This window comes from Melanotaenia boesemani, chromosome 6, assembly GCF_017639745.1.
Source record: "Melanotaenia boesemani isolate fMelBoe1 chromosome 6, fMelBoe1.pri, whole genome shotgun sequence".
Taxonomy (NCBI): Eukaryota; Metazoa; Chordata; class Actinopteri; order Atheriniformes; family Melanotaeniidae; genus Melanotaenia; species Melanotaenia boesemani.
Genome location: NC_055687.1, coordinates 37,307,506 through 37,379,594, shown reverse-complemented (window position 1 = coordinate 37,379,594; position 72,089 = coordinate 37,307,506). Strand labels below are relative to the sequence as shown.

General features: G+C 41.0%; 3 protein-coding genes and 3 long non-coding RNA genes across 6 annotated transcripts in view; 2 read left to right on the top strand and 4 right to left on the bottom strand.

Annotated features, from left to right (window-relative positions):
• Positions 1-14,671, bottom strand: part of LOC121642045 (pituitary tumor-transforming gene 1 protein-interacting protein) — a 15,421-nt gene extending 750 nt beyond the window's left edge. Inside the window, exons 1-6 of the mRNA XM_041988515.1 lie at positions 14,410-14,671; positions 14,125-14,171; positions 13,350-13,458; positions 11,549-11,657; positions 9,689-9,754; positions 878-924 (exon numbers count right to left, since the gene is read on the bottom strand). Of these exons, the coding sequence (XP_041844449.1) occupies positions 878-924; positions 9,689-9,754; positions 11,549-11,657; positions 13,350-13,458; positions 14,125-14,171; positions 14,410-14,530 (499 nt within the window). The 5' untranslated portion in view covers positions 14,531-14,671. The remainder of the gene's footprint in view (positions 1-877; positions 925-9,688; positions 9,755-11,548; positions 11,658-13,349; positions 13,459-14,124; positions 14,172-14,409) is intronic.
• Positions 14,672-19,549: 4,878 nt separating this feature from the next.
• LOC121642046 lies at positions 19,550-20,693 on the top strand. The gene is made up of 4 exons (XR_006010824.1): positions 19,550-19,575; positions 19,647-19,683; positions 19,906-20,065; positions 20,375-20,693. It is a non-coding gene; the product is annotated as an uncharacterized LOC121642046 (long non-coding RNA).
• Positions 20,694-36,607: 15,914 nt separating this feature from the next.
• Positions 36,608-42,033, bottom strand: LOC121642504. The gene is made up of 13 exons (XM_041989279.1): positions 41,996-42,033; positions 41,870-41,911; positions 41,629-41,715; positions 40,414-40,506; positions 40,077-40,196; positions 39,616-39,747; positions 39,283-39,384; positions 38,931-38,987; positions 38,632-38,798; positions 38,008-38,072; positions 37,653-37,747; positions 37,354-37,476; positions 36,608-36,743 (listed from the first exon to the last, which is right to left on the bottom strand). Exons 3-13 carry the CDS (start codon positions 41,630-41,632, stop codon positions 36,733-36,735), a joined length of 969 nt encoding a protein of 322 aa, XP_041845213.1. The 5' UTR covers positions 41,633-41,715; positions 41,870-41,911; positions 41,996-42,033; the 3' UTR covers positions 36,608-36,732.
• Positions 42,034-42,059: 26 nt separating this feature from the next.
• Positions 42,060-49,162, bottom strand: LOC121642503. Its single transcript, XR_006010901.1, has 3 exons — positions 49,069-49,162; positions 42,401-42,596; positions 42,060-42,127 (listed from the first exon to the last, which is right to left on the bottom strand). It is a non-coding gene; the product is annotated as an uncharacterized LOC121642503 (long non-coding RNA).
• Positions 43,145-47,298, bottom strand: LOC121642502. Its single transcript, XM_041989278.1, has 5 exons — positions 46,528-47,298; positions 45,534-46,115; positions 45,147-45,290; positions 44,476-44,713; positions 43,145-44,081 (listed from the first exon to the last, which is right to left on the bottom strand). Exons 1-5 carry the CDS (start codon positions 47,224-47,226, stop codon positions 43,420-43,422), a joined length of 2,325 nt encoding a protein of 774 aa, XP_041845212.1. The 5' UTR covers positions 47,227-47,298; the 3' UTR covers positions 43,145-43,419.
• A 17,079-nt stretch (positions 49,163-66,241) lies between the features above and the next one.
• On the top strand, positions 66,242-71,630 carry LOC121641940. The gene is made up of 4 exons (XR_006010819.1): positions 66,242-66,273; positions 67,248-67,483; positions 67,576-67,721; positions 70,431-71,630. It is a non-coding gene; the product is annotated as an uncharacterized LOC121641940 (long non-coding RNA).
• Positions 71,631-72,089: the final 459 nt, after the last annotated feature.

Below are 72,089 nucleotides of genomic sequence, written 5' to 3'. Positions count from 1 at the left end.
ACGTTTGTTGCAAGGGCTGAATGATGAGTCATGCTTTTCTATGTTACACCACGTCTGGTCCAGGAATCAAACCAACGGCAAGCATCATGTGACAGCTGCAGTCAGCTGGGAAGCCACGTCTTCAACCTCATCACAGACGACGTTTCCCATCCATGACTGAAACTTCTGAATAAAGAGGATTTTACTGTGGAGTCAGACTGCATCTTCTTAAAGGGGCATAACGTAACTTAGACTTTAGAACTGCGACTGTTTTTATGGCCCAGCAGCGTCCCGAAGCTCAGGAACCGCTCTACACAACCTTTTCTTCTGGGACGCCATGTGACGCTGAAGCCGAGTTTTCCTTTCCGCATCACATCACACGCTAGCAAATGGTTATAAACACACCGGCCGTATAAACACACAGTGGGGATGACTCAGCAGAATTCAAGAAGACAGTATCGGAGGAAGAGAGGAAAAGAAAGAGACAGAAGAAATAAGACAAGTCAAGTAAAGACTGACGTTTACTGGCTGGAGATATCTAAGAGTACAGGTAGGATGAAGATGATGCTGGATTACCGTCAGCTAAAGTTCGGTGTGTCTTTAAAGTCCAGATCTCAGGTAACGTGCTGACGTCAATAAAACAAAGAATACTGGATCCATTTTAAGTCGTAATACGCTTCAGAAATCCCTACATGGTTTACTCAGGGAACGTAGTACTGGACCTGCTCAGGACCACCAAGACCTGAGCTGCTTTGCTTACTGAGGAACAATGAAATGATAGAAATGAACGTTAGTGATGATGAACAATCTGACGGCAGCTGGAAAAACATCCGATGTTTCCATCCATCCTCATCAGCATCTCCTGGAGCACAGCAGGGGGACTGATGCGTTAACTCACCGTACTTCCGGCGGATCTCATCGTGCCGCGCCTTCCTCTCCACCTTCCTGTAAAAAAACAAAAACAAGAAGGTGAGGAAACATAAAATGTGATGGAGGGATTTCATACATCTATTTCCCAGCAGTTCTGGGACATGCAGCCTCATTTTGCAGTATCAACACCATCATGTTGGTATGCTGCACAGCTCAGATGAGTCCACTTATTTACTGTGTCCATGTGAAAACACCAGAACAGCCTGGTGTGTTCCTGGTAGAGGATTTCATCTAAACTCTTCTTTTTGTTCCAATAATACAAACAGGAACTTGTCAGCAATCAATAACAATCAATCAAAGAAATGTCCATGCAGCAAAGATAACAGGAAACTAGAAAGTCAGAAAATGGCTGTTTGGTGGATTATTGCTTTGTTCTAACAGTGGTAGTAAATCTTATACTGTAGGAAAGCCTGTTTATTTCTCTTCTGACCCTTAAATGTTTTCTCAGGGCTCCAGACTAACTTTTAGCACTGGTGTGCAAAACTTTTTAAAAGCAGTGCACCAGTAAAATATTTAGGTTCTCCCAGATCGCTGCAGCGTCGCTGTCAGCAGCTCATTTTAATACATTTTAATGATTGTCTTTTCATCCTTACAGATAGATATTTAAATTTATTTATATTGTAAACAATAATGTTTGTCTTTATCTGAAGCTTGAATGTTAAGTTAAAAAATACATAAAAAATAAAGTTAAAGTTCTATCTTCACTGAACTAAATGAGAGTAAACACCAAACTTTAAAAGAAGTGATGAGGCTGAGCTGCTTCTGGCAAATTTCTCTCTGGATTCACGTTTAATCTTGTTCATGATAATTATCTACTTGGACTTGAATACTGTGAGAAGCAGCTTCTCTTTGGCTTTTATTAACGAAACAGTCTGATGTGATTGACATGACAGCACGTCATAATTCCACGCTGATGCCTCACGCTAGTACACACACACAGGCGAGCACACTTCCGGCAGCGGGCAGAGAACTTGTCGGAAAACACGCCACCAGCTGAACATCAGACAAAAATATCAGAGTTTATTTTTACTCTCACAGGGAGGTGAAGACAGAAACAATCACGGTCCAGCGAGAAGCAGCCGGAGTATTTCTCCTGCTCCGGCGTCATTCCATCACAGGAACATCATTCCACGGGAACATCATTCCATCACGGGAACATCATTCCATCACGGGAACGTCATTCCATCACAGGAACATCATTCCATCACAGGAACATCATTCCATCACAGGAACATCATTCCATCACGGGAACGTCATTCCATCACAGGAACATCATTCCATCACAGGAACATCATTCCATCACGGGAACGTCATTCCATCACAGGAACATCATTCCAAGGGAACATGATTCCACAGGAACATCATTCCATCACAGGAACATCATTCCACGGGAACATCATTCCACAGGAACATCATTCCATCACAGGAACATCATTCCACGGGAACATCATTCCATCACGGGAACGTCATTCCATCACAGGAACATCATTCCATCACAAGAACATCATTCCATCACGGGAACGTCATTCCATCACGGGAACGTCATTCCATCACGAGAACATCATTCCATCACAGGAACATCATTCCATCACGGGAACATCATTCCATCACGGGAACGTCATTCCATCACAGGAACGTTATTCCACAGGAACGTCATTCCATCACAGGAACATCATTCCATCACGGGAACATCATTCCATCATAGGAACATCATTCCATCACAGGAACATCATTCCACAGGAACATCATTCCATCACAGGAACATCATTCCATCACAGGAACATCATTCCATCACAGGAACGTCATTCCATCACAGGAACATCATTTCATCACAGGAACGTCATTCCATCACGGGAACGTCATTCCATCACTGGAACATCATTCCATCATAGGAACATCATTCCATCACTGGAACATCATTCCACAGGAACATCATTCCATCACAGAAACATCATTCCATCACAGGAACGTCATTCCATCACAGGAACGTCATTCCATCACAGGAACGTCATTCCATAGGAACATCATTTCATCACAGGAACATCATTCCATCACTGGAACATCATTCCATCATAGGAACGTCATTCCATCACAGGAACGTCATTCCATCACGGGAACGTCATTCCATCACAGGAACGTCATTCCATCACAGGAACGTCATTCCATAGGAACATCATTTCATCACAGGAACATCATTCCATCACGGGAACGTCATTCCATCAAAGGAACATCATTCCATCACAGGAACATCATTCCATCACGGGAACGTCATTCCATCACTGGAACATCATTCCATCACTGGAACATCATTCCATCATAGGAACATCATTCCATCACTGGAACATCATTCCATCATAGGAACATCATTCCATCACGGGAACGTCATTCCATCACTGGAACATCATTCCATCACGGGAACGTCATTCCATCACTGGAACATCATTCCATCATAGGAACATCATTCCATCACAAGAACATCATTTCATCACGGGAACGTCATTCCATCACGGGAACATCATTCCATCACAGGAACGTCATTCCATCACGGGAACGTCATTGCATCACAGGAACAGGAGGTAGAAAGGTCATGCACTCAGCTTCAAACAGATAACAGGAAGCTAAAGGCTAAGCTAACTGACCTGCAGGGGAGAAGCAGACGCTGTAACATTCGACTGATTGGACTCTCCGAGCGAATAGTAGGTCCACATCCTACACAGTTCTATTAGAAACTTCTGCAGGAGGCCATGAGGAAATCTTCTCTTCTGTCTGTATCCTCCTGTCTGTTTCTTCTGATCATGTGCAGTTCATTGGGTTGTCTTATGTAGTAAATGTGCTGTAGAAAATCAATTGCAAACCGAAAACAAGGCAGCATTACTGGTCAGCATTTAGGAAGCTGGATGGTCAAACCTTCAGCCCGGCGAGGATCTGCTGCTTTGAGCTTTCGAGAAGCCAGCAGTGGATGGGTCCAATCTACTCCGAATGTCCTGTTCACAACATGAACTGTGTGTATGTAGGTCACTGCACTGCCTCCAACTTCAGAGATTCAATCATGTGCACAGCAGGAAACCCCAGCTCAACTCGTGAGGGAAAAAAGAAGCTCATAGAGGCTGGCTAAGTCAACGTGCAGACTCCTTCAGAGTCCATGCTCCTACATCGCCAAAGAAACAGTGGTGTTGATGCACCAGTTACTGACGATGCTTCTGCATGGCTGCTCCGCTCGCCAACACATCACACGGCTATCCCCAGAAGATTAATGCACCAGAAGAAAGAAGATAAAGATGAGGCTGCGACGTTCATGGAGAGCAGGTCTTACTGGCTGCTGCAGCATTCAGAGACTAACACAATGTTTCTTTGACAGCGAGTGGTGCCACACAGGATGCAGCCACTCTTTTCATGGGCAGCTGTTCCGCCTTAAACAATCCCACTGGTGTTTGGGGTGCGAATGAGCTCCTTGGGGATATGGGATGGTTGGGCTGAACACCAGCGGCTTGATTCCCAAACATACAACGGGATCTTTTGTTGAGGAAGATGAAGCTCTGCTGTGGGAAACTTCCTGTAGTCCTGCTGGGACAGCTGATGTGTCAGAGAAGGTGTGAAGCTGATGATCAGGCGGCGAGCTGGATGGAGGAGGGGAGCGTTACACGGTTTTTATTTTATTTACCAAAGCAGTGCCAGATTCCTTTCAACGCACCACATGAAGAAGGGTCCTTTTACCATTTCAAGTTAGACTCAAGATTTTTTTTTTACATCTTACCAGAAAGGCTGCAACTCAGAGGCTTTCCATATGGCAACACTGGTCCCAGTACGCCCAAAATGACTCTCTTCAACATTAAGCCAGTTTACAGTATTTGACAGTATTTTTTCTATAAACGAATGGGAGTTAACCACCAGTGTGTTGGTTTTTGTCCTGAGCCCGTCTTTTTCCACAGAGCTGTTCAGAACCAGGTCTCTGGATGCATGGATTGTGATGGTGTTGGTTATCTTTGTCGTAGCCAGAGGTTAAATTGGGTCGATGATGAACCGGTATGGTAATCAGCCTGTCTCATGATTTGTGGATCTGAATCATTCAAACTATTTTTAACACGTCAGACGATGAAACTGCTTTGTGGTTCTTTTTCTGCTGTGAAAGGCCTGATTTGAAGAGCTCAGACATGAGCAGCTGAGCGTGCTTTGAGGGTCGTCACTGGCACTTCGCACCACATCTGAGCACACAGCGACCGATCGCCATTCACGAGGATGTTCTCTGGTGTAAAATGTGCTTTTACTTGCAGGTGCTGTTTTACTCACACATACTTCACATGCACTCTGGAGCTATATAAACATCTAATCTGTCATACAGATTAAAATCGACATGAGTGTCTGGATCACCAACACTGAAAATCAAGTTTTAGCAGCTTGAAGGGGCGGGGCTAGAAAGGTTTTGATGGGGGGGGACACGCAAGAACACAGAGGAGTAGTGGTCATCTAATAGAAAATATAAAGTAAATTTTGTGAAAGCAAACAGTCAGCGGTACATTTTCATCAACAACAGTTTATATAAAATGAAACAAATCAGCATATTTATCAGAGTTTCTTCATGACTTTTAACTTCGGTCGTACATCTGGTGGTTGTATGGCTTTAACATCCTCTTCATTAAATATAAACAGTCTGGACAGATAAATATTTTCACCCAAGTAGGCAGTCGGTGAGATGATGGTGCAGGATGATTTGTAACATGGTAGTGTTGGTGCAGAACAACTTATAAGATACGTGACATGATGCATTTGAGCTTTAAAAAAGGACATTATTTAAAAATAAATCCTTTTTTCCGGTATTGTTACTGTGGCCGATTTTCTATTGATTATTTTTATTGAATCAAATAGTTTGCAGTTATTACTATACAAGAAACCCCTCCCTCCCCCTCCAGAGCACCCTTTGATGCCCCCCCCTCTTTCCAAGTTTCGCCTGAGGATGAGGAGGGTGCTGACCTTGGTAGTCCACAGCAAGTCTGTGGCCAAGATTTACCTGCACATCTACTTCAGCAGCTCTGCTGAAGAACCATCGGAGTGTTTCTGTCTGACGTGATAAAAGGACCGAAACGTCCAAATTTTTAAATAAATAAATAAAACTGACATTTCTATTCATTCACGTTTCCATGTCATTTTCATTTCAACTCATTTGTTGATTTATTTTTATGTCTGTATTTATTAATTATTTTCTTTTAAAATGTTCTCATCCCCAAAATTTTCTTTATTTTTTTTAATCTAACATTTTATTTATTTATTTACTGCATTTATTGACAGGTTTTTCTTTTAATTCATATTTTCGTCCTCATTATTATGTGACTGAGGCGGCGTTCCTTGTCTTGGGCCAGACCCTCGTCTACTGGTCATTCAACACTGAGCAGGCTGTTAGAGCAGGGAGAGCTGTGCAGCCTGGCTCTGTGGCTTCGGGAGGGAAATAAAGCCGGTGGAAATCTGGCAGAAATCTACAGGACCTTCAGCATGTCGCTCTTTTAGCTGACAAATCACACAGTCGCTGATGTTTCCTGTTTGGTGTGGATCAGGAACTGAGAGGCTGTTCCAGTTGCAGACCTGCACAACTAACAGGCAGAGGGTTCTGGTAAAGTTAGCTGTGATGCTCAGAGAATGTTGCCTGGACCATTGAGATGGAAACTTTTCTAAATGTTCAATGAAAGTCCGCTGAAGGTCGCAACTGCTAACACAGCTGCTCTGCTGCAGGTTTAGTGGTGCAGCATATATATATATATATATATATAAAACCATGTTGTCATTCTGTAACCTAAATATTGATTAAATATAAATACCTTGTATGTGTGTGTACATTTATTGTATCTAACGGTTTATTTTCATGGTTAAGTCTAAGGTCAGCATAGCTGTGGAAATCAATGCCGTGTCTCCTGATGACATCCCCAAGAGGCAACATGTACAGATTAAAAAGAAGTGGGCCTAGAACTGATCCTTGGGGGACCCCGAATTGTATCCATACTTACAAAAACCTGTCAATCTGTGAGACAGATGTAAAACTAGTTAAGGATAAGGCTGCAACTAATGACTATTCTGATGGTCGATTAGTCACCGACTATTAAAACGACTAGTCGACCAATGGGATTATGTATCTCATGATTATATTGAATGGATCTTATTTCACTTTCAGCTTTGAAATCTTGCATGAGGTTAAGTAAGTCCGACATGCCTCCTCTTTAAATGTTCGAGCATTGTAGACGTACTTCCGTGGTACACAAGGTCCGCTTTACAAACCTCACATGTATTTCATTTATTTTGTACGTTTAACGTGAAGTTATCCCAGACTTTTGACGTCCTCTGCTATCGTTTTGCTCCCTAGTCTGCTGCCTATTTTTCCACTGGCGGACTTAATGCGCATGTGCAACTCTCAGCAGAGATAAGAAGACGATGTCTTACTCTGTAGTTTTTTTTCTTTGCACATGTGCACTGTACAACTCTCAGCAGAGATAGGTAAAAAGACGATGTCTCACTCTGTGGGGTTTTTTTTTGTTGCCGACAATAGTCAACAGGTAAATACATTGTCGACTATTTTTACTGTCGACAACGTTGACCAATTGTTGCAGCCCTAGTTAAGAATAGTACCTGAGAGGCCCACTAGACTTCTGAGTCTGTTTAATAGAATCTGGTGATCTACTGTATCGAATGCGGTGCTTAGATCCAGTAGAACCAGAACAGGAAGTCTCTGTGAGTCCAAGTTAAGTCTCAGGTAGGGCTGGGCGATTAATCGATAAAATCGATAAATCGAATTTTGTATTTCAGGAGATTTATTTTTATGAAAATCGGGATTTTTTTTACAGTAAGTTAGCAGCAGACTTAGCCCTCACTCCACACCAGAACGGTGTTTGTCTGACAGATTTTCAGTGAAGTGACCCTTCACTCATGCCTGGGATTTAGCTGTGTGTATAACTGCAGTGAGAAATGCTGCTCTCTATGAGATGCAAAGTGAACTTAACTCACAAACCCTAGTTAAGACAACCTTCATCAGGGGAATTATTTCTGCAGTGGATCCTGTATGATAAGGATCCAGATGGAAAGAGATCACGGATGCATTGTGTCTCATATTTCTATGTAAGTTGTTTATATGGTGGAAAAGCTATGACATTATATGCTTTATTTTTGCTAGCATTCATCTATATAAACAAATAAATGTTTTTAATAAGTCTATTTATGTTTTGTAAAAGAAAAGAAAAAAAATCGATTAAAATCGGAAATCGGATTTGGTTATAAAAAATCGGAGATTTTATTTTTAGACCATATCGCCCAGCCCTAGTCTCAGGTCATTAACAATTTTTTAAAAGGGTGTCTTGGTACTTGGGTTTGTCCTAAAACCAGATTGATATTTTTCTAAAATATTGTGTTTATTAAAAAAGTCATGAAATTGAAAAAAAAAAAAAAAAAATGTTTCTGTCATTTTGATTAAAAATGGTAAGTTGGACACAGGTTGATGGTTATCAGAGCTGGGTATCGATTCAAATTTCAAGAATCAATTATCACGATTCGATCCAATCTGTTCTGATTTGGTTCAGGGTTATTACAACAGTTGTTTTTAGCTTTTACCTGGATAACATTTGTATTTAAAGATGGCTGTAAGGACCAATCCCCCTCCTAGACTGTTGACACAACTGCTTTCACAAACATGCTGTGGGGCAGAATTACTGAACAGATCCAGGGCAGCAACAGAGGACACCAGAGGTGTCTATACCTGCAGCAATAGACTGCTGTTGGGACACTAACCTGGTGCATTATTACAAATATGATATTAAATATACATTCTAAAGCTGTTGGTGTTGAACACAAATGCAATTTTATTTCAAAATAGGGCTGGGTATCGTCACTAATTTCCTGAATTGACCTGATATCGATTCATTCACAGCTAATTATGTAGCACCACATATTTTTCTTGAACATTAAAAACGTTTTGAACTTTTTTTTTAATACACAAAACACTGAATTCATTTACTTGACAATCAAAATCTGTAATAATCTGACCTGACACATCTGCATTCTTAATTTCTGAAGTACCATAACAATATGGTGTTTCCCCAGTATCAGAGCCAGAAATGTTGTTATGGGGGGAAAAAGCCCACAGGACAGAAAAAAGGTTAAACTTTTTAAACGTCCTGATCGAACCGTTTTGATCTAAATATTATTTAAGTTCATTTCTCAGAAACGTGTTGTTAATAAAACTTACAAAAAATATTGGATCTTTTTAAATCTGTAATACGACTTAGAAATTCCTGGTAGGTCCAGCTAGATCAGCTGTGTGCGTTGCCGTGACAACCGTGACACTATCAGTGTAACACCAGAGCAGGAGAAATCCTCCATCTGCTCCTCCCTGGAGCAACATGCTTCCATCTCCACTCGTCCCGTGTGTGCGCATGTGTCTGTGTGTGTGTGTGCTGACTACGTGCATGGTGACATCACTTCCGGTTAAACGTGATAGCGACCGTTAGCATTAGCTGCTAATATGAGAGGGAATAAGCTGCAAAAGACTTTACAGGTGAATGTAATCCACGCTGGTGAATGAAAACTCGGAAAGAAAAGCTGGTTTTGGACGGAGGCAGCACAGGAAACAGTTGTGTGTGTATATGCGAAGATTTCGCTGAACCTCGGTAAGTCACGTTACTGGAAATGAGAACATATATATAAAAAAAAATCGATCTCCTCTTTTATGAATCGATACTGGGTTTATTTCATTTGAATGGATGTTTCTAACCCAGCCCTAATGAGTTCACCGAGGCCTGGTTCTTACCGGTCTTCAGCTCGCTGTTTGATCTCCTCTCTCCTCCTGGCAAAACTCTCATCGTCTCTGTCAGGCCTTCAGATTAGAGGAGACATGAATGGATTATCACACTGATTTATTTCTTTATTTCAAACAAAAAATAACACAAACTGATCAACAGATTAAAGAAAAAGTAACAGTTACTATAGCGGAATAAGTAAGTAAAAACTTACTTATTCCTGCCCCTTTATCATTTTGTCTTCTATAGTTGTTATTTAATCTCTGGTCCGTTTTTAAGTTGTGATTTATCTGCAGCCACATTTGCTTCAAGGTCACAGTGGAAGTTCCACCGATTCAGAATCTGCTTTTACTGTGGAAAAGGGAACGTTTTCACACCCAAAGGCCAAAATAAATCATTTCCAAACTTTTCCCTCCTTCAACGTGACCTTTAATAACCTCAACAACCTTGCTGGAAAACAAACTGATAAGTTTGACGGAAAGATAGAAAGAATAAAAAGCTACAATAGGCTGATTGCATAAGTATGGACACCCATCAACTAAGAGCAAAGCAGTGTTAGATCCACTGGATTTAGGTTCTGGATGGACCTTTCCAGAAGGTTTTATTCTTTAGTTGACCTGGACGCGTGTTTGGGGTCATTGTTGTGTTGAAAGGTGAAATCTACTTGAGCTTTCTAGCAGATGTCTTAAGGTTTTGGGCCAAAAGTGAACCTGATATCTAGATCTCCACATGGACCAAAACTCCAGCTCTAGCTGAAGAACAGCAACCCCTAGCATGAAACTGCCACCACCATGCTTCAGCCATACACAGTCCAGACAGCTGGAGGATGATGGAGACTGCTGTGACAAGCAGGAACAAGCAGAACTCCCTGCAGCTCCTCTGTAGGTCTCTGCGGAAATGTTCTTCGGTCCTTCTTCAGACCGATTCCTTTCAACAATTAAGTCCTGCAGTTTTCTTCTAAAACAGGATTTTAATGGACAGAAGACATGTTATGGACCAACTACTTTCAGTGGACTCTTGCTACTGGAGTACTCTGGCTTCAAAGATACAAAACTGCACTGAAATAAGTGTTTACTGAATCTACAGTAATGATTGTAGCCTGGGATGGTACACATCATTCACATCTCAGGAATCTTAGCTTTCCGTTGGTGTATACCATGTGTAGGTAGTTTGAAGTGAGACTGGGTAAAATACATATTTACTCATCATGTTCCACCCACAGGACATCGGGTACCTGTGGGTTAAATCCCTTACTTTGTTATAATTGTGCTCAAACAGATCAGCCTGAATTTTCCAACTTATTAAAAGGTCATTTGTCGTCTCATATTTTACACAGATGTGTGAATCCGTCTTAAATCTACTGGATGTCTGACACAATAATCATATCTGTAAGAAGCTTCTGTTGTTTGATGCCGGTAAAATGAACTGATACTGTATGAAAAGAAAAAAACGGGCCGACTTCAGTTGGAAATAAAGAGGCAGAAGAGTGGATGCTTGTATGGGGGACGTGTGTGGTTGTCAGATGGTGGACATGGAGGAGACGGATCGGTTGGTGACTGACAGGTGGTCATACAGCTGACTGACGCAACATTTCGTTCCACTGTTTGTTTGGCCGATATTAAAGGTTGGTGTAAATATTTCAGTGTTACGGAGTTCACACCTCACCCTCCACACGAAGGTGCAAACTTCAGGCTGCGTGAAAAGCTAGAACTGATCAGAGGCTCTGCTAAAAGTTAATGTGGAAGCTGAATTTCCTTTTGTTTCTCTCAGACATGTTTATAACCTGGACATGTACACACTGAATGCTTCTGGTTACACACACACAGCATGAAGCTGTGAAAACGGTCCGGACTTCTGTCTCGTGACTCTACCTGGACGGACGCCTCTTGCAGCAGCAGCAGCAGCAGCAGCAGACGGCGATGCTGATGAGGATGACTCCTCCCACCACAGCCAGGGTGATGATCAAGGCTTCAAAGTTCACTGAAAGATGAAGAACCCACATTCATGTCCGTTTTCAGACAACGCAGCAGTGGCACCACCTGCTGGTTCCTCTGCAGACCTGCATCACTACCATGAAACTTAACTCTGCCGTTTCCTGGGAAACGGAACTGAGATCAAAGTGACCTTCAGCACATCAGTGACTGATCAGGTCACCACTTATCTTCCTGAACCAGGTTTTATGGCTCAGTTTTCAACACAAACCAAGTTAAAAATAATAAATCAGTGGACTGACATACAGGGGCGTCATCTGGAAGTTTCTGCAGCTTCACACACTAGAAAGAAAAAAAAGCCAACTAATGGATCAGATCAGGTCCATCCTCCTGGTCTGAGCGACGCTGTGGCTGTGAGGGGAAGCTGCAGCTTTACGTAGAAACGACTGAGTGTGTCGGGCTGGCGATGATCTGCTGAGCGTCAGCGTCCGCTCTCATCTGGCTCTGACCTGGTGATGGGCGGAACAACACCGAAGCATCGGTGTGTGTAGAAATGAGAAAGAGCAAACCCTGCATCGGTGTGTGTTAGTTTAAGAACGTGACTACAGCTGCTGCGTCGCGTTTTCATCAAGCTGTTCAACTCATCGGAGGATTCTTGACAAAAACCTGTAAACACTTCCTTCTCCCCGCACAAGAACACACACACACTTAGATTTCCTAAAACCACTTCAACATAACTTTCACTTTGATATCACGTATTTTGCGTTTTTACTTCCTTGTAAATTCTGCTTTTGACATATTAGTTTGATTACATTAAAATTCACTGAAACAAATAACTTTTAATGTAGTTTGCATGTAATTATCAGCTGTTCTTTCACTTGGTGTCAACGTGTTGAATTAAACCACTTCTCTTTATCCAGCTTGTCTACAATGTTTTTCTAAGATCCATCATATTAAGCTGATTAGTGATGAAGCACTGCGGGGCCGACACCCTCCTCATCGCTGGTTTTAACCTCCAGGAGTCTTTGGTCTCCAACGTGACCGGATCAAAATGCCGTGTAGCAAACAAAAGGACCAGTAATATAATCAGACCTATGTCTGATGAGCAGACGGCTCAAAACCTGCTAGAAAAACATTTGGAGACATGACTGTTTTCATTTGATTGTAGAAAAACAGTCTGCAGTATGCGAGCATGAAGGGGGAGGATTATATACCCCTAAGGGTTAAACTAGCTAGTAGCTTCCATTAGTTGCTTCGGTAGTTCCCCTTCTGGGGGGTTAGTAATGAACGTGGGGAACCCCCAGTCTACAACCAGTTTTGGTCTAGATCACACCAGTTTTCCATCCAGCGGAGAGGGGAAGCGGTTAAAAGACCAACAGATGCTGCGACAGTGAAACCACATGAAGGTTTGACTGAAACCTCCCAGCTGTGTATCTTTAGAAACCCCCCCCCCCCCCGTGCTAAAATAAAGCCGTGTTTGTGAAGGGGAACCTCCTGCTCCTGATCATGTACTGACTTTCTAACAGTTCATACGAGAGAAAATAAACCTGAAAACTTCTTCTTTAAATAAAGAACATTTGACACAACGTCGCATTTTCAGAGCAAATGAAGCATGTTTCAGCGTGTTGCACGCTACCAAACCATGACCTCCACTTCCTCTATCACACATCAGATCTGCACTGCCTGAATTTAGCTGGAACGCAGAAGAAAGATGATTAAAAGGAAAGACTGGTCAACTCACACCAACACACTCCCCAGCGGGCCTGGGACAGCTGGCACAGGGACGCCGGAGGCAGCAACCAGCTCACGGGGTACTCGGTGCAGTTGTTGGTGGTGAGGCACCACAGACACTGAAGAAACACGACAAAAACATCGAGATCCACCATCAGCATGACGTCTCAACTGGATCTGAACTCTGTTTACATCTAAAGCTGCAAACCATCGACTACCTGATCAGTTCTTTTATTTAGGAGGATGTGATGCTTTTTTCTCTTATACAGAAAAACAAAACACTGACTTTAGGAAGATGTTGTAACCACATAAGTATATACGCCACTCTCAAAAAGTTTCATGTGCTATTTACTGGAAGAGTGAAGACTTGATGTTGTGCTGATATTATATCATGAATGTGGGACATTTCAGTAGAATCATGTCAAGGTAATTCCTCCATCTCAGCCTCATGTGTTAGGTGTTGTCATGGTCTGATGAGGTCTAAATGTGAAGAGCATGATGAAGAGGACGGTTTCAATGCAACCAGAACCTTTACGGGCCAGGCTCTGACATTTTTTGTGGTTAATCATCTTGTAATCAAACTAGAATTTAAAGGGTTAAAATCCTGATGATGATTCAGTACCTGATCATTTTAATCTAGACTTAAGTTGATCAAAAGATTTAACCCCAAAAAACTGAAAACAGAATCATGTGACTTTTTAAAAGCAGTTTCTGGGAGTGGACATGAAACCAGGTCCCTGCAGGAAAACCTGGATGCAGCTCCTCATCCGGGCCACTGAGCTTACCTTGGCGTGGGGAACGCAGCTGTCACACGTCCTGAATGAAGCGCAGGCTGAAAAGGAGCGAGCAAACACAAAAACAAAGTCAGATCTTAAATAAGAAGGTAAGGAAAAGTGTGAACGTGTGAGCTCTCTCAGCTGTGACGTATTTACAAATCACTTCTGAAAGCTAGTTATAAACTGTTAATTACTACCAGGAAGACGGCAAACGGCAGGAAATAAAACAGGGTAAAAAAAGTTACATCTCTAACAGCGGCTACTGTACTGTTTGAGGCTAAAGGTTCAGCTTACGGGTCGGCGGAGGCGGGCTGGTTTGGCACTCCCCCAGGCTAACGAAGCTAAAATACAGCAAGAAGCCACCAAAAACCAACCAAGTGGCCGCGGGTTGTCTTCCGAGTGCAAAAGAAAACATCGCGAAAGGCACAAGAGAGCAGTCTGAGGTCAGAACTGCGACTAAAAACGTAGAAAATCCGCAAATAGACGTTGAAGATGTCTCTGAGAGTCCCTGTTGTTTCTGTTTTGCCTAGAACCAGTCGTCTGTGTTGTCACTTCCGGGAGGTTTTGGGTAAGCGCGTTTAGTGCACCCCCAACAGTCCGAGCGGGAGGAGTTAATGGTTCATGTAGACAAGCAAGAGGCCGCCCGCACATTTAACAGGTCGCCGTGAAACACAAATCAATAAGAAAAGCTTTTTTCTGGTGGAAACGTATTGCAAACAAAAAAAAAAAAACACTCTTTCTGGGTCAACTAGTTTATTTTTCTGGATCTCTATTCTGTCAAACAGAGAAGGAAGTATTTTACTTCAAAATGTGTATTAGGAATTCATCAAAATTTTATTATTGTGTGTGTGTGTGTGTGGTGGGGAGGTGTCTTGTTAATTCAGAAACAGGGAAAGAACATTTCTTTATCTTAATTTTAAAATGATTTAATTAAAAAAGTTTTATTATTTTAAATGTAAAATAATTTAATTTAGAAAAACAGAACAGCTTTATTTTATCTGTAAAATCATCTTATTAAATCGGAAAACAAAGCTTTTCTCCTTTTAGTCAATAGTGAATGCTTCCCCAATGATTCCCTAATTGCTTCCCCCTGTCTGCCTACAGAAGAAGGGTGGATGAAACTTTGTTAAACAACCACCTCCTCTCAGCTTATTTCAGGTTTTCACATGGTTAACGGGTGAAACAGCAGCCGTGCCCTTAGTCAGGAGGTACTGTCATTTAAAACAACTCCACAGTGTGTGACATTACACACCATGGTACATTCTACACTTTCCACATTCATCCTGCTGTTGCTTGAAGAAGCAGCTCTTGGCGGTAGCCCACGATTAGTGTTTTCCATTAATGCATTAGATGAATATTAATAACTGTACTTGGGCAAGTATTAATGATGATTAAAAACTAAACTAGCTCCCACAGCTCCCCAACAGAACTGAAGAATCAATGTTACTGAAAACCTGGGGGACAATAATGACTGCTGTAGCATGTACAAAAGATGGAAGTTCTGGTGACTTGATTGATTAGTCCATCCTGATAAAATACCCCCACATGCTCCAGTTAAATCTGTAAAATGACCCAACTATAGTAAAAGGAAAAGACTGACATTAAGCAGCATGTGAGGGATATTAATCTGGAGTAAAAGTTGATCAGCCCTTTGTTTTATCCTGGTTCGCAAGAGTTTAAACTGCTAATTGATAAATGACTTGGACTGGCAGAAAGACATTTCAGTCCTCCTGTTTTCATGTTTACATGATAGAAGATGTAATTAAAAAAACAACAGTGCCCAGGATCAAGTATAAAAGAAGTCACACTACTACTTGTTTTAGTTAACTCTTACTTGCCTGCAACTCCTGCAGCGAATCTGTCTCGCTGAAGCAGAACGGATCAGCTGTTTTAGTTCAGAAGCACACTCCCATTTTCATCAAAATCCTAAAACATGTCCATGTTTAACAGGACTAAGGTCAGTCCTAAATCAATAAAACGTTTTTATTAGTTTTCCACTACTAGAAACGTATGGAGGAGGTAAAGTGACACAGTGACTTTATTAAATACATCATTAAATAATTACTTAAATGCGTTATTAAAAGTATCATTAATTCATTAAAATACAAATGAATAAATGTAAAAACATATATAATAATTTCACTATTTAATTAATTATTCATGGTCCTGTGTTGCAGCATCATGAATTCATCTTATCTGTCAGTCTAGCCCATCAAACTCAGGGGGCGGGTCCCGACGCCTGATTGGTTGCCCAGGCAGCGTGTGAGGTGAAGGAGCTGCTGAGAGAAGCAGCAGATTTATGGAAGCTCTAAACAGAATTCTTGGTTCTCCAGAACTGCAGTCGGGTCAAACTCCAAACGTCCGGTCCCTGTGTGTGTTCTTCTTGTTGTGTCTGGTACCGGAGAAGAGGTGGAGTATTTCTAAACTTAGTCACTCTGTGGTCAATATTTTGGTCGAAAAGTGACGAAATAAGTCCAACAACTTCAATAAATCCTCTGCTTTCCTCGCTACATGCTCTGGGTCCTCATCTGCTAGCTCTAAGATGTTTCTCACCATCTCCCTGAAAAGTTCACAAAATCATCCACGATCATTCTGGACTAGCATTAGCCCCGCCCACTGACTTTGATGGACTAGACTGACAGATAAGATGAATTCATGATGCTGCAACACAGGACCATGAATAATTAAATAGTAAAAAATAACTATAAATGTTTTTACATATATTCATTTGTATTTTAATGAATAATGATACATTTAATAACACATTCATGTATTTATCATTTTAATTATTTAATGACACATTTAAATAATTTAATGATGTATTTAATTAACTCATTGTGTCACTTTACATTCTCCATAGAAACTTGGCTTTGTCTATTTAATGAATAATTTGTAGATTTTAAATTCATGACAGATGTGAGAACTTACACCAAACACAAGGTAAACACTGGTGTCTGACACAGTGACGGTGGAAACTCATCGAAATCTGAACTCCATCCTTGTCTCCATTGGAAAGACTATTAATTGGGTGTGTCCCAATTCAGGGTCTACACACTTCGAAGTGTGGATTCGTCGGCTACATGCGTCATCGTGGTGCGCGAAGTACTGTCCCAATTTACAGAATTTGAAGGAGCCTCCGAATCCACCCTTCAAATCCGCACTTCGTTTATCCCCAAACGAAGGCTGCTGGTGACGCATCCTTCACGGCCTCTTTTCTCACAGAAAAGTACTTTTTTTAAACTACAGGTGTGTCCCAATTCAGGGTCTGCACACTTCGAATTGTGGCGACTACGTAGGCTACAAAGTGTCCTCCGTAGTCTACACACTTCGAAGTCCGCTTAATGTTTGTAAAAACCGACCGGTAACACCGACAGAAAAAACAAAAAAAGTCTGAGGCTCTGTTGTTTTCCAGCCGGTACACACGTCATTAACCCCTTAAAAATCCACGAATGTGAAATATTACAGAATTTTTATACCATGTACTTGGTTTTGTAACATTTCTACTAAAGTGTAGTAATAATAAAATAAATAAATAAAACAAAGACAAGACCTAAACAAGACTGAAACCTACAACATACTCTTCTGAGCTCAGTTGCTGATTCGCCACCGTCTTGTGCGCAATGAATTCTGGGAGAAAAGAGACAGCGAAGGATGCATCACCAGCAGCCTTCGTCTACAGAGGCTCCTTCAAATTCTGTGAACTGGGACAGTACTTTGCTACGATGACGTATGTGGCCGACGAAGCCACACTTCGAAGTGTGCAGACCCTGAATTATGACACCTGTATTTATAAACAACTCATTCTGAGTTACTAGAACGCTTTCATTTGGATGCGATTGTGATTAAACTTTGGTAAAATACGTATTTGTGAAAGCGAAACTTGATTTTTGCTAACAAAAAGCCAGATAAGCTACACTCTGCACCTTTAAAGGGGTGGTGTGAGTGTGCAGACAGTGCTATGTGCTGCCTCTTTCAGGGTGTGACGTCTTCTGCTTGCAGTGCTGGTGTTCGGGATGGTGGAGCAGCTGCCTGGTCTGCTGGAGTGCCCTCTTTGACCTGCTTGCCCAGACGTCTTAATTTAGACATTTATTCATTTAAATAATTATAATAAACATTTGTACTTCCAGTATTTTTGACTTGTCTGTGGTGGGTGCTCTTTTGCCTCTGAAACCGGACCAGACCGGATTAATAAAGGTGGTGGCAGCTCAATACGCTCAATATCAAAAAATTATTACACTACATCAACCGTGTTAGCGTAGCCACAACTCAGCTGATTAAACACACTCCACTAACTAGAAAATAAGGCACTGACATGAATCACAAAGCTGCCATGCTTTTAACTTACCAGCTAGAGGAAGTTCAATGTAAGACAGGACGTACTAGACATGACTCATGATGACTCAAAAAATGAAATGGCTTTATGTGCACAATTTAACATACTGGTTACACCAAGAATTTAATATTTTCATAAAGAAAACTGAGCATAGCTATCATTAATTAACCTAGAGAACGTTGGAAACAAGAATGTAAAGGAAAATAAATAAAAACTGAACAAATGGTAAAATAAACAGCAGACTTTGCTTTGTTGCACAAAGGAACACACACACACAGGCGTTTGCGCACAGAAGGATGATGCATCTTGAAGTCCTTCCTCCACCTCCTCACACTCAGTGTTTGGTGCACAAAGCAGCATGTGGCCAGATCCGGGTGTTTTCTGATGTTGTTGTTACCTCGCAGGTCATCGTACTTTTCCCAGACACATGGAGCTCTTTTACAGTACGACATCATGTCCAGGTGCATCCCGGGTCAAGCCTTCCTGGTAAGCAATGACTGACCTGAGAGAAAATGTCTTCCCTTGGAGTACCACATTGGAAGGGAACACAAAGGAAATCCATTCTGGTTGTTTTCTTGTGTGGTAGATGCTGTGGAAGGGCTTCAAAGGTCGGTGTCGATCCACAAAAGTTCTCCAACACTATAGCTGTGGGTTACTTTCCCAGCACACAGCACTTTTCCAGAGGTGAGGTCATCAGTTTTAAATGCAGAGGGACATTGAGATGCACTTCTGACTGGCCTGAGGCAGGTGGACTCAGGAAGGTTAACTCCTTGTTCCACAGCAGTAAGATGAGCCATGTCAGATGCCTGCAGGACAGCAGCAGAAGAAGGAACATATGCCACTTCCCTTGTCATATGTGTGCTGAAGCTGCAGTACTGTGCAGAACATTGTTTTGTGAAATAAACAAAATATTCTTCATTGTCTTGTCTATAACAGTTGAGATGTGACACTGCATCAACCAGGAGGCCACCAGACTTCAACTGGACGGCTTCAAACATCCCCTCAGCAGCTCTGCCCTCTGAGGACCTCTGCTGGGTCACGCCTGCTGTGGCCATGGCTTTCACCAGCTGCAGGACTTGGTTGTCAGAGACTTCGTTGCTAGCCACATTTTTGAAGGAACTGCCACAGTAAGCACAACAGTGTTAAGCACAGAGAGGCTGTTGGTTGTTTCCATTCTTTAATAATTTTGCCTTCACAGGTGGATCTGCATGAAGCCATTCAGGACAAGCAGAGAGGTAGGAAGTCCTTGTTCTGTTTTTGGGTGGAACAGTGAGGCCTCTCCAGTTTTCCACTGGTTCTTCTTCTGTGCAACCAGATTTGATGGCAGCATCAGACTCCTCAGAAGGGTAAGAATCCTTTGTTTTTTCTTTCTACACTTTGTGAAGTTGTGGGTGCTGGTTGGGCTGATGTTTCACTCACTGTTTCACAAGTTGCAACCTCTTCATTGTGTTTTGCAGCACAAATCTGCACGTTGCCTTCAATGAATGGCAGCGATGAATGGATCTGCCCGTATGTCATTCTTCATGCTTCATTCTTTTTACTTCTGCTTCTACAGCGGCTGAGCTTGAGGTCCCTTCGTGGTTTGGAGGAAAGGGAGCGTCACTCCGGTCCACCGTGGTAAGCAGCTGACTAATCTCATTATTTGAGGAATGATCTCGGGGAGATAGTGGATATAGTCTTGATCCCCATTAGCCATTGCAAGCAACTTGCTTTCCTCAGATTTCTCTTACCCACTGTCAGTCTGGATCGCATCACAATATGATAACAGACTCCTCTGCATCTGGCCTTTCAGGTATTTCTTACATATCTCTGACGTGGGAGGGACTCCAGACTTATCGCTGCCTTCTGCCTTGCTGAGTACCACAACAGTGATGGCATGTATCAGTTCTTTTAAAAGAAAAATCTTTTATGCGTTTTGTTTTTCAGGCATTCCTGGCAGATCATACCGATGCAGTGTGCAACACACTGGTTCCCTTGTAAGACACCAAAGCTCTCGTTGATGCAAGTCTGGAGGTCACGATGAGGAGTAAAAGGCTTCACCAGAGCACCAAGAAAAGCAAGAGAAAAATCACTCACCTGTGTTTTGGCACAGGTGCACCAGCGGGAATCCTGTGTGACACTAAGCTGCTGCAGCAGCATGGTGTCTTTTTGACATCTGGACCACGGGCCCACTGGAGCTGCTCGGTCCTGTCAGGACTCCTTGAATAGAGAAGATGTGGCCAGAGGAGTCATTTGGTCTCACCAGCTTTTCACCACTGAGCCAGTTGCATCAAACACACGGCCTGCTGAGATTTCTTTGACAGTGTTTTCTAAATGTGCATGTGTGCGACTCCAGTAGTGGCAGAAAAACTTGTCCAGACCAATATTTTAGCATCTGCAGTGACTTAATGAGATCTTTGTCACCCAATTCCAAGTCATTTCTCTCTTGTTTTGCTTTCTGCAGGGCAGCCAAATTGGGTAGATGGCTTGGCTCAGTATCTCCAAAATCCATCAGCATGGTGGCCCGTGATGCCGCCATACATGGGGTTCCTTCCTGCCCTCACACAGCTCTGTAGCTACCTGCACACGCAAGTGTCTACACATGAAACACTTGGACTGACCTGTGTGCTTGGAGTTGTCAGTGTTTTTATTTTGCACTTTAGGACCATCGGCCTGTTTAGGGCTTTCTCACATTTAACATCCAGATGGCTAAGACACTCTTTATGGCTCTAGATCTGTTGTCTGGGATGGATAGACCTTGGCTCTCTTAAATACAAATGTGCATGGGCTTTTAACCTCTTTCCAAATGTGCTCACTGGCTTCAAAATTGTGTAGTCCTTTTTTCAGTTGAAGAACCCATGTCTTTATATTCCACATCTTCAGGAATAAACTGCACCCATTTGTCAAATGGAACTTAAAGCTGGAATTCCTGATCATCTTTTAGTCCAGGAGAAAAAGCTGACTCCCACGTTTCTGTGGCTTTCTGGATCCTTGGTCTGACTGATGAACTTAAAGCTGACCAGACATCGTATCGGTTTAACTTGACGATGGTAAACAGTGCCTTTGGCCAGAGCTGAGAGAGCAGCCAGGAAACAGGATCTCTGCAGACTCTGGCCCTAGGAGTGGCCATGCTTCCCTTCTCCAGTAGTATGGCCTCTTTGGATGAGCAGAGAACTTCCAGAAGTGTACTGCTGGTTGTTTGGGCATCTAGTTGAAGGAAAGATGCCTAGTTAGTATTAATTACTTTAATATTTTTACTAATTTGCTACCTACTTTATTGAGGACTTTATTTATCCCTCAGTTGAAGAAATTAAATAACACTGAAGTCTTATTCTTGTATGAGTTATTGTAAACTATGGTAAATACTATGAAATATTAAACATTGATTTATATTTCAAATAACTTAAATACATGTAAGAGGCTTGATGTGGTTGCAGGTAAGGCCTAAATAAATGAATGGTTGAATGGTGTATAAGCCATCAACAGCTTTAAGTAGTCATTACCAAGTATTCTCAGTAACCTGTTATCAATCTAGTGCAGTAAATTAAAGATGTGTTTTTAACATCTCAAGTTACACATTTTGACAATTTTCACTCAACTGGGTATATTATATAAAATATATGTGAATCCCAGGAAAATCTGATTGGTATGTCTTTGCATTCGTTAGATCAGGGGTGCCCAAGTCTGGTCCTCGAGATCTCCCATCCTGCTACATTTAGATGCAACCCTTCTCCACCACACCTGAATCAAATGACTGGCTTGTTACCAGGCCTCTGCAGAGCTGAATGACATGCAGATGACATTTGATTCAGGTGTGTTGGAGAAGGGTTGCATATAAAAGTTGCAGGATAGTAGATCTCGAGGACGGGACTTGGGCACCCCTGCATTAGATGAACCTTTGCTGCATTAAACCAAGTTGATCTCAATTAGAAGAATGCAGCTCTATGATGTCTGTACAGTCCAGGAGAGACGAGAATGGAGCAACATTTTGTCATCTGGCAACGTCCCAACCAGCAGCGGTCAGGGTCCACAAACGTTAAACCAGCAATGGTCAGGGTCCACAAACGTTAAACCAGCAATGGTCAGGGTCCACAAACGTTAAACCAGCAATGGTCAGGGTCCACAAACGTTAAACCAGCAATGGTCAGGGTCCACAAACGTTAAACCAGCAATGGTCAGGGTCCACAAGCGATCAGGATCCACAAACGTTAAACCAGCAATGGTCAGGGTCCACAAACGTTAAACCAGCAATGGTCAGGGTCCACAAGCGATCAGGATCCACAAACGTTAAACCAGCAATGGTCAGGGTCCACAAACGTTAAACCAGCAATGGTCAGGGTCCACAAGCAATCAGGATCCACAAACGTTAAACCAGCAGCGGTCAGGGTCCACAAACGTTAAACCAGCAACGGTCAGGGTCCACAAACGTTAAACCAGAAGCGGTCAGGGTCCACAAACGTTAAACCAGCAGCGGTCAGGGTCCACAAACGTTAAACCAGCAACGGTCAGGGTCCACAAACGTTAAATCAGCAGCGGTCAGGGTCCACAAACGTTAAACCAGCAGCGGTCAGGGTCCACAAACATTAAACCAGCAGCGGTCAGAGTCCACAAACGTTAAACCAGCAACGGTCAGGGTCCACAAACGTTAAACCAGCAACAGTCAGAGTCCACGAGCGATCAGGATCCACAAACGTTAAACCAGCAACGGTCAGAGTCCACAAACGTTAAACCAGCAACAGTCAGAGTCCACGAGCGATCAGGATCCACAAACGTTAAACCAGCAGCGGTCAGGGTCCACAAACGTTAAACCAGCAGCGGTCAGGGTCCACAAACGTTAAACCAGCAACGGTCAGGGTCCACAAACGTTAAACCAGCAGCGGTCAGAGTCCACAAACGTTAAACCAGCAGCGGTCAGGGTCCACAGACGTTAAACCAGCAGCGGTCAGAGTCCACAAACGTTAAACCAGCAACGGCCAGGGTCCACAAACGTTAAACCAGCAACAGTCAGAGTCCACGAGCGATCAGGATCCACAAACGTTAAACCAGCAACGGTCAGAGTCCACAAACGTTAAACCAGCAACAGTCAGAGTCCACAAACGTTAAACCAGCAGCGGTCAGGGTCCACAGACGTTAAACCAGCAGCGGTCAGGGTCCACAGACGTTAAACCAGCAACGGTCAGAGTCCACAAACGTTAAACCAGCAGCGGTCAGGGTCCACAAACGTTAAACCAGCAGCGGTCAGAGTCCACAAACGTTAAACCAGCAGCGGTCAGGGTCCACAAACGTTAAACCAGCAGCGGTCAGAGTCCACAAACGTTAAACCAGCAGCGGTCAGGGTCCACAAACGTTAAACCAGCAGCGGTCAGAGTCCACAAACGTTAAACCAGCAGCGGTCAGGGTCCACAAACGTTAAACCAGCAGCGGTCAGAGTCCACAAACGTTAAATCTCCGTCCTTGAAACGCCACTATGGACATGGCAGTATCTTAATAAAACGTCACGATCAACGGCAATGTTGCTTTTAATTTTAAATATGTCGTTGCCTGTCTTTCTGTCTTGTTACCTTACTTACATACTTGATACAGAGTGAATGGTGGATAACTTTATAAAAACCATTTAGGATAGACTTACTTGCTTGATATATAATTTAATGATCAGAGTGAGTGGTGGATAATATTTCTTGCAATAAAAACAATGTAGGAAACTATCTGTGGACTTTGTTTGAAACAAAATGTGGCATCATCCTCTGGACACATACGAGCTGGAAGAGCTGCACCCGCCCTCTGAAATGTGTGTGTCACGTAACATAACGTTAAGCAATCATCTCCCTTCCCTCCACTGATCAGGTCTAATACACCAGCTGACCGATCAAGCTGCAGGTTCTGTGTCAGAGCCGGTTACAAGGCGTCACAATGAAATAGTCCACTCAGCCGCTTCTTGTGAAAAACTTAGGATTTTAATGGTTTTGCGTTGGACGGTTCACGCCTCCGCGTCGTCCATTAATTTATGACAATGGACACCACGTTGGGCATTATCCCTTATTTACTTTTAAGTCTTTTAAGAACCAGTAAAACTGAATTAATGTTGTAGTGTCTGATTCTCAGCATTTCATAATTAGAATTAAAACGATAGAGCAGGGCTACTCAATTCGGTCCTACGAGGGCCGCAATCCAGCAGGTTTTCCATGTATCCCTGCACCAACACACCTGAGTCAAATTAGGTGGCTCTAACAGCCAATTAGGTTCTACACAATGACTCATTAATTTGACTCAGGTGTGTTGGTGCAGGGATACATGGAAAACCTGCTGGATTGCGGCCCTCGTAGGACCGAATTGAGTAGCCCTGCGATAGAGATTAGGATTATATGTGGTTGCAGCTGTAAGCAGACTGCCATTTGCTAAGAGTAGTGAATTTTAGGCTCTATGTATGGACAGGCTGATAAGTTCCTAGCGATAGCATTATGTAGGCACATTTAGATCTTCTCCATATAAGGGTCTGTTTCAAAGGACTGGACTCTGCAATTTAGAAAATTCCTAGAACAGCACGTACATAAAATTCGAAGAAGCACACAAACATCTTGGAGTATGTTAGCATATAGAGAATCTTAGGAGCTCTGAGGATCGGTTTCAGCTGTGTTTAGGAATGTTCTTTGTGTGAAAAAGCATATATAAGCACCTGATACGTACATTCAGTGGGTTTTCTAAAGATTGGCCGAGAGACCAATCCAGATCTGTTTAAGATGTCACTTTTTGTAATAAAACCATCTTTTTTATTATACACAGGGTCCAAAATTAACTTTTTGTCTCACCGGCCAAGTTGGCCGGTAGATGAAAAAATCCACCAGCCAAACATATCTACTGGCCAAAATATTTAATTATTTTACACACACATACCTCTAGACACATGTTATTTTTATAATACTGTGTATCCAAATTGAAAGTGGAAGTCACAGCAACATTAAACAAAGGCAACAAGTGCTAATGTCTGAATTTATTAACTAAAACCTGACCAGACTCGTCCCTCTCTGCTCTTCGTCTGGCCTCCTGCTCTAACAGTCCTTGTGCCACAGCATTACAGCCTTGGTGGGATCATACGCCCTGATTTTTGCTTTTTATTTTATTGTTTAAAAAATAAACTTAACAAAAATTTATAATAAATTAATTTAAAGTTTATTGATCTGATTCATAATAAATCAGTGATATTGAATATAAATAGCTTATAAATAATCATAAAAGCTGATTTATAATAATAATGAACTTAATAACTGATCAGTATAATAATAAGCATCATTATTATTGATCAGTTAATCGGTTGAGAGCTGTTCATCATCTCGCGGATTCACGTCGCACCCGTTATGTCTTCAGGTTGAAAACAGCTAAGCTAACAGGCTAACATCACGTCCAGCAGGGTGCTGCTGTGCTGGCAGCGCGGCACGTGCCGGTGTGTTACCGCCTACAGTCAGCACGCGCAGGCGTGTTACCGCCTACAGTCGCCACGCGCCGGCGTGTTACCGCCTACAGTCGGCACGCGCCGGCGTGTTACCGCCTACAGTCGCCACGCGCCGGCGTGTTACCGCCTACAGTCGCCACGCGTAGGCTACAGTCGCCACGCGTAGGCGTGTTACCGCCTACAGTCGCCACACGCCGGCGTGTTACCGCCTACAGTCGGCACGCGTAGGTGTGTTACCGCCTACAGTCGCCACGCGCCGGCGTGTTACCGCCTACAGTCGCCACGCGTAGGCGTGTTACTGCCTACAGTCGGCACGCGTAGGCGTGTTACCGCCTACAGTCGGCACGCGCCGGCGTGTTACTGCCTAGCGTGAAAAGCGCGCAGAACTGGGCCGTGAAGCAGACAGAAGGCGCCGCTACATCCAAACCATCACTTTTCACTGAACTTTCTGGTTGGGGCTGTAAGCTGCTGATTTATCCTCCAGTTCACCGTGCTTTCTTTTGGAAAGCTGACCTGGTCCTGCTAAAAATTTCTACATATTCACCTACTTCATTAGCCTGAGCTAAACGGTAAACAGAACTGAAATAGTGTGTGTGTGAGTGGTCATGTCACGTCCGAGTGTTTGCGTCGGTGCATGTTCATGTACGTGCGTGTCGTTCATACATGCAGACAGCAGAGGAACATAAAGGAGAAATCCACCAAAAACATGAAAAACCTGACTAATTTGGTGCAAACCTTTACTCGACATTTGGCGGACAGCCCTCTGAGATTTACTCGCCAAACAAAAAATTTACTCGCATTTGGCGCCTGGCGAGTGTTAATTTCAGACCCTGATACATCAAGCTGGCGTCCAGAGCAATTTTTTTCTCAAAGTATTTTTGTCACATCACCTGCTTAAAGTAATTCACTACAACACACCAGCATGATCCCAAGAAGAAGATCTTCATATAATGAAGTCACCATATCACAGAAACAACAATACGGCACCAAGGACACTAAAAGAAAGAAACGACAGGACGGCACAGAGAAGAGGGAAAGTAGTAAACCACATGTTGGCTTCACGAACTACAGAATGCTGTCGCGGAAAATAGACAGCAAAGTTTAAGGAGAAGGACAAAATAAGGTTACAGTGATTTTTGTTATTTTTGGGATGGCAAGTAAACTGTTGGGCCATAAACTGGTTTTACAGAACAAACTTCAGATTTCCCAACACAAACGAGGCAAAAACATTTTTTTAAATTTATACAGCAAACTTTATTGGATATTGGATTAAAACATGCTGGATGATGAAATTGTCGTTGACTATCATCAAAACACAATGTCACGTTCTTCTAAAAACACACTGTTCTTTCTGCTAAATGAATTATTTGTCCAGTTTTCTGTTGCACATCGGACGAATCGTAAACGACTATTTTCGTGGGGCTGCGTGAACAGTTTGACCATTCAAATATTATTTAGCCTTTAGAAACCAAAGTGGCGCAAACGAAAATTTTTGTATCAGTGTTGAGCGTTTTTTATTACAGTGTGTGCAGAATGATCACATCATCCTCTTTATGCATGTTGTTCTACTCCAACCGGTGATGTGCATCTCTGTAATGAGAAGGGGTGTGGTCTAATGACATCAACACCCTATATCAGGTGTGCATAATTACTAGGCAACTTCCATTCCTTTGGCAAAATGGGTCAGAAGAGAGATTTGACGGACTCTGAAAAGTCAAAAATAGTGAGATGTCTTGCAGAGGGATGCAGCACTCTTAAAATTGCCAAGCTTTTGAGGCGTGATCATCGAACAATCAAGCTTTTCATTCAAAATAGTCAACAGGGTCGCAAGAAGCGTGTTGAAAAAACAAGGCGCAAAATAACTGCCCATTAACTGAGGAAAATCAAGCGTGAAGCTGCCAAGATGCCATTGGCCACCAGTTTTGCCATATTTCAGAGCTGCAACATCACTGGAGTGCCAAGAAGCACAAGGTGTGCAATACTCAGGGACATGGCCAAGGTAAGGAAGGCTGAAAAACGACCACCACTGAACAAGACACACAAGATAAAACGTCAAGACTGGGCCAAGAAATATCATAAGACTGATTTTTCTAAGGTTTTATGGACTGATGAAATGAGAGTGAGTCTTGATGGGCCAGATGGATGGGCCCATGGCTGGATCAGTACAGGGCAGAGAGCTCCACTCCGAGTCAGACGCCAGCAAGGTGGAGGTGGGATACTGGTATGGGCTGGTATCATCAAAGATGAGCTAGTGGGACCTTTTCGGGTTGAGGATGGAGTCAAGCTCAACTCCCAGTCCTACTGCCAGTTTCTGGAAGACACCTTCTTCAAGCAGTGGTACAGGAAGAAGTCAGCATCGTTCAAGAAAAACATGGTTTTCATGCAGGACAATGCTCCATCACACGCATCCAAGTACTCCACTGCGTGGCTGGCCAGAAAAGGTCTAAAAGAAGAAAAAGTAATGACATGGCCTCCTTGTTCACCTGATCTTAACCCCATAGAGAACCTGTGGTCCCTCATCAAATGTGAGATCTACAGGGAGGGAAAACAGTACACCTCTCTGAACAGGGTCTGGGAGGCTGTGGTTGCTGCTGCACACAGTGTTGATCGTGAACAGATCAAGACACTGACAGAATCTATGGATGGCAGGCTTTTGAGTGTCCTCACAAAGAAAGGTGGTTATATTGGTCACTGAGTTGTTTTTGTTTTGTTTTTGAATGCCAGAAATGTATATTTGTAAATTTTGAGTTATATTGGTTTCCCTGGTGAAAATAAATAAGTGAAATGGGTATATATTTGGTTTTTGTTAAGTTGCCTAATAATTATGCACAGTAATAGTCACCTGCACACACAGATATCCTCCTAAGATACTAAAACTAAAAAAGCCCCACTCCAACTTCCAAAAATATTCAGCTTTGATATTTATGAGTCTTTTGTGTTCATTGCGAACATAGTTGTTGTTCTATAATAAAATTAATCCTCAAAAATACAACTTGCCTAATAATTCTGCACACCCTGTAATACAGTTGGAGTGGTGGGCTCGAGTCGGGGTTAACGCTGTCTGAACACAAGATGCTGCTTTTTATTGCCAGTTGGCATCACCGTAACAGCAGAACGTACCGCTGCACCTCTGCGCCACCGTACCGCTGCACAACATAACCCGAACAACTTCACCGTGTGTTCACCCAAAACAATGAATCCCATCTTCCATCCTTCCCACTCTATAAACGAAATGTCCTCATTTCAATAGTGACACGTAGAAAAAAATCTCATCTTACATTTTTTCTGCACAAACCAGCACTACCGGAGCACCAACGATGGAGACCATTGTCTTCACGCAGGTAGGGAGTGCAGGAGATGAAGGAGGAAGAGAAGACTTCTGCTCCGTAACCAGCATGAACTGGTGGATCACACCCTGGCTCACGGTCGGATGTCTGTTCCCTTTAACGTGGACAAAATAATTTAAAAAGCTAACCTGTTTGTTCCTTTTAATGTGGAGGAAATAATCTAGTTATAAAAAGCAGACGATCTTAACTAGTTTGTTCTATTGTTTACTTGATCTCGTCTGAATTATTGTGAATGACAGGACACTAACTAGTGGTTGAAGCTGTATTAGTTTTTTTATTATTTGCGCCACAGTGAGCAAACAGTCTGACAACACTGAGACTGTATGAAAACTATCGTGCCCGAACTAACAGAGCTTTAATATGATGCATTCATTTTACATTGTTAATGTCTTTTTCGTTGTTTTGTTTGGATTGTTTTATTTATGTGTTCTGACTTTGGTTAAAAGAAGAATAAATTTGTTCCCCATCTATAATATCGAAAATAGTATTGAGTATCAATCACCATGCTTGGTATCGGTATCGCGTTTGAAATTTAAGCATTGTGACAACCCTAGCTGAAACTGGTGCTCAAGGAGCGCTGCAAGTTGAAAGACATGGGTGAGCTATCCTGTATCCTGGGCATCTCTGTTTGCAGTACATTGAAACAATCCTCTGGAAATATGGAATAGATAATGCAAATCCTGCTGATGCTAATGTCAAGGTAAAAAAAGAATGAAGGTGTCAGTAAGCCTGTGAATCCAAGTACCTATCAGTCCATGGTAGGAAGTCTGCTGCATGCTGCAGTGACCACGTGATTGGACATAGCACCAGAAGTGAGTACTGTGTCACAGTTCAAATCAAACACTGCATCTCACTGCTGTAAAGAGAATTCTTCAATACTTAAAGGGGGCAGAAAATCTTGCTCTGAGGTCTAAACAGTCAGAATGTAGAACTGTGGTCAGCTCCTCAGATGCTGATCAGGATGACCGCCGCTCAACAACAGGCAGCGTTTTCTTACTAGGTGAGGAGCAGTGAGCTGGCTCAGCAGGAAACAGGCTACAGCTGCACTCTCAACAGCTGAGTCTTTGCACTTAGTCAAGAGGCTACCTGGCTGAGACAACTACTGAACGGTCTGGGAATGGATGCTTCGCCTACAGGGATCCTGGAGGACAACCAACGAGCCACTGCAATCGCAAAGAATCCAGTGGATCATTCAAGAACCAAGCGCATAGACATTCGCTATCACTATATTGGTGAATGTTTGCAGAATAGGAAAATAAAGCCTCAATACTGCCCAACAAGTGACATGAAGGCAGATATGTTGACCAAGCCACTTACAAGACAGAAGTTTGAGTATTGTAGAGACCCCTGTGATCACAAGGCAGTGGGTTTTTTTTTCTGTGTGTTTGTAAAGAAAATAATTTTTGTTGAAATTTGTAAAAAGGAGCATGGCTCTTGGTATACGGAGCCCACCAGGGGACACAGATCATTTTTTTCTTTTGCGTTAGCACGCAATACTTTTGCATTACTTTGCAAAAAAGGGATGATCTGAGAGCGAGCGCAGCCTGTTAAAGCCGTTTTGCTCCGTTACTTTAGGTGTTATCTGTCCCTCTATTTCTATTTTTCATGCAGATGAAATAGTCTAAAAAGAATAATTTAATCTTTATTTAAAGTCTGAACATCCTCAAGAGAAGCCAGCATCATGTATATTTGACACAAATTCACACAAATTCCTCTTAATAAAAAGCTGTAGCAGTTAATAATTCAGTCATGAAAATGAATGGAAATTGGAGTTTATTTAATAAATTACCAATAAATCATATCAATCTCACGTTACAGTCTAAACACAAGCAGCCAAATCAGTAAAGCTGCAAGATGGTTGATACCGTTTTATGATTACAGCGAACCTTTTTTCTGCACTTGTAATTAATCGGTGAAAGCATTAGGTTACAACAACACACTTCCTCTGTTAACGTGGACATAAAGTCATTGTCAGGTGTGTGTTATGTTGACTTGGGGACAGATGCAGACTAGAAACACCTAAAGAAAATGAGCAAACAGGCTTTAACAGGCTGTGCGAGCTCTCAGATCATCCCTTTTTTGCGAGGTTTAAGCTACTCTGATGGGTCTGTATTGGTTTTTTCAGCTTTGTTATGAACATCTTCACATTTCTGAACATGCTTCAAATACAAATTCAGCTCTTAGCTCTTAATCTCATTTACCTGTTGTATAATGATAAGGAATCAGACCACACCTGGCCATCAAGCTGCTTATTACACTCACCTGTATAAATCTTTTGTTTTTATTACAGCCAAGTCATGTTTTAATGGTGTGAAAGGTCGCCCCGCGCTCTGGCTTTCCTCTCTCTGCAGACAGAACCAACTTTCTGGATGACTTTTAAACAGACATTTAACTTATTAAAAATGTACTACAGAACTTCAGCAGATTTTCTCAGTGACGTCCCCCCATCGACGGCTAATCCAGCATCTTCATCATACCTGAACCCTGAGATCTCTCCAGCCACTAAGAGTCTTATCTTAACTCTTGTAAATGTCAGTTAATTTTGTTTATGGTAAATGATGCATTTTTGCACTTTTACTTTGAAGAGCATTGTTCTTCTTCTACTACTCCGTTACTGTTACTGCTTCCTGTTATGACTGACACGAGACTCCCCGCTCCTCCTCATTGCTCTCATTGCTCCTGAGTTGGTAAAGTATGCAAACTAATTCTGTACATGTCGTATTCTGTGTTGAAACTTGTGAGAAGTTATTTAATTGTGGGTCGCTTCTGGGTTTTTTAGTGTTTGTATTTCATGTGGAAGGACTGTCCCTGCAGGTGTGTGTGGAAGACATTTTGCTAGCTGGTAGAGCTCAGACTTACCGCCCTTGGAAGCGGAAGGAGGTAGGAGGAAACTATCAGTCCACTGTGTTCATTGTGAAAGAGAATGGTTCATTTTATTTAAAACATAAGGAAACTATCATTTTGATTTAAAAAGGAGCTGTAACTTATAATAGTTTAAAAGCCCACCTACCTCCATGAGCTGGTTACCTACCGCTGCTCGGGGTTAGCTCGGTTAGCTCTTAGCTACAGGCAGCTCAGAGTTTGATGGCTGTCAATCATCCACCCCCACCTTCACAGCCGCCCTCTCAGCTCCACCTTTTTGCCCATTTTTGGATTTTCTGGGAATGACGACACGCGTGACCCTACCAAGATGGCAATGGTAGGAACTGCCCAACGAGCTTCACTTTTACTCTTCAGAAACCTACAGGTGACGTCACGGAGGCTCCGTCCATCTTTTATATATATATACCACCCCATAAATTCACTGGCTTGGTTGTCCCTTTCCCCCCTCCCTCCACTCCCGGGCGGCAGGTTGATTGGATGTGCTTGAGTTCAGCAGCGTCCTCACTTAGCTGCAATGAGAGACCCCTCTCCCTCCTGCCATGTGTTTTCTTATGTTGTGAATGTCTGAATTATGTGCTTTTATGTACCAAGGTGTGTCTTTTTCTAAGTTAAATGAAATTTGAGTTATCTGACGATTTTGTTTCGCTTAATGCGCCTTAAAATCCGAAAACTTTGGTACTGTAATCTGACACCCAGTAATGTCATTTGACGTTAGCGACGGGGCTAATCAGACCCTCCAACCCACAGTCCAGCCCTGCTCAGCCCAGCGTTGCTCTGGATGAGTGAGTGTGTGTCAGAGTCTGTGGCTGTTGAGAAATAATTTTATTTTTTTTATTTAACCTTTATTTAACCAGGTAAAAAAATGTTTGAGAACCAGTTCTCATTTGCAAAGAAATAATGCAGCGAAGCGACTGGAGGAGCAGGCAGCAGTTTAACAGCATCTATATACTGCGATTTATTAAAACTTATTGGTTTTTGCTGCCGGGGCTAGACTCAAAAGACCTGGGGCTGAACAAGTGTAATGTAACATTCCAGGAGCATACAAGGCTCCTCACCTCGGGGTGTCAGACCATATTTCTGTGGAGCTGATCCCTGCCTACAGACCTCTGATCTGCAGGACCAAACCCACCACCAGAACCAGGTTTGGACTGAGGAGGCTTCCTCGGCCTTACAGGACTGCTGTGAGCACACAGACTGGGGAGGGTTCAAAGAGGACGCTGATCTGGAGGAAATCACGCCGTCTGTGCTGTCCTATGTTCACTTCTGACAGTCATGGTTTTCCCCACTCAGAAGCGTGGGTGGACAGCACAGTTCGGTCCCTGCTAAAATCCCAAGATTCAGCCTGCAGAGCAGAAGACAAACTGGCTTATAGCAGGTCCCGCAAAGACCTGAAAAGGGCCTCCAGCTGGCAGGACTCAGGTACAAGCAGCACAATGAGGAGCATGTCAATGACAACACGTAACATGTGGAAAGGCAGCAAGACCATCACAGAGTCCGAGCCCAGAGACCAGCAGGTCAGTACGACCCCACTCTGTCTGACACCTGGAGCAGCTTCTTCCAGGCTTCGACACTCCAATAAGCAGAAGTTCTGTTCACCCTCCACAGCCACAGGCAGACTCAGCCTCTTACCCTGAAGCTGCACCAAGTCACCTCCACCCTGAGGAGGGTCCACATCAGCAAGGCTGCAGGTCCAGATCAGGTGTCAGGTCAGACACTAAGTTCGTGTGCAGACCAGCTGGCAGGAGTTTTTCTGGACATCTTCAACCTGTCCCCGCAGCTTTCCACAGTTCCTGTCTGCCATCATGAAGTGTTTCCAGCAGATCCTCCTAAAGCACATCAAGAATACCATCCCTGCCGACCTGGACAGCCTGCAGTCAGCCTACAGGGGGAACCGTTCTACGGAGGATGCTGTCTCCATAGCTCTTTACACGGCCTTGACTTGCCTGCAGCATCCCAATACCTGTGTTAGGAAGCTGTTTGTGGACTTCAGCTCAGCCTTTAACACCGTTCTTCTGGACCTGCTGGCCCTGAAGCTCCACAACCTGGTCTGCCAGCATCACTCTGCACCTGGATCAGGGACTTCTTTACCAGCAGGCCCAGGTGGTGAGGATAGGGAGGTCAGCATCTTCACCACTGATCCTCAACACTGGAAAGCAGCAGGATTGTGTGCTCGACCCGCCCTCTTCACACAGGACTGCTCTGCCATCCACCCACCAACACGGCTGGGAAGTCTGCAGATGATCCCACCGTGGTGGGTCTGATATCCAACAATGATGAGACCACTACAGAGAAGAGGTCCAGAGTCTCACAGAATGCTGTTCCAAGAACAATCTGGTTCTTATCAACAAGACCAGGGAGGTCCTAATAGCCTCCAGGAGGTCCAGGACCAGGTCCTCTCTGCATCCACGGACAGGACAGGAGCATTAAAACCACCACAGACAGACTCAGAGGCAGCTTCTTCCCCAGAGCTGTGGAAGCAGCAGCCCCCTGTAGTCCGATACTTACACCCGACAGTACTCACACACATGCATCCAACCCTCAACAGCAACACACATTAAAGATTCCCAACTTCTTACACACACACACACACACACACACACACACACACACACACACACCTCCATCCTTGCACTAGAATGCACTTTATCCATCTAAAATGAGTCTGCAGAGCCTCTGGATGACAAGCGTTTTACTGCAGTTATGACTGACTCACTCATGAGTTTATAATACACAATATTCTATTCAGTGACCGACATTAAGATCTGGTATTTACTTAATGATTTCTGGGATTTTATGTGATGAAGCTTCACATCAATATCGTCCACACTACGGTGAAAACTACTTTCTTAAACAGAAATGTTCTTTAATACCTCGCTACAGGAAATTCACTACTTCTATTAATCAACTTAATGAAACTATGAAGGGAAATGTCACCATTAGCAGATAATTATTATATATAATATTTATATTTAATCATGATAAACCACTAGATCATCAGCCTTATAGCGGTAATGAGTTTGAATAATAAAATCTTTATGTGAGCACTGACTTATTGCAACTTGCATAGTTTGTAATGTTAGAGGAAAAGTTCGTCATTATTTTCACTTTTTCTCATTTTATTTGCAACCCGTGTTAAAATTATTATGGTACTTTTTATTTTTTTTATTTTTTGCAGCTATCTGTACCAAACATTATTTTTAGGCTGTACTATATTATGTGAAGTCATGGCTAAATATTGAAGGTCAGATAAACACTTTCATTAGATATCACTCAAATACGTAGATCAAGTCACATCTCTAAGAAGTAAAGCTCACCTTCCTCTTCACCTTCATCCTCCTCTCTCTGAACTACCTGCAGCTTTGATTCTGTCACCTGACAAAATAACACATTGATTCATGATGAGGAAACAGGTTTTTGGCTAAGTGGCTGCTGTTATCACCATCATTCATGACACAAAAGCAGTTGGAAAATAATCCATTTGTAACTTGAACTTTTACGTGGACTCACTGTAAAATACCTCCTGATCTCCTCCGTTTTTGTTTGCTCCTTAAGTTCTGACTGAAGGCAACCACCGTTAGCGCCGCTGATACTAGCAAAAAGTGCTAGCTTTTTTCAACAGAGTGACTGACAGTAGTGACAGCCAATCATGTAGCAAGAAACACAGCGTAGAGCCAATCAAAACAGTTTAAACTGTTTATAAGGCGGGGCTTAATGCAGCGCTGTAGCTAAGAGTGCGCAGTAACTCTCAGCTGTCCTGTACCACGAGAAATGGTAGGGACAACCAAGAAGTTGCTGGATATTAGTAGGGACATGTCCCTATCGTCCTTACCCAATTCTACGCCCTTACTTGAATCTTATAATTTATATTCTTTGAGAAATTCACATTGTACTGGGGTGTAAACTCATGAGCACCTATGATGTACCAGAATATCTGATCATGAGTAAGTTTATTCAGAGTAAATGTTAAGTACATGATCCATATTATGTTCCTATAGTAAAAACAAACCCTTCCCACCCAGCAAAATTTGGTTGAAAAGACGTTGAAAAGACATCAGCTCCATACGTTGAAACAACGTTTAGATTTGGTTGAAAAGTGAAAGGTGAAAAGACGTCATTTTCAGGTCGTTGAAAAGACGTCTTTGTGAAGGCGTCTTTTTGCTGTCTAAATTTAGTTGAAAAGTGGTTATTTTAAAGTTTTTGAAAAGACGTTGAAAAGACATCATCTCCATATGTTGAAACAACATTTAGATTTGGTTGAAAAGTGAAAGGTGAAAAGACGTCATTTTCACCTCGTTGAAGAGACGTCTTTATGAAAACGTCCCTCTGCTGTCTAAATTTGGTTAAAAATTAAAAATAATTTCAACCATGATTTAATGATTATATATATATTCATTAGGCCTATTATATATTCATAATAAATGAGGATATAATAAAATATATAGCCTAATCATGAATTCAAGACTGAATCTTTACCCTAAAAAATTAAGACAATTCACAAAAAAGTACCAATAAAACATTTATTGTTCTCACATGGACTGAACTTCTTTCATATATTTGCAAAATCTGCCACAAAACACAACAAAACTGATGTGGACTGATGAACTCGGTAACAATCCCTTTTTCCCTCCTCAGTGTTGCACTGCAAATAGGCAAGTTATGTTTAGTTCATCACATTTGGACATGAACTGCACTCATTGTGTATTTAAAATCTGAGCTATCTTTTCTAAACAGCATTTGCATCACTTATTTACACACCCAGTGCAACAGTATCATTCATTTGGAGTTGTGTTTGTCACCCGACAAATGTCCATACAATACTAGAAAAATTTCTCATAGAAATTTTGGTGTGCTTGATCATTGATGTACATCCCAATACTACCCATAGGCCTACTAATTAATAGCAGTGGGTCACTGAGGCCAATCAGTCACCTTTGTTCCTTTCTGCCTAGTGACTGCTGAGTCACTGGGTGCAAGTGATTGCTGGGCCCAGAGATAAACATGCAGCACCCGGTCACCAGCTTCGTTAATTTGAAGCAGATACCTCTCAAAATTCCTAGCTTAAAGACCATAACTGTTACTTTGGAGGGAAGAATAAAAATATATTGGGAATTACAATTGGTGTGCAATTGTGCTTTGCATATCAGGCACACTAAAACACACAAGTGCATGACAATATCTATATACAAAAATCTGTCTAACATTTAGCTGACTTCCATTTTTTTGGACTCCTTCACTTATTGTGGACACACCTGCTTTGTTTCTTTGAACATAGCCTCCGCCACCAGACCGCCCAGGAGCATGTTTGAAATGTTCTGCCATTCCATGTTTAATTTCGTGGTCTGTGGCTTTGCTGTCCCACTTTTTGACAGCAGCTGCAATGACAAAGAAATGTAATCAACATTTGTTTATTCCTAATTACACAATACAATCAAATGAACAAAAAAAAAAATGTATACACATATTTACATCAACGATGCTGAATTTCAAATGTATTGATAGAAAAATCTTTTTGCAAAAAATTTGAAGTTGTGGAACTCCTAATATGTACCGGTTATAATGGTGTAAAGGGCTGTCGGTTGGAATGCCCTTTTGGAACCATGGCCTTTCATGTTGAATTGGGACATGAGGGAGTTTGTCATCATCCTGAAAAATTTCCACATGAGGTTTTTACACTTAATCGGGCAAATTATTGTGTTGTTTAAGAGCTGGGGAAAGACGAGAGGTGAGGTTTGGGGGATAGAGGGAAATGGAAAGAAGGAAATAGAGGGAGAAAGGGATTGTGTGCTGGGGGAGGGATTGAGGTGGAGAGAGGGAGGATGAAAGATGAAAATAAGAAAGAAGTGAGGGAAATAAAGATTGAAATGGGGAGTGAACGAGGCATAGAGGGAGGTACAGAGATTTACCTGTCCAAAATCTTTGTTGTGCAGTCCCTCGTGTTTTTACCTCCAACCCTACTTAACTGGGAAATCTATGTGAAAAGAGTGAATATTTTTAGTTTGTAACAGACACTTTATAGCCCTTGAATCCTATACTTTTAAAACTTAGCAGTATTCCAGCTAGCACAGGGGTGGGCAACCTTTTGGGGCACGAGATCTACTTTGTATGGCTGGTGATGGTAGATCTATGCTGAGTGAAAATCACCAACATTTTCAAATTCTCATTACAGCTTTCATAATAATATCCAAACATAGAATGGGTCCCTATTTCTATATTAATAAGAATGTGTAAATTCCTCCTATCTGGTGGGACAAGCATATATGCACTTTCCTTAATTAGACCCTCCTGTATAGGTCTTTTGTAAAAACTGAAAGTTGTGGCAACCTAGTTTTGAGATTTAAATCAGTAAGCTTGGCTTTGATTTCTTCAGTGACAAAAAGAGAGATATCTTTGTCTGGGTTTTCCAGCTGATCCAGAGATCTACCCAGACACCATTTGAGATTTAGCGGTATAGCAAAATGACATGGTCGCCCACATTTGGGATAGCAGATTGCCATCAGAAATGACTGTTTCATGAAATAATATCTTACCAGAAGATCTCTTGCTTCATTATTTTGAAGTTCATCCAACTTATCAACTTGCTCCATGTTCTCCATTCTTCGAACATGGTAAGTTGAAGCACTGGGTTCTGCACACCCAATGCGCTTTACCTCCTCTGTCAGCTCCACAAGCTTCTTGAGAACACATTTCTGGAATTCTAAAATGGTATGAAGACATTTCAAAAGAATATTAATTACATTATATGAAACTAAAATTACTATGATCATGCACGAAATGAGCATATTCAAAATAAAAATGTAGCAGTAAACAAGACAAATTAAGTACTTACTGGCCGTGGGCATTGGAAATATATCCACGCTGTTGTCAGTTGGAGCTCTTGGCGTTTCTGAAACAAACATTTTGAACTTAATATTCTAGCTGGACTCATTAAATTGTTTTTAAATTTTCTATTAGTTTCTGAACTAGATGACATTGAGCTTTGGGTTGGATAAGTGATCTGAGTGATAAAATATCCTCATTAATTGCTTGGTGCTTCCCATAGTTGCTAATCCAGAATACTCCACCACTTCATTCAGTGACTGTTCCCAAAATTCTTGATTAAAATTTTCATTGAGTTAAAAGGTAAATTAGTCGCCAGGAACATCCCTAGTTATGATGAGATTAGAACTGTTCAATCTTACCATGTCCTGATGTTGAGTGTCGTGGGTTGGCATGTTTAGCACTTCCATGACTTGTTCGGCGATTGGAAGATGTGTGATGCTCCCTTCTAGAGCTCGACGGCCCTGTAACACCAACATGGCACATGTGGGACAGGAAGACAGGAAAATGCTTTCAACAATTAAGTACTGAACTAGGGAAAAGCCAGGCATGAAATAAATTTCCCTGATGTTTTCAAGGTCTGGAAATGACAATTTTCTAATTCCATGACTGTTCCAGGGTATGTAGGACTTTGTTTCTACCTACTTCCACCCACTTCCCAAAAAATTGCCAACGTTTTCAAAGTTTATTCTTACCATATCTTGAAGATGAACATCTGGGAGTTGAGCCCACTGCTGATTGAGAATGACAAGAGGAGCATCCTACATCACTTCCATGACTTGACTCGCGATCAGGGGAGTTGGAGCGCTCCCTCAAGCTTAACGGCCCTGTAACACATGTAACACTGTAACACATCGCATGTGTGGAACATGAAGACCGAAAAATGCTTTGATTAAGTACTGAACTGAGAAGAAAGTGCTGTGCATTAGATCAATTTCAATGACTTTTCCAGGCCTAGAAATACCTATTTTCTAATTCTATGATTTTTGTGACTGTAGGAACCCTGTAATAGTGTGTTTTGTTTCTACCACAAAACACATCATAAATGTCCTTTTTGAAAACTGGAAACTCACAGTAGTCAGCTAAACACTGAAATTGTCAACCCCCCCCCCCAATAAATGTTTGCCAACAACATTTTCCAAGTTGATTATCTTACCACTTCTGGGAAAGGAATGTCCAGGAGGTGAGCCCAGAGAAGTGGAGCGCCCTCCATCACTTCCATAACTTGAGCGTTGACTGGAGCAGTTGGAACGCTCCCTCCTAGAATTTGACTGCTCTGTAACACCGACATGGCACTTAATTTTACATGTGTCTACAAGCACGGCTGCAATCATCTTTGGCAGCAATGGTCTAATTGTAACCATCCTGGCAGTCAGTATAAAAGCAATGGCTCCAATTGCAGGTTACATAAGAGACAAGAAGCCAAGACATTCACCACTAGTACATTTGCATGTGTGACAAAAGCCTAATGATTGCCATACAACACATCTTACCATGTCCAATGTCATGTTCACTTTCAGCGTCCTCTGAGGATGAATTTGGCAGCTGTCTACTCCAGGTCAACTCGTCATTATCCATGGTGGATTCTGTAATTACATTTCGAATGCAGTGTATGAAGCTTACATTTCACATCAATTCAAATGACCCGACTAACTTTGAATTCAAATCATATATAACTTTACTGTATATACAGTGTGATTATGTACACCAGGCCAAGGAGTTCAAGTTGACAAGATCAGATAATGATAACAGAATACAATGCTGTGATATTGTTGCACTAACTACAGAGAAATGGAAACGGACTTGCTTAATGCTCTCATCATTGTAGCTGTAAGCTGCGGATCCCTGCTAGTGCAATGTAAGCTGTGTGTTTTGCAACCTAAGCGTTGATTTATGCTTCAAGTCTGTTTTTTCAACAATGCATTCATAAATGTGAGCCTGGTCAATTTAAAAACAGGCACTAAATGGATATTTATCTACAATTTGTAACCTGTACAGAGTGCTGCTCTCTGGGCAGATGCAGAAGATTTCTGCTGTGTGAACTTAGAGACTCTCAGACTTCACCGGCCTCTTTGATTATCACCAGTAACAGACAAAATCTGTACTCATCTACACTCACAATGGTTATAGACAGGGGACTATTTGTCCTTTTTGACTATGTATGATTCCTGTTCCCTTTTCTCCTCTCAAACTTTATCAGAGCAAGGGGATTGAGGCAAAGTGTAGAATCTCCCCACATTACCCACAATTCCTTGCCCTTATACTGGACTGAAGTGAATAGTTCAAAGGTTAGGCGTTTTACGTTTCAAAATGCAAATATTGCTTTTTGTTTGGGTTTGTAATGCATCTGTTCAGATAATGCTGGTTTATGTTGGAAATAGTTTTTGTGCTGGTTTAGCTATAATTTACACAAGTGAAGAGATAAAAACATTTCTTGACTCTGCTGACAGATTCATTTTGTTACTGGTAGTTTCACTACTGCCCCCAGTTTGGAGGATGAAATGTTCAGATGGAGTAAGAATGTGGAATAAGTATGTATGAAGAAGGCAGTGAAGCTTAACCACCATAATCTAATAATGCACTTTGAAGACAATATCAATATAAAAATTATTATTAATAGCAGTATATTTTGACACACCTGATTCATACCAACAATTTTTTCCGTTTTTGCTGAACACTGCTCTATCGTGGTAGCCCACTTGACTTACCCATAGGAGTGTTTTGATCAATAGTAGCAGAAGCTTTGTTCTTCTGGATTTCAGGAGGCTTTGGATATGCGTGCAAATCTGTATTATCTAGATATGAAATAGTCAAAATAGTATTCACATCACAGATTATATCACTGTTTGCAATATCTTCTGATAAAATCATTATTTGGAAAAAAAAAAAAAACTTAAAAAAAAAAAAAATCAGAATTCCATAAGATTCAAGCAATGTAAATCCACTCACTTGTCTTTTTCACAGCCACTGAGACATCATCTTCTGATTGTCCTAAAATTGTTATTTAAATTAGCCTACTTTTTGCAAGTGAAACAATATATAACATATTTAAATAGAGAACATTTATACACTTACCATCAACAAAATCATCATATGTCCTCTTCTTAACGTGTCGCTTCCTGTTTCCTTCTGGCACAATGGTGGAACCTTCATGGTCAGTTTGGGCTGATGAAGTGTAGTTATAATCTTCACAATCTTTCTCATTGTCTACAAAAGACATGACCAACTGTCAATTCCTCACAGAATGTTTAGAACCTTTTCTCAAGCAAAGCAGCTCAACCATGACTCACTCCCCATAATTCTTTACAAGACAAAGATACACAACATACTCAAACCTACAACAAATTGACCGGATGTGCTTTCATTTCCCAAAAGGTCATCTGTAAAGATGCACCAAATGCCCAAACAACCTTTTACTCAGAATTCGCTTTTTTACAGCAGTAGTTTATTTATGCTTCATAAAAAATGAAAAGGACATACCTGATATTGTCTTTATTTTCACCAGTGGGAACGTTTTCCAGTCAACCTCTGGGTCCATCTTTTTTTTATGGGCTGAATGCACACTTTTCTTTGGCCATCGAACAACATTTTTTTCTTCCTGTATCCAGTTTTTTGGGATGACACCTTCAAACTGTTTGTCACCCTCAAGCCAAACAGCCTTTGCATAAACCATTGTCTGTAATGTATAAAGAACTGCAAGTGAATAAAAATTAAAAAAAAATATTTTAAAAAAGTGTTTTAGTGATTTACTCAATTTCATGCAACAAAGGGAAGATTGCATAGCCTCCATTGTGTGGTAGACAAACAGCTTTCCTTTTCAAGTCCTGGCTTTGTAGTAGCTGTGTTTTAGCCATGCCGTGGATACTGCGAACAAAAGCAATGTTCAGAAGTTTTGACTGGCAAGGCTTCTCAAAGAGGTTGGAGGTTCGACGATCTGGAATCACATTGCAAACTAATGTTCCATCAGTTCTTTTCTCTGTTACGAATGCAACACTGTCGTCCTTGAGCAGAAAGCAGCCGTCTCTTCCCTTAACCGACACAGACGGCAGTGGCCTTTGCTTCAGTTTCTTACTTTTTTGTGAACACGCTTTCTCTGCTATACGCTTTGCCACTTGCACCAATGGGTTATGACTGGTCTTCACAAGCTTTTTGATTGTTTGAAGATGGTTCTCAAAGGGGAAAGCAGATATATCATTTAATGAGCAATCAAAGTGTGCTACAGGGTTCTTGCAGGTTTTAGTAAGTTAAATTTAAGACCTTTTCAAGACCTTTTAAGGCCATTGTGAATGAAATTTTAGACCAACACGACGCATCCAGAAACATGTAAATGATCCCAGAAATTCAAAACTTTTCTTATTTGTTTACTTATCGAAGATTACATTAAACAAAACAAATTTAATTAATTCAATAATAAAACTGAAAATATTTAAACAGTTATCTTCTTAACCAGTGTCTTAACAAAGTAACTTTACCACACTGCATCTACATACAACATCACCCTACATTCGTCTCAGTTCATCCCTCTTAGCATCAATCTCAGTTTCAACACTTTTGAGTTGGGCAAGTTTTTCTTTGTACGCCCGTCTCAGGGCATTTGACTTTGAGAGAAGCTGAGCCATTTTGGAGCCAGCCTTGCCCTCGGCTTCTTCTGCAAGGGCATCTGCATCCCTGGCAAGACAGACAGACACCTCCTCCAAGCTTGTTTTTCTTTTCTTAAGGTCCTCCAAAGATTCCTCAGTTTGCTTTCTTTTCTGGCTCTGGGATTCCTTTTCTTTTCTGGTTCGCTCCTGGTCCAGAAAGAGTCTGTATTTTGACCGGGCAGCACCTACAGCTGCCATGAGTTCCTTGGTGAGGGGAACCTGTGTGACACCCCCATGCATTGCAACATAGTCACATATGAGCCTGTGTGTGACAATTGTGTCCTCTTGCATGTTCTCAGACTCCACCTCCTTGTTGACAGAAAAGCCCCTTTCAACAGAGGCCTGGCCATGTGAAAGCAGCAGCAACTTCTGGCAAAAATCCCAAGCAGCTGGGTAAGGCCGGCTTAATCTCCCATGCAGGAAGGTGTCTAGGCGTTTCTCAAATGGCTGGAAGTCGAGAAATTCTTCATTCCTTGCCTCAACGGACAGGAAAGATTCAAATTGTTGGACAATGGCCTCCCCTACAATAAAGTGAGTGAAAAAAGAAAAGTCAAATATGTAAACGGATACAGTCATGGCTGAACATAGTGACACCCCTGCAGGCAATGAGACTCAAACCAACTCTTAATCTCTAAGTGACTGCAATAACAACAAAAAACTACTTAGAATTATGGAACTTATTCAAGACATACGAGCCACTGCACACAGAACAGGTGCAGGACCATTAGAAGAGGGAATGACAAAGTGTGAGACATGCATGCTAAACTAAACCCTGATAGATGAGAAAGGGGTCATATAGAGCAAACGTTTGCAACTAAAAAGGTAATGCTCTGCATTACGTCTAAAAAATTTTTGAGGATAGTTGAGCATGGTATTCACACTTTGGTTCATAACCCCTTCTAAAACTGTCCCTACCAGCAGTTACACCTCCTGCCAGCTGCTTGTCCTTCAGGAATGTCTGAACGAGAGACTTCATCTGATTCTTGCATTTGTCTGGGTTCCTGAACATGAGAGACGGGTCCAGACACTCCATCTGCCTAACAACTGCATATTTCAAGGGGCTCTTCTCCTGTGCTTTTCTTGCGATGCTTGAGAGTCCCTGTACACAATCCCTCCTAAACTCAAGGACCTTTAACTCTGCACTTTTGCTGTCCTGGACAGGGGAATATATGATACAAAATATATGTCAGTGATGTCAAAAAGGAAGTTTAATTTAAGACTACCACATGACATGCAGTCACATCATTGTCCAATTGTGTGACTTCATGCAATGAGGTCCCCACTTGCTGCGTTTGGGATATCTCAGCAGAAACTTATTTGCTTATTAAATTTAATCTGTGTGGCTCTAAGCATCACTGTGGGGAGCAGCAACCAAAATGCACTGCTTTAAAGAAGGAAGCAGGCAGGTGAAAAATATTTTTCTTCATGGATGTATCTGAGGTATCTCAAACATAACAAATGGCTAAAATTCTTCCTGTTGTACACATTAAAAATGAGGAGGGTGTTTGAGCATCTGGCTTGTTTTAATAAATTTAGTCCAGTGTTTTCTAATCAAACTCCACACATCACTCTGACAACCATGATACCTTGAGAGCTGCCTCAGCACCCAAACCAATGTCGATCCTCTGTGGGAGGAGGAACAAGTTCTTATCAGCCAGATCCAGCTTGGTGAGTTGAAGGGGAGTGATGTCTTGCAGGACCTCTCTCTTGACACAGCGTCTCAGTAGACTCTGTTAGTAGACAAAAAGCATTATTAGCCTATGCAATTCTCTTTTCTTGTGCACACTGACTTTATTGTATTCTAATTCTACTAATGCTAATAAGTATTTAACTCAATAAATAAAGCAACTAACAAAGTGGTAAATACATTGACTATGTAAATTGAATAGAAGCACCTGCCAGATGAATAAACAAACATGAATGATGCTGAGACACTTAAGCCAATAGATGATACTACCAAATACTGTAATCACCTTAATCAACTGAGCCAAGTCTTTGCCAAAGAAAGGCAGCACAGGTTCGTCAGTCTGGTATTTCTTCATGAATGGGTGAAAGGTCCGGGCTACAGTCATGAAAAAGTGCATCTTCGCAATGGTAAGGGGATCCTTTATTGCTGCCTCTATAGTGTCAAAAGATGCACTCTTGGGATTTGGGAGCTGTTTTTTGTGTACAGCCTCCACATACAGCATAAGATTTGGCCAGACTGCCAGAGCCCGCTCAACAACTGGGAGATTTTCAAGCCACCTGTGGCCACAAAATGGCTTAGGAAAGAGTGTGGATTTTGTGACTTGTATGTAGTCCTCCCTCCTTGCTGGGGTATTGTGGAAAAGAGTGTGCATAGCCTTTAAAATTTTATCTATGTGCCACATTGAAAATCCGGCCCTGAAGGCATTATGAAGTGTGTGGAGACCACAGCTGCCTACAGACACTAGTTGTGCACCCCCATATTTCTCTGCATGGTCATGCTGGAGTAGATCCAGAAGCTTCCAGTTGACATTGGGCCCATCCATGGAGACTGAAACCAGCCTGCTGCGATCCAATTGAAGCATTGACTCCTTATTGAAAATAAAGAGAAATAAAAAGATATATGGGCATCAGTCATTAATAACCACACAGACACATCTTATGCATTTAACAACATGAATTTACTGAACTACAACCTTGCCTGGTGACATGACTGAATTATAAAATTAACACATTACAGAAAGTCTGAGAAATTTCTTTTCACCAGGCCACCCTCTTCCTGAACACACACAAAAAAAATGTTTTTTTTTTCTAACCCCATCACATCTCATTCATTATTAATTTAATATCCCAATGAAACCAACTTTTTTAAAGGCCATGCTAAAGATAAATGGTAACAACAAAAACAAAGGCACGACATGTTTTCACAAAATGTGTCATACATAGCTAGCTAGCTACTTTATTGTTCCAGAGGGAAACATTAGTAAATTAATTTTGACTTACTTCTATATGTTTTAGTAGGTCCTCTGCTGTCCCATGGCCCATGAATTGAGAGCCCATGTACCTTGATTGCACCTCTCCATTGCTCCAGAACCGTACATGCAGATCCAGCTGTTTGGATTTTGTGGTTGCGCTGAGGCTTTCATCAAACATTAACACATACGGACCGGTTAATGTGCGTGTCAGCTCTTTCTTGATGAAGTCTGCCAAACCAAATCTCGCTATATATGCAATCTTGTTCGGTCCACATGTAAAGGTTTTTGCAATATTAGAATCGGGGAACATTGTCTGGAAAATGCTGCTAATATCAGAACTGCTGTTGTATGACAGGTGTTTTGTAATTGAATGCAAAATCCAAAGCACCTCCGATTTGGATGTCTCAGTGGAACCGAATGTAGCTCGAAGGTCAGCAGACGAAGAGGGAGTGACACTGCGCTGGAGTGTGGAGGGACCGGGCACTGACAAAGAAGAGGGCGTATAAAATTGGGTCATAGCTTGAGCCTTCTGAAGACCTCTCGCAGCAAGCTGGTGTTTGACCGCCTTGGAGTGAGACTCCAGCGCTTTCACACCTAAAGTCCCTAACTGGATGGTCTTCTTGCAAAGCTTACAGTGAGCTTCGTATCGATTGGTGGGAACTGCTTGCAACCAGCGGCGAAAATCGCTGTTTTCAAGCCAGGCCTCGTTAAAAACACACTTTCCCATGTTTTTAGCGATAACAATCCGAAGTGATTGAATGCGCAGGCATCTGAAACATGGCGTCAAACAGACCTGCAGTTATCGCGAGATTGGGTGTTATTTGCCATGTGACGTACCAACACCGGTAGCTATCCAAGCCTCTTTGAAAGACCGATAATGCAGAATCAACTTCTGATTTTACTCTCATTTTATGCGGCCAACGCTTCCTTGCAATGAATATTAATGAAAAATTAAGACTTGACAAGATTAAAATTAAGACCTTGGATGAAAATCTTGTCGTTTTTAAGACATTTTAAGGCCTTAAATTTTAAGTTTTAAATTAAAGACATTTTTAGACTTTTTAAGACCCCGCGGGAACCCTGGTGCTACATCTTCGTGGAGGTGTTTGAGAGCATGTACATTGTAGACAGTGAATTTGTCTCCATACACCTCTGCGCTGTGGACCACAAAATGATTAAGGAGCTCAGCTGCATAAGGCAGAAATTGATTTCTTCTATCACGATCTGCTGTGAGAAGGATTGACATTCCAACTGTAAGGCAGAGGAAGTGGTGGTACAAATCTGGGTCCACAATTCCATGTAGCACCACAGGTCCAGTGTACAGCAAAAATTGTCGGAACTCGGTGGCTTTCCATCTGTCCAAGTCATGAAGGGATCTAGGCTTCCTGGCTACATCACTAACCATTGCATTCCTCAATCCAACAATTCTATTGGAGAGTTCAGCTCTCTGTCTTGGAGGGAGTCTACGAGGGTTAGCGGTCCGACATAAGTAATATAGGATGCGCCTCACTACTCCAAGGCAAACTAGGTGCATATAATCGAGCACAAATGAGCTGACACATGGGACACCTGCTCTGATCAGAGGCGTCTCCCCATTCTGATGTTTTCCTTTGTAGGCCATCTGGCTGAACTTTTCATCCGTCCTTTTTGTGAATGCATCCTTACTGTTGAACACTACTTTCCCCGACCATTCACCTTCCTCTTCACACCTTTCACAGCTCGAGTATCCAGTGTGGTAGATAATTTTTTTTAGGAAAGCCCTTGCTGGAGCATCACATATAAAGGCTTTTATATGCACTTGTATAACTCTTCCATTGTGCTGTACTCCATTTTCCTTAAGCCTCATAATCTCTTCTACCAAGTCTTTGACGTAGTCTTCCAGTGGTTGTGGTTTTGCCATGCCACTGAACAGACAGACGACAAAAGGCTCAAATCCATCCACCTTTGCCAACATGGGCCAGAACTGAGCATCACTAGATCGGAACACTGGTACACCATCAACATTAATAAGGACATCAATGTCTTCTGTGGAAGCTGGGCATTGTAAAAGTATGCGGCATATTCCACTTTCTAGCCCATAATAAATGTACTCTCCATCACATCTTGCCTGGCACTGAACTACTTTTGGAGTGGAGAGAAGTGTCCGGGAGTCCTTGGGTAGATAATCATGCCCATATTTTCGAAGAATTTGGAGGAGGGCATTGACAGATTTGTGTGTTTGATTACTGGTCACTGCCCAATCTGCCAAGTCACTGCATAGATCCAATCCATTTTCATCCAAGTGTTCATTGGCTATTTCAGCTGGCTCTTCCATTTGTTCATCTTCTGAGTCAGAATATACACTCTGTCTTTCTTGATCCATGCCATCATCCACTGACTGGATCTCTTCCTCACCCAGAATGTCTTCAACATCTGAAACCTGATCCATGAACTCATCTTCACTCTCATTCTCAGCTAATTTGTTGACTATGGTATTGACCTTCCTCCATTTTTGAAGATAATTTGAGGCCATCTTTTGACAATGATGCAGGGGTTTTCACGTAGAGCTTGTAATTCAAAGAAGATTCACCTTAATTGTTTGTTTGTCCTGCTCCAGGCTCTGATCAGCCTCACCGTCTCACCGTCTGACAGCCTCAGAGCCTCACTCTCCACCTGCTTCCCTCGAGGAATCAAAAACCTGTAACAGCCAGGAGACCATGAGTCGTGGGAGTTTTGGGCAGTAATGACATTAAGTATCAAATACAGTGAGACAATGAAATTTTAATTGTACCCAAGCACACCACAATGGGCATCGGGTTTGGGAAGTTAGAATAAGTCACTATTTCAGTTATTCTTAATAAGACGTTAACTTAATGCAAAGTTATAGATATGATTTGAGTTCAAGAGTACTTTGACAATACACTGACACAAAATCAAACATTTTGTGTTTACGGTTTGAGCCGGGAAATGGCTCTGTGCACAGTAGTTATGGTTCAGATAAGGTAGTAGACTACCATGGTGGCGCTGGAACCACACTGTTTTGATCCGGACTTGTTCAACAGCGGGTTGACACACACCGAACTTTCATGCATATTGCAGCAAATGGGCATCCTGCAATGCCCAGAAATGAGCCTCAGGAGATTATGTGCTCAGATCTGAGGAGAAAAGGCCATATCTCAGACTCACTCTGCAGCGCTCAGATGTTGCACATCGGAAAATAGGAGTTAACCTTTTCTGCCACAAGTGGAAGATACCCTTTAGTGAGCGCTTCTGCCAGCAGTAAACACCGACACTGATTCATTGCCATGTGTTTGTTTTACAGAATCTAGCAAATAAACAACATCACACCGAGTCTTCATTCACGTGTGCAGCATATAGTACAAATTATAACAACTCATATGTAGAAACATTTCATGAAGATATGGCTAATGGGGCTGACTGGCCTCTCCTCCTGATTGATCGATCCTGGCGTTTATCAAGCTTACGTTTAATGCTCTTGACTAAATTTCTGGGTCACGTAAACCCAACCAGTTATTTCCAATCAAGTCCTGTGGTCCAATTTTTCAATTTGCATTTGTGATCTGAGCATAATATTGAAATATACACAGGAAATTTTTTTGTTTGCTATGTCAAAAACCAAATAAAATAGATCACTAATCCGTGTATCATTCGTTCAATTCTAAAACGAAATTCAAAATATAAATAAATCAGCTTGTTTTTTCATAATTCGTTTATAAATCTAAAACAAAAGAAGGCTGTTTTTACACTTGATTTGATGTTAAGATTGCTAGAGGTTAAAATAGGACAGAACTTGACTTTAAAATTTAATTTGTCGGCTTTCCGTAACCCGGAAGTTGCTGATTCTCTTTCTGCAATACTGCATCTTGTCTTTAAAGCCGTTTCGCTCAGTTTCTTCAGGTGTTTCTGGTCTGCATCTTTCTCAGCAGCACTAAGTCCACATAACACGTACATTCACCTAGTATTATGTTCATGTTAACAGAGGAAGCATGTTGTGTACTGCAGCAGATTAATTAGACCTACAAGTGCAGACAATGGGCTTCAAAAAGTATTAATTGCCATTTTAATATTTATTTTGTAAAAATTGTTTAAAAAATTAAGCTTTATTCAAATCACTAGAAATTAATATGGCTTTGTGATATTTTGTAAACATTAAATGCTCATTTTTTTTCTTACTGCACATTGCTATTCTTTATGAATGAAAAAAAGCAGTCAGATAATAATGAACTACCTGTTTATATTTAATTATTTTATAAATCCATCTGCATGTCCTGATATTAACAATTCATTGCTGAACTTTATTGTTCCATTTCTAGAAAATCCAGAATCCACTATACTGTGATTTTTTTGTTATCAGAAATGGTTCAGCAGCCATTTTTGTAATAAAGCAGGGACTTTATCCCTTCGTTCTGCAAGTTAAGATCTTTTTCATGTTCTACTTTATGATCAGAAAAAAACACGTCTGCTTAGTTTTAAGGTTTTCTTGAGTAAATATTTCTAATTCTTTCTGAGAGACTGTTTATCTGCAGTTGTTACAGCAAGCTAGGTCACGCGAAACACAGGCAAGCAGCATCAGAATTAGCTACTTATTGTTTTATGCTGCATCCATGCAGAATCGTCCATGACCGCATGTATCTAAAAAACGTTTTAATTAAACACCGCTACAAATTACACCATTTATTATGAGGTTATATAAATCATTTAGAAGTTACAGCCAAACTGAAGCACTTCAGAAGCTGTGCGCACTGTGAAACCAGCGATCCCATTAACTAGAGCTGCAGGTGTATGGCGGAGTAAAAATCTCCATCGTTGGCCAGATTCGTAATGTTTCTACGCATATAAAAGCAATATAGTTATCAGTCTACCCTCGCGCTTGGGGGGGACTAAGAATGCATCTGCTGTGAAGGTGGAGAAGTGCTGATGGATTTATGACAAAAAATGAATAAATTAAAACAAAATTTTAAAAAGGAGCGAAATAAATTTGAAGGAGCAGCGGCTGGGATTTAAATGAATGTACGGACTTTTATGATTAATTAACATAAGCCTTTTTCAGACCAAAATGCTCGGGAGGAGCACACTTAAGCCAGTTCAAAACCGTTCGTAACCGACACACTGACAGTTAAGCACTTGCATTCTCATTAGCATTCATTCTTTAGCGCTAATGTTGGCAAGATAATCGGACCAAATTCAGTCAAACACACATTTTTGTATTACAAATTACCTTGATACTTACAAAGTCGCTCAGTCGCTTGCGTCTTGAACACAGAGAGCTCAAACACAATCCAACAATCTCCCGCTTCTTCTGCCTCTTCTTCTGTATCCATAAACTTGTGGAGTTATAACGCATAAAATGTGAGACTGCCGTACAGCCAATTATAATGCGTGACGTCATCTTTGCGCATCTCCGAGAAGATCTGATAGGCGGAGCACTGGTTTACACCATGGATGTACACCATGGATTTATCCATGCTTCACACACCCATACCGGCATGAATTGTTTGTAGATTGCCGGTGTAAGCATAGAGATACAGCTATGTCTGTTGGTGTAAGACTTGTTTTATGTTTTTTTTTCACTGAACTTTATTTCCCAAACAAATTTTACAACTAATAGGAATCATACACTCCAAAGGAGTCCACGCAGCAGTGCACTCAACTTAATAATAACAATTAAATTAAATGGAAAAATAAATTAAAATAACTTGCCATGGGTTAGTGAAAATATAAAGTGAGACAGTTCCATTTTACAATTTTTTTAAGGAAAAAGACATTTTTCAAATAATTTTTAAAGGCAATAAAATCCGGGGTAAATTTAAAAAAGAAATCGACATTTGTGTATATAAAATTTCTAATTATCACTATTATTACACATAATTTCTAAATCTTCACCTGAAGAACCAAATTTAATGAAATTGTATTCAAATATGGGTATAACATTTTTTATGATCAGCCAAATTCCGTCCCAAAATCTCCTCACAACAGTACGTCTGGAGAAAAGATGTTCAATATCTTTTTGACAATATGTGGACATATCCTCCGGATTATATCTCATTCTTAAAAATTCTTTAAACATCATTGCTTTGATATTAATTTATTTCATTGTAAGTAATAAAGGATCCTGACTTTGACAGTATCAGTCTATGAGAAAACATTTATTTTAACAGGATAGGAAAACATTCTTTTGTTGATAATAATCTTAAAATTCTATGTCCAAAAAATTGTAGCTGTTAATATGGGCATGGGCGAGAGTGGAGTGAATTGAGTTATGTTTTACTTGTGCTGTCCTAAGCAAGGTAAAGTGATACAGAAATAAAAGAAAAATGTCTACCTTAATTTGAGAATGTTTCCTGTCAGGAGAAATGCTAAGAATGTATCCATGACTAAATGGATTGAAAATCTGACTTCTTAAAAAAAAAACTGTGGTATTGTGGCTCAACTTGCCCCAGATTAGTGGGTAAATTGAGCTGCCTGGGGGTAAATTTACTTTTTCCATTTTAAACCTGAATATCATTTGAAATGATCCTGCAGGAAACTTAGTAAGTCTAATACAAGTGTAATGTTAAAAATATTTGAATGCAAATGATAAAACGATTGAATATCAGTGTGACAACTGTAACTCTGATCTACAATCTAAAAAAAACATTGTGCAGTTCACGATACCTGATACCACACAATAGGTGTATTCTTTCCAAGGTAGAGAATGTAGGCTACAGAATTTGAGGGGAGTAAAATAGCGTTGCAAATGACAAAAACAAAAACAATTTTGTAACTTGACTCAAATGATGAGGCTTAGTTTTTGATTCCAACTCCACATTCCACCCCTCAAGGTTGTAGGGAAATATGGAGTTATTGTTCCCTCCGTGCACCATTTTGAGGTTGAGGTAACTTCTTCAGCACCTTGTAGGAAAAATACCACATCATCTTCCTTAACAGCAAAAGTGGGTTTCTCTGATTTTTCTGAGAAATTTTTCACTTACTTTGTCACCCTCAAGTTTCTCAACCAAGCTAATGTAACTCGTAAGCAGCTGTTTGGTTGCAAAGTAAACTATAAGTCAACAACTAACAGCTCTATGCTTTCTGGTTTGTTAGTTATGGAGTTTGAAGTGAGTGGATCATCTGCAGTAGATGATTGCAGTTGGAGACTGTAGTCCAGGCCTGGGCCCGTCTGACACCATGGATGGTGCAAACTCTGCATCAGGGAAAATATCTGTGTTGTATGAGGAGATCCCTGTGGACCTGAATACAGATGGGATATTCTGTTGGGTCATTGCTGACATGAAAGCCTAATTCAAACATCCGGTGATCTGGTATATGATGGCTGCTTAGATCTGGTCCGCCCATTAAGAGTTTTGTTGAAATAGGTCTTGAATGGACCATACATATTCAGTGGGATTTGTGAGGCAAACGAGAGCCTGCTCTTTGCTATATCTACTGCCTGGATTGAGATGTAAACCTCATGGTTATTAATGTGAAAAAAACTGGTAATCTAAAACAGTTTTTTGAAAAGAACATGCTTCTCTTAGGGATGACAAAATGGAGGGTGCTTGCAGAATTTATGGTCACATGACAACATATTTGTACCATTGTGTACCATTGTGGACCAATTTATCCACTGGCTCATCTTACATTTTGTCCAAATCAGAAGTATGGCTGCTCAACTTTCAATGTCTATTTATGGGCTAACCAAATCAGACGGACTAAAGTCAGCCCAAATTTCAACGTCTATTTATGGTCTGAATTTGGACCAAATCAGACGGACTAAACTCAGCCCAGATTTCAACGTCTATTTATGGTCTGAATTTGGACCAAATCAGACGGACTAAACTCAGCCCAAATTTCAATGTCTATTTATGGTCTGAATTTGGAATAAATCAGACGGACTAAACTCAGCCCAAATTTCAACGTCTATTTATGGTCTGAATTTGGAATAAATCAGACGGACTAAACTCAGCCCAGATTTCAACGTCTATTTATGGTCTGAATTTGGAATAAATCAGACGGACTAAACTCAGCCCAAATTTCAATGTCTATTTATGGTCTGAATTTGGACCAAATCAGACGGACTAAACTCAGCCCAGATTTCAACGTCTATTTATGGTCTGACTTTGGACCAAATCAGACGGACTAAACTCAGCCCAAATTTCAACGTCTATTTAGTGTCTGAATTTGGACCAAATCAGACGGACTAAACTCAGCCCAGATTTCAACGTCTATTTATGGTCTGACTTTGGACCAAATCAGACGGACTAAACTTAGCCCAAATTTCAATGTCTATTTATGGTCTAAATTTGGACCAAATCAGACGGACTAAACTCAGCCCCTTTTTCAACGTCTATTTATGGGCTAAATCATGGCCATGACGGACCAACCAGATTTAGCCCAAAAACCAACGTTGAAATGACGTCTAGTGTTGGGTGGGTTAGGACTCGACCATTTTAAGGTCAACCACTTGTTCTGAAATAACACACTCAAGTTTGTCATAACAAACCATGTTTTTGGAATAGTATTCAAGTTAGTGTATTCTGAAATGCTTCACATTTTGAAAGAAAATTTTAATAGCAAAACACATATTGTGATAGCATAGTTAAGTTTGGTTGATAAAAAAAGCTTTGGGTTCCTGGGGTTGAGCTTGATGCAGGGCCTTTAGTTTGGGCATTATAAGTTCTTCTGACTGGACAGAGGTCCAGTCTGCTCGTCCTCCAGGTCTTCCTCCGGACACCCGGCCCAAGCCTGTTCACCATCCCGGTCACCCTCCAGGGAGCCTACTCCAATCCTCTCTGCTTCCGGGTCGGCCTCCAGAGATCCTGGCCCATCTTCTTGGCCTCCTGGTCCACCCCCTGAACCAAGTTTGCTGTCTTCACGGCCTCTGTCTGACCTTTGTTTCTCAGATTATTCTGCTTGGGTCTGGTCCCTCCTCCAGGACTCCCTCCACCCATCCAGCTTTGGCCCTTTGTGTCTGAAAACTCAAATGAGGACATTTGCTCTAAAGGGATGACCATCCTCCAAGCTATACTCCCAGTGCTAGAGAGAAATAAAGTGGAGGCAGCTGTTGATGTGGTTCACCGTATAAGATGACACAAGGACCTGAATGGAGGGCAACCTACAACACCAGGACCAGCAATAATCTGATTCAGCCTGAGGAACACGAGGGATGTGATCTGGAGAGCGGCGAAGGATAATGCTACCTGAAAACACACCACCTTCGTCTCCAATCTGACAGCAGCGGACAAGTCACAGCGAGGACGGCTGTGGACAGTTGTGGATAAAGCAAGAAAGGAGAGCAAAGTCGCCTATTACGTTGGAAATCGCGCCTTTGTGGAGATAAAAGTTTTTGTTGACTGACTTTGATCAGCTTTCACCTCAAAATTATCTCTGCTCTGAACACTACCTTTAATCTTATGCAGGTATGTCTTCAGAAATATGTGTTTTGATAGTTACTGACTGTTAACACACTGGAAGAAGTCAGGTAAAAAAAATAAAATTATATATCTATATATATATATATATATATATATATATATATATATATACACACACACACACACACACACACACACACACACACATTTTGCTTTGCAGCATGTACAGTAGTTACAGACTGCAACTCAGTATTTTTAGTAGTGAGGAGTCTCTTATGAGAAACAAACTGCTTTATGTCAATTTCATTGTTCTCTTTTAATACCAGGGCTTTATGTAATATGTTAAAGAGGAAATCAGTTTTTTTGTATTGTGCTAGCAAGCGTCATGACTTTTATTTTGTTCAGGAAACTCACTCAAACGTTGAAGATGTAATTTTTGGAGCAGCCAGGGGGGTAAAGATGTTTGGTTCTCGCATGGAAATAACAAATCTGCAGGTGTAGCTGTTTTCACAGTAGAAAAGGATGGTGGATTTTTTGATTTTTGGTTGTTCAGTATATATTGTAATAAACAATACAATGCTGCCTTATTTCTAAAAATTTAAATGAAACTCAGTCAACAATCCTCAAAATTTCCCTCTGCAAAAGTAATTTGGGGCGGCGATTTTAGTACATTAAATGATACAATTGATAGATTTCCTCCAAAAACAAACAATTCAGTAAATGACTTGCAAAATATAAGTTTAAGACTTGATCTAACAGATATATGTTGAAAAAATAATCCTGATACAACAACATTTACTTGGAATAAATCCAGCTTTTCTCAGCAGTCCTGAATGGACTTCTGGCTGATATCTAATGATATGTGTGAAAAGGTTCAAGAAGCTGCTATTGATCTGATCACAAGGCCATTTCTATAAAACTGAATTTGAGTCATTTTTGTTCTAAAAGAATAACCAACAACTATTGGAATTAAACAAATGTCTGTTAGAAGATAAATATTTTACTAAGGAAGCAGGTGACGTTATTACAAAATTTTGGAGACAAGTGTGTAAATGGGAATGCTGGACTTAGCTGGTAAGTAATGAAATTAGGAATTTAGCTATACACATAGGAAAAACAAAAGCACAAACAAAACAAAAATATGAACATATTATCACAAGTATTCTGAATCTTTCTAAAAGGTTAGACCTTTCATCTCAAGAAATCACTGAATTATCAGAACTACAGATACAGTCAGACGATATCTGTGAAGAGAAAACTGGAGGTGATCTAGAATAAAGTGGATGGAACACAGAGAAATAAATTCTAAATACTTCTTCAGTCTAGAAAAAAGAAGAAATGTTGAAGATTAACAAACTTATCAACAACACAACAACTGATGATCCTTCAACTATTTCTAAACACATGGTGGAATTTTACACAAGTTTGTACTCGTCATCTAACCCAAATGTAGGAATTGTTCAAACTTTCCTAGACACAGTTTCTAATACAATTCATAAAGTAGAAAAGAAGTCTAAAAATACATTTAATATTACTGAAGTTAAAACAAGTATAGGAAATCTTCAGGAAATGATGGGCTCACAACTTGTTAATCATGAAAAATTCTTTTTAAAGTTGACTAAAAGTAGGATCTGTCATGGAATTTTATTGTCAAAGATCACACACTGAGTGAGAATCAAACAAAGTATTTAATTAAGAGCTGTACAGCAATGAGAGTCCCACAGTCAAAGAAGCTTTGGCTGTGCGAGTCTGAAGAGATACATTTGAGTCTGGTTTATATAAACTAGCATGAGCTGATCACATCAAGGTAAATCATTAGTCCTCTGTTTCAAAGGAATGCTAGGAGATTGGAAGGGGAAGTAAATGGAACTCACCCAGTTCTTATCTGGGTACAAGTCATCCTCCTTCCTCAATAAAACACAAGACAAGGTTTTGTAACAATACAAAGTGCATGTGTATAAAATTTTCCATTACAGATCCCAGGGTTTTTAATTAGAATCTTGGTCTATTGGTATTCACACGGACAATAAAAGTGAGATGGGGGAGTGTGACATCTATTCCCTTCCATGTGTCATCATCTTAAACACCCAAAGCTGTAAAAAAAAAAAAAAAAAACAGATGAATGCACAGGTTTTATTATTCCTTTGGAGAAGTACCCTGATTTAGATTGTAGGTCCAGAACATTCAGGACCATTGCTGATTCATGGCTGTATTTACCAATACCTAACATGCCCTTTCTGTAGTAATATTTCATGTTTTTATGATTTACTGTTGCAGATTCACTGTTAACAGCTGTCAAACAAAATGTCATGTTGAGGTGGAGGTAAGGAAGTGGACCAAAATGCAGGACTCAAAAGCAGGAGGCAGACAGAATGCAGGAATAAAGGTTTTAATCCAACACTGCAAAAAAACCTACAGAGACAAAAAAGCAGACATGACAGGGAAACACGATGGATGACCTGACAAAGGAAAACTGAAACCAAGCGATATAGCCATACACTGAGGAACTGATAGGGAACAGGTTAAACCAGGTGAAACACAATACACAAGGGGAATGAACTACAAAGTAGGAAACCAGACTGTCACATATCGTGTTATGTAAATGTGTTGTGACAGTAGAGGGCGCTACTGAACTGACCTGATGCTGAGACTATATAAGATAGTAGGCATAAAGAAGTCTTGATATATGATCGATTGACGACAATAACGTTGGGAGTGCAAGTTCATTTGTTCTGGAATGATGCCTCCTTATTTACAGAACAAAACATGGTACCAGGAGTGAAAGGCTGACGACTGTACCAAGAGGATAAGGCTGCGATTCGAGATGGAGACGCTGAGGCCATCGGAAGGACTGAAGCTTGTGGGTAATGTGGACGGCAACTGGCGATCTTTTAAGCAACAGTTCGAGCTGAAGGGTTAGGGTTACTTACTGTGTTGGGCCCTCACACCACTGAAGTCTTTAATATGTTTGAGTTCGACAGGCCGGGTGATAAACAAATGTATGAAAAGATGATGGAAAAGTTTGATGCACATTGTTCACCGCAGAAGAACACCGTCTATGAAAGTTATGTGTTCCGGTCGCATGTGCAACACCTGGAAGAGACTTTTGATGTCTTTGTCACAGACTTGAGCCTGAAGGCACAGTTTTTTTTTTTTTTTGTGGGTATGGTGTCATGTGAAGTCATCCAAGACTGCCCTACAGCATCCAGAGCCTCAAGGAACTCTGGGCGGACCACATCCACCCTCGGGGCCCTGCCACCGAGGAGCTTTTTAACCACCTCAGTGAGCCTGCTGATACCCATCAGCTGACTCCGGAATCCACAGGCCAAAAAGGCCCGATAGGACTCCTTCTCCAGCTTGACGGCATCTCTCACTGCTGGTGTCCACAAATGAGTTTGAGGATTTCCAACACCACAGGCACCGATGACCTTGCGACCACAGCTACGGCTGGCCGCCTCAACAATAGAGGCATGAAACACAGCAAACTGGAATCAGATGTCATCTGCATGTCATTCAGCTCTGCAGAGGCCTGGTAACGAGCCAGTCATTTACTTCAGGTGTGAAGGGTTGCATTTAAAAGTTGCAGGATGGTAGATCTCGAGGACTGGACTTGGGCACCCCTGGCCTAGAGTGGCCTGGTGCCAAGTGCACATGTGGACACTCTTATGCCTGAACAAGGTGTTCATTATGGACAATCCATGACGAGCACAGAAGTCCAGCAACAAAACACCACTCGGATTCAGATCAGGGGGGCCGTTCCTCCCAATCACGCCCCTCCAGCTCTCGCTGTCAATGCCCACGTGGGCATTAAAGTCCCCCAGCAGAACAAGGGAGTCCCCGGAAGGAGTGTTCCCCAACACCCCTTCCAAGGACTCCAAAAAGTGTGGGTACTTGGAACTGCGGTTTAGTACATAAGCACAAACAACAGTCAGGACCCGTCCCCCCACTTGAAGGTGGAGGGAGGCTACCCTTTTGTCAATCAATCAATCAATCAATCAACCTTTATTTATATAGCACCTTCTCATACCCCAGGGTACCCAAAGTGCTGTACAGATAAAATTACAACAAATAAAACATCAAATCATAATAAAACAAGCAGTTTAAAACAGTAAAATAACAGATAAAAATATAATTAAATTAAAAGACCTAGCCTAATGATCCTGCTCTCTAGGGTTAAAAGCCAAAGTAAAGAGGTAAGTTTTCAAAAGACATTTAAAATTGTTCAGATCTTTGGCAGACCTCACAGAGAGAGGAAGTCCATTCCAAAGTTTTGGAAGTTTGTCCACCAAGGTGAAGCCTAGTGACTATGCCCATACCTGCTCGGTGCCTCTCACCGGGAGCAACACCAGAATGGAAGAGGGTCAACCCTCTCAAGGACAGTGGTTCCAAAGCCCAAGCCATGCGTCGAGGTGAGTCCAACTATATCTATCCGGAACCGCTCACTGACCCATATGGCCCGTCCTGCAGGTGAGATATTATTATTATTGTTATTATTATTATTATTATTATTATAATACTTCTTTGCTCTGGCATTTGAACAAAACTGAGCTTGACATTCGCATGTTTTATTTAATTTTATTTTAGTTTTATTCTACTTTTTAATTCTGATTTTGTTGTTTTTATAATTTTATCTTTTTTTTAAATCAAATTTATTTCTGTTTTTATTTTCATTGGTTTTTATTGTTTATTGTATAGTGCTCTTTTTTCAACTGTGGAGTGTTTGTTGCTCTTTTGTTCAGCACTTTGGGCAACTGCTGTTGCAGAAAATGTGCTATATAAATAAACTTGAATTATTATTATTATTATTATTATTATTATTAGTAATAATAATAATAATAATAATAATATGGTTGTAATGTACTTTGTAAACCAAAGGTGAAACAGACAAATAGGGAATTTACAATCTAATCAAATGTATAAATGAATAATGGATTCAAGTTAGAAAATACTTTCCTAACAACTTCAGATAGCAACCAACAACATTGTTAAGGAAAGTTACATAATTATAATCACAGAATTCTGGCTTCACTCTCCCATCCAGGACTCGGCTATGGAGCTAGCTGGCCATGTAGCCTGTCAACAGGAGAGAACTAAGGACTCCGGTAAGAGCAGAGAAGGGTGGGTGTACATGTACATAAACAGCTGGTGTACTGTCCTCAAATTAAATGGCCTATAAGGATCTGCACAATGACTCATTAGTTTAAGTCAGGTGTGTTGGAGCAGGGAAAACTGTGGTTCTCGAGGACCAATGTTGGCCACCCCGGACTATACAATGCTGCCACCCTGTGGCCAAACAAAACAGATACTTAAAAATGGCTCCTATAGACATCATCAATTCAGGACGCCAAAACAAAACTATGGATTTTTCAGATTAATTCACTTTGGGACCCGCTTTCAAAAATGAGTGTTTGTAAGCTTCCAAAATGCTGCTTCTATGAGGCAAAATGTCCAAAAACTGAACATTTTTATGGCTTTACCTAAAATCGTCCCAATGTGGACACGGCCTAAGCTGCTTTTGCTCCTTCCTTTTCTCTTACTGCTGAAACTGTGTTTTCACTTTCAGTCACTTTCAGGCATTTAGAGAGCCAGTGTTTTAGCATTAATTTTATTTATTTAATTTTGATTTATTTTTCTGTGCCTTTCTTCGACATGTAGCCAGGTCAGGTTTGCAGAAAATATTTTCAAAATGATTTTAGTCTAAATAGTAAGCTGCTAGGCCAATTTCTACGAAAAGCATCTCTACAAACTTTCTTTGGCTGTACTGAGCCACAGATTAGTTGAGGACAAATTTACAATTATTTTAAAACTGAAGACAGTTTGATATTTCTTCAGTTGCAGTTTTGTGATGAAGTGGAGCGAAAACATCCAGCTTTGGGAAAGAAGTGACTGCATCTGCATTGTGCCCTATAAGTGCTTCACCTGCCTCAAGAGAAATCGCTGCCATACCAGGTCTACCTAAAGGCAAGAGAGGAGGCTCTCCCCGAAGATTTACCAGGCGTTAACAGGTGCATGTTAAATTGTATCGCCCATACCAGTGAACCAACATTTTGTCAACATAACCTTCTTGCTGTCTTCAACCTTTGAAATGCACAGTTAAAAATTTTGCACATTAAAATATCGTTTAGATCTTAAATGTACTGTATCTCTTGCAGGTATTGACTCTGGAGCAGCCCTTTATATTTCTCCCTTACGTCTATAAGAAGAACATCAACCTTTTTATCACGCTTGGAGACTTTAATGAAGAAATGTGGTGTTTTCTTATTGATTGTATGACTGAAATTGTGCAATTATTAGGATCTCAACAACTGTGAAAATTTTTAAATCTCGTTTAAAGACGTTTTATTTTTATTCTCTTGCTTTTAAACCAGACAGAGTTTTGACATTTTGGTTGATTATTTGTTTAATTCTTTTGTTTTCATAATCTATTTCTTTTTTATTCTATATTAATATTTATTATTCATGCCAACACAATTTTTTTCTATTTTATCACTCTTAGTTGTACAGCACTTTGATCAACAAATGTGGTTTTTAAATGTGCTTATAAATAAGAGAAGAGAAGAGAAGAGAAGAGAATCCTTTATTTGTCCCTCAGTAGGGAAACTTCGGTGCTACAGCAGCAAAGCTAATAAGTAAATAAAGTTGACTTGACATAACTGCTGAAACTTTGTTGAACACTGAACCAATTGTGAGCTATAGACATCAGTTTAAACAGTGCTGGGAGTTTTTTTCTGAACAGAATATTCTGGGTGATTTTATCCTTTGTAACTACAGAGAGCCCTAACAGTCAGAGCCTCTAATGTGGATTTCAGTAATAAAACTATCCAACGTGAATCTAAAGTAACACTCAACAGTGTAAAGTACACAGTCTCATATATTTGTAATAGATGTTCTGCATTCAGAAGAAGTCCCACTTTTCTGGAAGATCAAGTGCATCTTAGACATAGACATCATGTGGATTCTTTTATGGTACCACTTGATGGTACCACCCCAAAGACAAGACATTGTACCCCCTAAAAGGTACAAACTGGTACTTTTTATATCTGAGAGTGCAATAATACCAACCCCCTCAATGAGCCGCCACTAATCCTAGACTGCACCTCCCCACCACCATATGCTGGCGGTGCCGCTACACTCTCCCTTCTTGCTGTGGATATTAGAATCAAAAGGAAATGCCCCTAATTATACCGAATTTCAAGATTAAATAACATCGAAACGGATGAGTTAGAAAAAAATTCATTTTTATCCAGGCTTTAAACATATTTATTTCTGCTTTGAAGTTGGTCTTTTTAACATGGGAGTCCAAGAGGATTTGCTCTGGTTTTGAGCCCCTAGTGGATGAGGGGGCAACTGCAATTTTTTGCATTTCAGCATAGGCTTCACATTTTACTACCGGAAGTTGCTGCTTGCACACACACCACAGCACCTTCCCCTACGATCCCCCCCACCTCCTCAGACCCCTTCAACCTATGAAACGATATAAAGGATTATGGTTTAATGTGGTACGAGGAGCCAGCTGATAGAAATTGTGTCAGTGATTACTTAAGTTTACTGTAAATGAATAATGCAACTGAATAATGTTATGCTGAGGCAGCTCAGCTAAACTAGTTTACCTTGTACACATAGGCCACCGTCCACATCTGTCTACATCTGTCCTTCCGGTTCAGAAACAGCTGTGACTGAGGAAGATTATAGCTGGTGAGGAAAATGTTTAGACTTCATCAGGCTGTCGTGTGTTTATCTGGTTGTAAATTCTGGTTGTAAATGATGTGATTGCTGCATTTTATGCTTGTTGGCTTCAGTTGAATTTTTTCTTTTCTAATGTTAGTGGAATCCCATCAGGTGAAGCTGCTGTTGACCTCTTCTTGTTTTTACTGTTGCAGCAAATATTGATGTTAACAAATTATATTTATGTTAAATCGGCATCTAGATAATTTGCTGACAAAATGACACAGTGGTGTTTCAGATTACCATGAGATCATGAGATGAATGGTGGGGTCCTGTGATGGTTGTATCCAGTCTTTTGGTGAGAGTTGGAGAGAGAAATCCTGGTCTGGTAGCTTCTAGCTGTGTGTGGACAACATCTGTCTGTATTGAATATTAAGCTTTGCTGATTAATTAGGGATCTGAGGATTCTGAGGAATCCTTCTATATAAAAATATTCGTTGTCTTTGCGCATGCAGAGGCGCCTGCAATGCGATCAAAGTTTCAGTGGTGGGTCGGATGTCTGGTGGGAGAAAGCATTGTGTCCTTCATGTTTTTGCTCTACAGCATCTGAAACACTTAAATATCCTTGAAAAAAATTTGCCAATCGACTTGAAAAACTTACCATTGCATTTTATTTCAGGACAGTACCGTGTATTTGTGTTCACAAAATAGAATAAATTGTCTGCGTTCTGTGTAGGACTAGATTCCTGACAGAGGCCAGCTGTTCTGTGCCATCTGTTTAAACCAGTATCTGTCTGGATGTGGACAGCCTCTCCGGGCTTTAAGTCTGATGATGAACTTGTACGTTCTGTATACTTGAGTGCCGTCATTTTAACCTGGGAATTCCTTATGGCTGAATGTGGTGATGTGTACCATAAGTAACTAGATTCAGGACGTAAGTAATTCTTAGTGATAAAGCCATGCTGCAGGGCCTCATGTGGGGTTATACGTTTCTTTGGATCCACCTCCAGCATCTTCTTGAGGAGGTCAATAAAAGCCAAGTTGTCCCTAGGGCCATCATCTATCTGGCGCAACCTTAGCAGGTCATCAAGGGATCCTACCCAATTACAAATGCTTTTATAATTCCTTCCATGCCTTTCCACGCCAGCATAGTATTCCAGTGGTGACTTTAGCCGCCAGACAAAACCAGTAGAGTCATGGGTGAAGGTAAAATATTTCTTTGCATGACATCCATTCTTGATTAAATCCATCTTGGGCATCCCCTGCAGGTGTACGATGCTTCTCATGGTTTCATATACAGAATGTCTAGAATACAGCTGACGACCAATAAACAGTTCTGCCAAAACACAGCCAAGAGACCACATATCAATACCTTCATCCAGTGGCAGGCCTAAAATGACCTCTGGAGACCTGTAACCACGAGCCTGACGTTTAGCTCCCACCGTCAGCTCGGATTTCATAGCAGCTAGACCAAAATCAATCAGTTTCAATTTAAAAGGCTGTAATTGTTGGTTCACAAGCATAATGTTGTCTGGCTTGATGTCTGTATGAATAATTCCCCTGCTTTTCAATGCATTCAAAGCCACCAGCATCTGCTCAGCAATAAATCTGATCTCATAGACGGGCAGCAGCTTGAATTTCCTATCACACATAAAATCATGTAAGCTTTGGTCCAGTAATTCAAAAGCAAAGCAAATTTTATGGTTGTATCTGAAGCATTCGTAAAACTTGACCAAATTGTTCCTATCAGGGTCCAGTTGTCTGATTTTCTCTAACATTCTATACTCTTGTTCCGCTACATGGCGATACGCATCCTTCACAATTTTCACTGCTACAACTTCTTGGGTGTCCATTTTTGTGCAGCTAAACACATCTCCAAAAATTCCTGAATTCTGGGGTTCCTCGATCCGATAACCGCCGTGTGTAGTAGGAATGATTACTGCCATTTTCTCTGAAGATTTCCTCGTTTCTCCCGCTTCCTTCTTCATTTAGCAGAATCCGTTTACAGCCAGAAAAGAATGCCTGGTTGAATGTTCCTCTTATATACACCTTATAGGTCATCTGTCCTTTGATGCGAAAGGATGACGTGTGTGACGTCATGAATTGCCATGGCATCGCCACGCCACGCCCATCGCACACCCCTCCCCTTGACACACAGCCGCGCGTGCGCACACACATACCTAACTAGTCTACTGTGAGGGTCCAGCAGGCAAAATCCTCCGGACTCCTACGGCAAGCCGTTTAACTTAATTTAATAGCTAAACGTGGCTATCCAGAACTAACATTATAGATATGCATAATGTAATTTTGACTATTCGTAATTATATTATAACTTGTAAGAATTTTAATTAAAGATATCTACAATTTCATTCTGACTAGTCAAAAATAAATTACAGATATCTGTAATTCATTTTTAACTAGGCGGAATTAAAATTCAAGATATCTCAAATGTAATTATGACTAGTCAGACTTGTGCAAGACCTTGATCATGCGTGCGCGTGAAGGAGGGGCAGCAGAAATGGCGGTTGCTGTTGTGGACAAGTGTAACAGGTGTGCTAAAATACTATACATTTTACTAAAAATCCCTCTTATATGTCTGTATATGCTTTGTTCAGTATTATGTTAATTATTTTTCAGTAAAGCACCTATTTTATTGGTGAGCTTTTATTTGTATGTTTGATCCCGGTTTCCTTTGGTGACGTCACTTCCTGTTCGCGCTCCGCTCCTCAGTGTGCTAGCAGCCCCGCTGAGGAGAGGTGAGTCTGAGAAGTGCTCCAGCATATATAACGTGGGAAATGTTGAAATATGATTTAAAACTCTTCCAGTCAGTCTCATACCTGGTTTTATGGTTATACTGTATGTACTGTATGGATGCAGTACAGAACTCTTATTAAGACGTGTTTTGTACAAGAGGTTTTGTTTACATTTTGTTATGGACATGAAGTAACGTGTACTATCATACGATACAAGGAAAGTTTAAGCTATCATGGACCAATGTTGGGAATATACAAAACCTACTGAAATATTCTGGGTCATAGCTGGATAACTACTGTCTTTCTCCGGGTGGGAATTATATTTCGTTTCAAAATCTTTAATTTAGCTGACAAAGGTCTTAATTTTTCTTTCGTTCTTTTGTTTGACGTTGTGAAGTTACGTAACGTCTACTGATGCATATATTTTGGTGTAATTTATCATAACGCTGAACCCTCAGTCCTCCTGCTCCTGCACACACACACACACACACACACACACACAGAGACATGCATTGCTGAGTGTTTCTTTGCTATATTTGTTCAACTGATCAATTTATTTACTCATTTAACATACCAAGTATTCAGTCAGAGCCTTCTTTTTGTTTAACACAAAATACACCTCCATCACTACCTCCTCCTCCTCCATCCCTGCTGTGTCCCTGCTTCACCTGCAACGTGGGGTGACAGACTTGATGTACCAGGGTTGGTAGGATCCTACTCCAGTGATACTGGGCCTGGCGCACTCATTCAGAACCTTAACCCAAGTGAGGAGCAGCATCTCCCTGGTCACCGTCTAAATATACTTTGGAGCAGCCAACTCTCCCTCCTCCTCTTTGGGGAGGCGGGTGTTCAATGTCTGCTAGGTTTAGTTGTAGGATTGGTTTTATTTAATACAGTGGTTTTCAGTTAAATTATCTCAGTAGAATATGTGATAAATACTTTATAGTAATATTAAAATATTTTCCCTTTTGTTTCAGGACGGCGAGGGCGACCAGTGATTCATGTAACCAGGGACCAAATTAATTTTCTTTTGAAGCAAGGCCATACAGTGAAAAGGGTGGCAAAAGTTTTGGGGTGTTCTTCTTCATTTTTGTATAAGAGGTCAAAATTGCTTGATATACCAGTGAGGAGCAGATTTTCTGTGATTGATGATGAAGAACTTGAACGTCATGTAAGACAACTTCAAGACGAGTGTCCAAACTCAGGATATGAGGTAGTTGATGCTTTACTGTATTCCAAAGTTTTATAGCATAAAATCATAAAATTGTATATTTATTTTAGTAATGGATATTATTAAAATTTCAGATGAGAGCCTTGTGTGCAGATGGACTGCTGGTTCAACGATGTTGGGTGTGTGAGATGTTGGCTCAGATAAACCCAGCAGCTACTGCTAGGAGATGGAGCAGCACTGTGGCAAGATGAGTGTATCATGCACCTTACCCCAACACAAGGTGAATTCATCATAGTAAAACTGTTGGTTAACCACAGTCTGTGACCTCTGTGCTGTAATGTAGTCACAGCTAGTCAGGTAGTCAACATTTGGTCATGAGGCCAACAAATCAGCCAGCAAATATAAAACAGACTATGGCTGTGTCCGAGTATCCACACTACCTCCTAACTCCTCATTCACTACATGGAGCTGTATTATACAGCACGCTATATAGTGTTGGCGATTTGGACACGATTTGCTTCTCACCACAGATCATGTGACTACCAGCTGTCACCACAGCAATCAAAAAGCATCATTCCAAATCCGATCCAAACTCTTGTGTGAAAATATTTTATTTCTTTAAATAGTATTTTATTCTTTCTTTGCTGCATATCTGTTCAAGATTCAAGATTCTTTATTTGTCATTATACAAGTGCAGGACACAAGTACAACGAAATGTATTCCAGTACAACCCGTCCGAGAGTAGACAGCAACAACATGTAGACACAAACAGGATCAGGCAGCCTGAGGCAGCAGCCACAGCGCGGCGCGCCTGTATTAGTATTAGATATAGATGGAAAAGATAACATGAGGCTAGAGGAAAAAGGCATCTCCACGCTGGGCCTAAGGGCCAAGTGTTGAGATACAAAAAAACACACCTCAGTACATGAAAGCACATAATTCAGACATTCACAACTGTAAGAGCCATTTTTAATGTTGTTAATTTGCCCAGTAGGTGGCGCTAGTTAATTGATAGCACCATGTAGGTAGGAGCTGTCTATCAGGTGACAGGTGTTGCTGTACGGAGGGAGCAAACGAGTTTTTGACCGTTGTCACTTTCACTGCTTGTATTGTTTGACGTGATGACTGGAATTTACGTTGGAGGTGGATCTGTACTGTGGATTATTGCCAAGAAAACGACGACTCGTTTGGATGAGTAATAAATCTTAAGCAAAGAAAAATGATGAAGTTTGGATATGTTTTCATTCGTCAGTCACACAACGGAAGACAGTGACACGGCGAGCGCGTCAGTGCCCGGGCAAACAGCGCCTCAGTGGCTTTAAGCGTAGATTTAGCTGCTATACACAACATAAGAAACACCTGGCAGGAGGGGAGCGGGGTCTCCCATCGCAGCTGAACATGAGCGCATCCAGTCGACCCGCCGCCCGGGAGGGGAGGAGGGGGGGGGTCAACCAAGGCAGTGAAAATCTTGGTGGAGGTGTGTCTGTGGTGGTGTATGTGAGTGTGGTGCATGTGTGTGTGCAGTAAGTGAGCCTGTGAACTTTCTCCAGTCTCTGCCACCTGATGATAGTGGGGTGTCCCTGGGAGCTGATCCAGGTTCAATAAAACAGTAATAAATTCATGTTCTTTAGCCTGTCGCCGATCAATTTGCTCGCCGCCGCCTCGCGTCATTTTGAGCTCTTACCACAATGCATTGTGGTCTATATTGACTTGTCTAGTGACCATTGATGCTCACTACTTTTCAAGTTGCATTGTGGGTAATCTTGAGTGCACTACTTTTTTCTCTCTGGACATTCAGACACCCATAGAAAATTGAGTGACCACTAAATAGGGCACTATTTAAGGAATAGTGAGGACATTCGGACATAGCCCATCTCTTCCTTAATGTCATTTTAATCAGTCTCAAGAAAACTAACAAAGATCCAGCTCCAGTATAAGTCATAAAATATATTATTTAGGAAGCCTGTTTAAGAATTTGAATACTGTTTTACTGTTTTTTCTCCCAATTTTGGTTTACATGAGCAGTGCTGCCATTCTTGGACAAACACATTTTTCTTATTACTTACGATAGCAGTGCTGTTTATAGTATAACTGTGGTGATTTGGGAAATCATGGGGACAACACAGCAGCAGTGTCCCGACTTCTCACACAGGCTACCTAATGATAGCTTTTAAAATAATCTCTCAGCTTAAAAACTGTGTATCCACAGATTACATATGGAGCACCACAGAATTAGGCTTTCATTGAAGCTGAGGTTTGATATTTTATGTGACGACTTGAAAACCCACAAAAAGTCACCGAGCCTCAGAGTTTGGGCCTTTCCTCTTTGTCTGATGAACCATTAAATTTGCTGAGATCCAACTGAGACGTTTTATAACTTTATTACATAAAAAGGTAAACTAACTTAATACAACATGCACTAACTCAATTTGAAAGCAAAGAAAATAAATCACAGCACTTGACTAGCAACAGAAAATACAGCGATCCACTCACCCTGTCTACCAGAGAACCACCACCCTTGTGACCAACCTAAACCATAAAATCACTGTGATTCACACTAATGCAGAAACAAACAAAACCAAAAAAACAAACAAACAAACAAACAAAAAAACAAACAAACCAAAAAAAAACAACACATTTACTTTACCAAACATTTATGGCCCCAACACTTTCTATTCACTGAGTGATTTTTCCCTCATGATTCTCTACAGCCTTAACAAATGGACCTATGCAGTGATCATCTTTGTTGGCTAACATCTGTTTAACTGGACACTAAAGTGTTAACATGTATGACCCTGATGACCTGTTTCATCTGTCTTCATTATGTAGGCAGCAACTCAGCTCTTTCTTGTGGTAGACTATTAGAAATGGCAGTGATGACATTTAACACTGCGTTGTAACTGTTTGATGTCCTTTTTAAATATGTTGTTTCACACTTTAACTTGTTACTTGTTTATTAAGTGTTTGTTCTTTGTATTTATCATTGTAGATGGTTCATGGTGGCACAGACGGACTCTCGGCTGATCACTTACCTGAATTACAGCACAGACAGCCACCACTGTGCTGTCTCACTTCCTTAAAGCCACTTGTCTATATGGACTACCATCCAGAGTCTGATCAGATTATGGTGGTGAGCACTTACAGGTGGCCCTACTCATGAATCCTGTGCAGGGCATTGAGTGTCGGAGTTTCATAACAGGGGAATCAGTCCACAACCAAAGAATTGAACGTGTTTGGAGGATGTGTTCTTGCATGTGTTGTAATCTTTGTACAGCACATTCTACACTCTTGAGGATTCACAGCTTCTTGACCCACAAACTTTCTCTCCACCTAATTTTTCTCCCCGAGATTCAGAAAAGCCTTGAGCGCTTCAGGGAGGCCTGGAACAACCATGCTTTGCGCACAGAAATCAACCGAACACTCAAATCTGGACGGCAGGCATGCTGTCAAATATGGAAAGGGACAGAGCCCAAAATGTGGAGGTGGTTCTGGCACAGCGTGGAACTAAAGTCTTTACCAACGACTGATGATGATCTCCCAGCTTTAAATGTAGAGTCAGCCAGCAGCAGCAGGATCTATCTCTCATGCCACTGATGAACAATGCTGTGTTATAGCTCTATTGTTTCTCGTTTTTTTTATTTCTTTTTATTTATTTAAAATCACAGAGACATAAGATGTTGTATTATTGTGTGGTGCAGCCTACTTGTTCATTGTCTTGCAAATACAAGATATTTTTCTACTGTATTGTAAAGTTTAGACATCTGTTCCCACTGGGATCCTAGTTAATGGTGTTGACTAGTTACACGTGACACTTGTCTAATGAAGGTATAAAACAAACATTGATTTGAGGATTTTTTTCATCACATTTTAGGGTGGAAAGAGAAATAGTTTGTTTTGATTCATGTGATGTAACCCTGTGTGGTATTTGCTTCCACGTCATGGAACCTGGTGGAATATTGATGTTATTGATGTAAATACATGATACTGAGATGTTTTGGGGTCTCTATGATTCAGTTTCAAAATTGCTGATAACGTTGTACTTTCATTTATATATTTTTGAAGATTAATTGTGTATAATTTTCATTGTTTGAAGAATAATTATTATACTTACTTTGTTTGTGCTTTAACTTTTAAATTGCTGAGTCTTTAACTTTTCTGTGTCAGAGTCAAATTTATTAAAGAAACTGAACTGAAATCAGAAAATTTGGACTTTTCTTCTTATAAAAATGACTCCAAACAGTTAATTCATTCATTAATGTGTCACAATGTTGTCACTTTTCACTCTTAATCATTTTCTCCACTAAATGATCAGTTTGGTCCATAAAATGTCAGAAAATGTTGAAAAAGGTTGATCTGCATTTCCCAAAGTCCAAGATGACCTCCTCAAACATCTCATCTAGTCTATAACTCAAAGATAAGCTGTTTACTGTCAGAGTAAAGAAACTAGAAAATATTAACTTTTAAGAAGCCTGAAATCAGAGAAAAATGCCTTTTTTTAAATGACTCAACCCAATTAAGCACTTATAAAAATAGTTGGAGATTTAATAATTAATATCTGCTTAATTGATTAATTGCATAATAGGATGCAAAGTCTACTTTCAGTCAGGTGACACATTGAAGCATGAAAATTTGTTTTATTTGTCACCCT

Coding starts and splice junctions, on each gene's coding strand:
- LOC121642502 (XM_041989278.1), bottom strand. CDS start 47,226: ATGGGAAAGTGTGTTTTTAACGAGGCCTGGCTTGAAAACAGCGATTTT. Junction 45,291..45,533: donor ACTTGGCTCAGTTGATTAAG/GTGATTACAGTA, acceptor GTCTACTAACAG/AGTCTACTGAGACGCTGTGT. Junction 44,714..45,146: donor GTGCTGAGGCAGCTCTCAAG/GTATCATGGTTG, acceptor TCCCCTGTCCAG/GACAGCAAAAGTGCAGAGTT.
- LOC121642504 (XM_041989279.1), bottom strand. Junction 38,988..39,282: donor ACACTCAACATCAGGACATG/GTAAGATTGAAC, acceptor TGTTTGTTTCAG/AAACGCCAAGAGCTCCAACT. Junction 38,799..38,930: donor ATTTCCAATGCCCACGGCCA/GTAAGTACTTAA, acceptor ATACCATTTTAG/AATTCCAGAAATGTGTTCTC.